The 71,457-nt window shown below is 46.1% G+C and overlaps 1 protein-coding gene and 1 long non-coding RNA gene across 2 annotated transcripts; one reads left to right on the plus strand and one right to left on the minus strand.

Annotated features, from left to right (window-relative positions):
* Positions 1 to 4,068: 4,068 nt before the first annotated feature.
* Positions 4,069 to 8,842, minus strand: LOC149122540 (uncharacterized). The gene is made up of 2 exons (XR_016219669.1): positions 8,756 to 8,842; positions 4,069 to 5,854 (listed from the first exon to the last, which is right to left on the minus strand). It is a non-coding gene; the product is annotated as an uncharacterized LOC149122540 (long non-coding RNA).
* Positions 8,843 to 13,184: 4,342 nt separating this feature from the next.
* On the plus strand, positions 13,185 to 18,793 carry HLX (H2.0 like homeobox). The gene is made up of 4 exons (XM_002717391.6): positions 13,185 to 14,279; positions 15,001 to 15,183; positions 15,913 to 16,097; positions 17,945 to 18,793. Exons 1-4 carry the CDS (start codon positions 13,679 to 13,681, stop codon positions 18,449 to 18,451), a joined length of 1,476 nt encoding a protein of 491 aa, XP_002717437.3. The 5' UTR covers positions 13,185 to 13,678; the 3' UTR covers positions 18,452 to 18,793.
* The last annotated feature ends 52,664 nt before the right edge of the window (positions 18,794 to 71,457 follow it).

Here is a 71,457-nt window from a genome sequence, read left to right on the forward strand (position 1 = left end):
AACCCACTCACAGGCCACTTGGGCCCCTCCTCTTGAGCACCACTGTGGCTGTGTGGATAGAAGCGTAGGGTGGGGAGAGTTGGGGTGAGTACTACAGAGACAAAACATTTGAAGCTGAGAGGCATTCTCAGAGCCAAAGGGTCACAGAGCTGGAATTGGGACTTTGCTGGCAAACAAAATAGACTGTACTCTCCAGATGCAATGGAAAAAGGTGTCTGGGCTGTTCTGACTGAGGGCGAGGGCAGGGGGTGAAATGGTTTGGATAAATGCCTTCCTAAACCTGTTTTCCAAATCATACCTAGTTGGTTGAATATGTTCAGTATTCAGGATGACTCACTGTTGGTAACATCAAGACAACTGAATATAAATGGAGGGATTTCTCTTCATTTGCAGATATAAATTAGACATAGTTTTATGCCACTCATCAAATCCTAGTTATGAGCAGCTTGCTATCAAAGGTAGGAGGCAGAGAAGTCTGCACTTTTAAAACATTTTGGGATGGTGTCGAGGCTCATGGGCTTTATTTCCTCCAGACAAAATCATGTTGGAAGCAGGAGACACTTGAAGAGTTACTGTGTGTTTACAAACTATAGTGGCTAACAGAATGCAAACACTCTGAGACAGTATCAGAATCTGGCATTCTCAGGGACCAGCATTGTGGCATTATTGGGTTAAGCCTCTGCCTGAAACTCCGGCATCCCAGATGGGTCCCCGTTTGAGTCTTTGCTGTTCCTCTTCCAATCAGCTCCCTGCTAATACACTTGGGAAAGCACCGGAGGATGGCCCAATTACTTTGGCCCTTGCTACCACATGGGAGACCTGTGTGATACTCCTGGCTCTTGGCTTTGGTTTGGGCCAACCCTGGACGTTGTAGCCATTTTGGGAGTGAACCAGCAGATGGTAGATCTGTCTCTCTTTGTCTCTCTTTCTCTCTGTGTGTCTCTGCCTTTCAAATAAACAAATAAATCTTTAAAATACCCCTCCACACACACACACACACAACAGAATCAGAATCAGGCATTCTGACCAGAAGTCAAACAAATTCAAACTGAAATAAAAAGGAGATAACAATTTACATCTATCAGATTGGCAAAGCTTTAGAAGACTGACAAATGGAAATGTGATTTGTTATAACCTCTTTGGAAAGCAATTTGGCAATGCCTACTTAAAATACATAATATCAATTTATGTATACAAACTTATAGAAATATACATCGGTTTATGTAAGTAAATATAAATTTATATAACCAAATACCTAAAAAGCCAAATGTAATTTTTTCATAATACACATCTTTCCATGAACTTCTAAAGTACCCTCCTATTTATCTGTGTGTGTGTGTGTGTGTGCTCCCCTTTAACTCAGCAGCCTTACTTTTGAGAATCTATTTCACAGAAATAGTCAGTAGTTGATAAGGACTTGCATAGAGGGGTGCTTGCTGTGGAATAGATCATAGTAGGAAAAGCACCCAGAAACCTAGTAAGTAGGGGCAGATACATCATGCTACAGTCACAATGTGGAATGTTATGCAAATAAAAATCAATGAACAGTAAAGGACACATTAGATTAAAGCCCATGATTATCACCAGCAACTGTGCAACCCTGGAAATAAATAGTAGAATAATAATGAAGTTTGCCTCAGCAGCACACAGAATGTCAGTGTTGGCATTAGCACTTCTTCACTCTCAGTTCTTCTTGGCTTCACTAGCAGATAGACTTTTTCCTTTTTTTGTGGCAATGTGAACCTTCAAGCATACATTTCTCCCAGAGCTGATGATTTCAGGGCAATGGAAAGATCTCCCTCTCACACTACCTATGTCAGTCCCAGAAAGGAAGTCTGCTTGGTCTTCCTCAAGTCCCAGGCCAACCTGCCTCATGTCTGCTCCTGTGGCGCACTTGGCCTGTGCAGAGCCACATGATCTCTCATCATCAGCTCTTAGGATGAAGGCAGGTAGTTCCCAAAAGGAAAGGTATTAGGGAGGCCAAAAAGGTAACAGATGCCTCCTACAATTTTCATCTGATTTATGCATATGTACGTACAAATACAGTTCAGATTATATTGTCAATGAAAAGATTTAACATTTCAAAATTTTCCTGTACTATTGAAGACTTTCTTTCTCTTTTTAAAAATTTTATTTAAGTTATACAAATTTCATGTATTTCATATATACAGATTTAGGGACATAGTGACACCCCCCCCCCACACACTCCATCCTTTCCTCCTCCTCCCTCTCCCATTCCCACTGTTAATTTTTATAAAAATATATTTTCAGTTTACTTAATGATCATATATTTAACTTTACACTTAGTAAAATAGTTTGACAAATAGTATGAAGAAAAAAGAAAACAAGACAAAAACAAAAAATACTGTTCCTCAGTGGAAGAGACAAGGGCAGTAAACAATCATTGAATCTTGAAATGTCCATTTCCCTCCAATACATTACATTGTAGGTACTCTATTAGTTATCACAGATCAGGGAAAACATGAGATCTATCTTTTTGGGACTAGCTTATTTCACTAAGTATAATGGTTTCCAGCTGCATCCATCTTGTTGCAAAAGACAAGATTTACAGCTGACTAGTACTCCTTAGTGTATGCGAAGAGAAATCAAAAAGAGAGGAGACACTACCTTTTGTCTTCTATTTTTCTGACTTTTTTTTTTTTTTTTTGACAGGCAGAGTGGACAGTGAGAGAGAGAGAGACAGAGAGAAAGGTCTTCCTTTTGCCATTGGTTCACCCTCCAATGGCCGCCGTGGCCGGCGCACCGCGCTGATCCGATGGCAGGAGCCAGGTGCTTCTCCTGGTCTCCCATGGGGTGCAGGGCCCAAGGACTTGGGCGATCTTCCACTGCACTCCCGGGCCACAGCAGAGAGCTGGCCTGGAAGAGGGGCAACCGGGACAGAATCCGGCGCCCCGACCAGGACTAGTACCCGGTGTGCCGGCGCCGTTAGGTGGAGGATTAGCCTATTGAGCCATGGCGCCGGCCCCTATTTTTCTGCTTTGTAATAATACTGCTGTATCAAGCAAGGCATCTGGGGTAAGACTCATGCATTAGGAAGCAGACTTTCCCTCTCAAAAAAGGGCTCTTCTCAGTGGTAAGAACTGCCACCTTAAATAATAATCAGGAAGAGACTCTCCAAAAATAATGACATTTTATATTTTATTTGTTTATTTATTTGACAGAGATACAGACAGAAAGAGCTCTCTCATCTGCTGGTTCACTCCTTGAATGCCCACAACAGTCAAGGCTGGGCCAGGTTGAAACCAGAAGCCTACAACCCAATCCGGGTCTCCTACATGGGTGGTAGGGACCCAACTACTAGAGTCATCACCTGTTTCCTGCCAGGCTGTGCATTAACAGGAAGCTGGAGTCAGGTGCAAACCCGGCAATTGAATATGGGATGTGGGCATCCCAAGTGGCATCTTAACCACTGTGTCAAATGCCTGTTTCAAGAATAGTATATATTTGGAATAGCAGGATACTGAAATGGGAAAATTCATGGGGATGGCAAAGCATTGAAATGGGAATATGCATGCCATAGTAAACTATGAGCATTTTTTTAAAAAATTGGGACAAGTTTTTAAAGGCAAAAAAATAAGGAGGATTACATAAGGTAATCTTGAAATAATAATACTCAGTTGAAAGGATTAATAATAAGGGTGGTACCAGTTTGAGAATGAACAAACAGCTGCTGCGCAGATGGCCTTGCAGAGTATTTTTTGTGTAAGATTGCAGTGGCCTCTATCAAAGTTTTGGTTCTGGCTGTCTTCTACAAATAGTTTAGTCATCAAACATACCTGCATAAGATCCCTTCCTTCATAACCTCTAGGTTTTTTTTATTTATTGTGTGGTTAGGGCTTGACATGGTGACTCCATTTGGATTCAGGCAACTTTCACAGAATTAAGGAAACTGTCAAGTTACATGTAAAAGAAGTGGTGATAGCATTGGCTCTTCTTCTTGGATTCTGCACTTCTCTGGCTGTTGATTTAATTCCTTACATGGCAAGGGAACATAAGCAAGAAGATACAAAAGCATCAATGGGTGAGAGAAATGAATCAACCCCGATATGAAAGCAAAATGCCTTTTTAAAAGATTTATTGATTTATTTTTTATCTATTTTAAAGGCAGAGTTATACAGGGGGGGGGGGGATGAATCTTCCATCTGTTGGTTCACTTCCCAAATGGCTGCAATGGTGGGAGTGGCCAGGCCAAATTCAGGAGCCAGGAGCTTCTTCCAGGTCTCCCACATGGGTGCAGGGGCCCAAGCACTTGGCTATTTTCTGCTGCTTTCCTAGATGCATTAGCAGGGAGCTAAATTGGAAGTGGAGCAGCTGGTACTCAAGCTGCTACCCATGTGGGATACCAGCATCGCAGGCGGAGGCTTAATCTGCTATACCACAACATCAGCCCCCACCCCAGTCTATTATTTTGATAGTCAGATAGTCTACAAATGTTTCTTGAGCACTTTATTTGTATCTTGCCCTTTGCTAATTACACAAGCATAGCCCCTGCCCTCATAGAGTTTGTTGTGGATAAACAAAGGACAGATATAAATGAATGATTATAAGTGTGAAGAAGAGTACTTCAAAGAGGTACTTAGAACTACAGGAGGAAGCAACAAAGAGGATATAACTTAGCTGGGGAGTTGAGGGAGGCTTTCTGGAGGAAGTGTTACTTAAACTCACAGCTGAGAAAGAAATGACAGTTGGATAGGCAAAGGGGGAGTGGGAAGGAAGACTGTTTCAGGGCCTACAATGGTTCCACAGAATGAAGAGGTCTGGTATGTTCTCAGAGTCTACAGAAGATCAACTCGACTCTCCTGTGTAGAAGGAAGACAGTGGAAACAGACAGACTGAACAAATATACAGGGCCTCAATTGTGAAGGGCATCATAGGAGATATGAAGGATTAAGGACTGTGTGCTAAGGGTGGTAGGAAACCACTGTGGGATTTGGACAGAGCAATGACCTGGTTCTAAAGGAGTTGTTAATGATCACTTGGTTTGTAGAATAAACAGCAAATTGGAGGGAGGTATGCTTGGGTGCAAAGAGGCCAGGGTTAGGAGGCTGCTGTAATAGAGATGATGGCGGCTGGAGGACAGCAGCAGAAGATGTTTACCCATGTGGGAGTTGGAAGCTCATTAAGAGTGGGGCATGAGAGAAAGAGTGCAGGGTGTTTGTGCTTAAAGGGAAAAAAAAGTGAAATTGTGATGCCTTTGCCAAGACCCCTGGAGTAGAAGCAATAGGAGAAAGTATGAGTTCAGGTGGGGACATGGAGAGTCTGAGAGGCAAATAAGACACACAAGTAGAGTAGGTGGCTGCGTATACATGGAGAAGTAAGGGAATTGCTGACATGGATTCATGGTACCAAACCAGCATTTTCTGAGAGCTGGGGGCCTGATCTAGATGGGTAATTGTGAACTTTTCTCTTTCTTCCATGTGTGAGGCACGCTGGTGTGTGCCAGTTTGAATTTTCTGTCGGTTTCCTGCTCACATAACGTCCTAGTGAAGAAGAGAAGTCATCCTTTAGTAGCACAAGTTATCATTTGAAATGTTTGCATTCCTTTTTTTAAAAAAAAGTAATTATTTATATTTATGTGCTTATTTGAAAGGCAGAGTGACAGAGAGAAAAGGAGAGAGAGAGGGATTGAGAGACACCTTCCATCTTATTCACTTCCCAAATGACCACAACAGCTGGGGCTGGGCCAGGGCAAAGCCAGGAGTCAGGAACTCCATCCAGGTCTCCCAAAAGGGTGGCAGTAACGCAGGTACTTGGGCCATCATTCTCTGCTTTCCCAGGCTCATTAGTGGGAAGCTGGATTGGAATGAAGCAGCCAGGACTCCTTTTGAAGATTCTGAGAAACACAAGGAGCGAGCAACAAAGTTAGCCCATTAAGGGAGAGAAGGGAAGAAACCCATGTCCTAAATGTCAGTGGTTTCTGATAGTTTCCTTCTTCATCACCAAGAGGTCTTATGCATTCAAACTGGTGTGATTTCTTATCTTCCTAATAAAGCTCTTTTAAGGCTGGCCACAAATGAAAAATAAGATAAACTCTCTGGGGATGAAAGGTTCTCTGTGTTTTATCTTCTACAAAGTAAGGGTATTGTAGTACTTTTATGTTCTCAATCTTGCTTTCTTTAACAGGCTAATGACTGTCTTCAATGACCACATAATGCTTTTGTAAATACTTCTGTTTTGAATCTAACAGTTTATTTATCTGTGCCAAATTGCAAGCAAACACAACACTTAGTTTTCAGTTCAAATATATAAACTCAAACACAACCAATCACTAAAGAATCATGCACATTTTGTTAGCATCTCCCAATGAAGCAAGGAGCCATATGGGGGTGGGGGAAACAAAGCATAGTGTTGGGTGTTAAATTATCATCAGGAGCTTCATTTACAAATGTGGTTACAGTAATTCTCCCTATCCACAAGTGAAATATGCAAGATCCCCAGTGGCTGCTTGAAACCATGGATAGTACCAAACCCTGCACAAGCCATGTCTTTTCCTATATATCCCTACCTCTGATGAAATTTAATTTATAAATTAGGCTTAATAACATATTAGCAATAATAACTAATAATTAAATAGAACAGTTATAAAAATATCCTGCATAAAAGTTACGTGTGGGCTCTCCCACTCTCTCACTCTCAAAATATCTTGTATTTTATAGCTTTTCACTTCTTATTTTTTACCTTTTCACTTAAAGGAGGCTCTCTTAGGCATGTCTGAATTGACAGAACCACTGCTCTTATGGTTTGGGGTTATGATGAGTTAACTAAGTGTTACTTGAACAGAAGCACGGCCATGGTTTATCTGATAACTGAGACAGTGACTAAGCGGATAGTGTACACAGCATGGATACACCAGACAAAAGGATGATTCGGGCCCCAGACAGGATGGAGTAGGATGACAACTGACTTTATCATGCTACTCAGAATCACGTGTGATTTAAAACTTGTTTATTTCTGGAATTTTCCACCTAATATTTTCAGACTGCAGTTGGCTGTGGGCAACTCAAACCTCAACAAGTGAAGCCCTGGAAAAGGGCAGACTATGGAACATACACATTCCAATACTCTATGTTCTCTAACAGGGACTGCTCAAAGATGAAGTCACTGAGGAGCCTGCGGATCCTGTGTCGTAGCCATCTGACATTCTTCCCCTCATCTCTGTCCACATTCACCACCTCCACTGTAGTTTAGGTCATTCCCATCTCTCAGCAGCAGGGTTTCTGCAACCAGGCTGTTAGGTGGGTACTGGTGGGCAGGAGCATCCCAGTTCCAGTGAAGCCTCTTGTGACGCCAGGCCTGCCTTTCTGCTCTTCTGCAACTCCACTCTCTCAAAACCCTTGAATACCACTATTATGGACACCTATCATCCCAAAGACTTAGACATGAACAACAAAGGCTGTGGAATATGCTGGTGTATAACAAATGATAAGATTCAAGACTGAAAGGTGGTTTTTATCATGTAGTTCCAGTGGGCACTGAAACCCAACAAAACTATTTTGTGTGGTGTGTAGTAGTAGGGGAGGGCAAGGGGTGCATGGCTGAGCTCCAGGGTTTGGGAAACCCACCTTTGATCACTTCTCAGCATTTAGAGTACTTATGACAGAGAGGACAGACCCAGGAACAACTCTGGAATGCCATCCTCCAATCTCCCTTTTCAGTATTCTATGAGGAACCCATTCCCACCACACGGATCCATGTGCATCCTACAAAGGCCATTTCCTTGGTTGTACCTCACACTCAGGACCTCTCGCTTTCTTCTTTCTCCTTGTCCAAACAGTTCTTGCCCTCAGGTATTTTCACAAGGTATTTATGCACTAATAGCAAATTGCCTTATCTCCAAAGGAGTCCTCTAAGAGCAGAATTTCAAATACCTTGAGAGGAAGGGAAGAGAAATATTCTTGATCCAGGGTCTTCCTTACACTTCCAAGTTACAAATTAATGACATGGTGACCAATTTGCCCTTGTTTCATAGGATTTGTGTGGAAATTCATAGGTTAGACACAGTTCCCTTCTCTAATCGGTTGCCTGAAACCAATACACATTCTGAGTGAAGGCAAAGATATTTTCATTTGAATAAATATTTTTCTCTAAACAAATTGGACATGTGGTGTAACACTGGCTGAGGATTCAGAAAATCTAGTTTCTGTTTCTTGCAACACCATTTCCTAACTAAGTAACCTTGGGCAAATCACTTAACCTCTATGAGCGTCAACTTCCTAAGCTGAAACTGAGATAATAAACCCTCCTTACAATTGGTTGTGTCAAAGAATAAGTGTGAACTGACCTTGAGATCTGTAAAATGTACAATCTTATTGCTGAAGGATGAATGCTTCCCTCACCTTGTCCGGTGATTTTCAACACATAATACGAGAGCTTTCCATATTGTCGTCAATATGGAAGGAAACAGCTGCTGGTCAAAGCCAATTTTAGAAACCCACATTTTTGCAAAAGGAAGTCAACCTTTGTCCCAACAATGTTGCTGGCACAGGATTGGCACTGCCAGAAAACAGTGTAGATGTGATCCAGCAGGTGTCAGCAGAGAACCAACTTTCAGTACCCAGCAGGCTCATCAAGGAAGAGAGATGCTAGAGGCTGGTGGGTTGGGACAGAAAGGGCAGGATTCTGTCACAAATGCAGGGCAGTCCTAATTCTAGGTGGCACGGGTGCACAGATTAGGATCACTGAGGTAGGGACAACTCTTTAGCTGTATCTTCAAAGTCCTTATCATTGTACTCACCCTTCAGAAGATCGCACCCTTCCTGCCTTTGAGTCTGGGCCTGAATCCCTCTTCTGTCCTCAGAACCTGCACTCTAACTTGGAAAACCTGTCACAAAAGGCAGAAAGGTTTATTTGTTCCTTTAGAGAAATAGTGCTTTGGGAATGACTTAAATCTCTTCCTCTCAATACCAGGGCTGTTTTGAATATATTATTTTCATCTGTAGCTCCTTCTTCTGCCTTACAACTAGTCTTTAAGATTAAGGCAACAACTCCAGCATCTACAGGTAGATAGTAATATATTGGTGCTGGGAGAACATTGTTTACAGCTATTAAATAGAAATCTGTTGAATGAAGCATTTAATCTCTTATGTGCCACAGATGCTGTCTCATCTGCTATTCTAATGGGGAACTGGTTTTATAGCAAATGTATATGCATCTATGTTAAAATATGGCATGTTGAAATTGGTTTGACTGTAGGTTTTTATGAGGTGTAGGGTCTTTCTCAGCTGGATTTAGAGAAGATGACTTGGAGCGAAAGAGATACGGCTCTTTACAACAGGAGCAAATCCCAAAATGCTTGCCCTGGCTCTTCTCCCAATATTCCGTGTGTGTGTGTGTGTGTGAGAGAGAGAGAGAGAGAGAGAGAGAGAGAGAGAGGAGAGAGAGGAGGTAGAGCCATGGCCACCTAGACAGCTGGCAATACATGTCTTTTGAGTCTGCTACACCTGGTGAATAGTGACAAGGAGAAAGAATAAATCAAATGGCTACAGACCCTAGTGGACCTATTGTACTAATATTTGCCTTTCCCATCTCATAGCAAAGTCCAACTCTCTTCAAAAACTCAGGAGCTGTATTTAGTTCTGGAATGATTCTGTGGTCTCTAGGAAAAGAGCTGTGGCCTACTTAGAATAATCCAAGGGGTATGTGTGTGTGTTTATGATGTATGTCCAAGAGTGTGCCCTAGTATCCTAAACTCCAGCATATAGCACCCAGGAGGGACAGAAGCCTGACATTCACCATTAAATGTGAGTGTTGGGGCCAGTGGTCTATATACATCCAGCTGGCTGAATACCAGGCACAATATAGAGGTTCCTTCACCATTGCAAATCTCTCAAATCCTCAAATAGCTGGGCAGCCTGTGTGTCCTTCTTTTTCTGATTGTTAATATTTAATTATTTCCATCTCTAAAACCAGTAGGTATTGTGTTTGAAAGAATATTTACAACTAAGGGGGAAGGGGTTCCAAGTACAGAGCAGCTGCCTTGTACCTCTTTTGCCCTGAGTCTACCAGAAACACACAAAAGCAGACAGCAGATCTGGCCAGTGCAATCCTTGCAGAGTTGTGTTCCCACAGCAGGCAAAGCCCAGCACTCACTGTCCTTGACCTTTAGTGCTCAGTGTGGATTTCTGTTCCCCCTGTATGGCCAAGAATTTCACCGCTGATTGAAGTACTGAGGCTCCACAGAGAGTGAGTACCAAATGATGGGGAGACCCATCTCCCCTCAGTCACTGCGTGAGGCCCTCCTTTAGGTCCCTTTTTTCAAACCTAAATCCTTTATAAAACAGACCCTCTCTGGCCTTACGAGATGAAATAGTCTTCGGTTGTGTCGCCCCAGGAAAAGCTAAAAGCTAAGGGGGAACACTGAGGACCTTCAAGGCAATGGCCAGAAGCAATCAAAAACCCCAGCCCAAAGACCGGGGCCACACTTAGGCTCGCCGCTGTGCAGGCCAAGTTCAACTTAATTTGATGGAGTCAGGCCCTTGCTCTCCCACCAGAGCCTCAACTCTTGTGGCTACCAAGCTCCCGGGGAGCCCTCGCCTCTGCCCTCGGGGCCTCCTCTGCCAGTCTCAATAGCACTGGCCCGGTTCATTTCGCCACAGCCAGGAGCCTCTCGGAAAGCCGAGATTAAAGGGGAAAGTCGTCGCAGCTGTATATTTATATTTTCATTGCTAGAAGGGAATTGATTTCCGCGCATTTATTTTGGTAGTTGTAATACACAAGGGCGGATTTGCGTCACCCGAGCGACTTGCCGGTGGAGATAAAGTTGCACAAATATTGAAAGGGGAAGTGCTAGGAGTCATTATAGAGTTTTTCTCCGGAAGAAATAAGGATTTCTGCAGTATCCTAAAATACTAGGGCCGCTTCTATTTTGAGACCAATCTTGCAGGCACATCCGCTCATTTAGTCGGAGCTCGAGCCCATCAAAAAACAGGAGATGACCTGAACTCCGATGAGTCCAGGGTTTCCTGCTGCTCTCTTGGTTCGGAGCGGGCGAAGCGGGAGGAGGGAGAAGCTAGCTCCCTTGAGCTCCGGGTAGGCCCTGGATGGCGCTGATGTAGTTGCAAGGAAGCCCAGGGCCTGCGAGTCCAGAGGGCGCGTGGGCGAAACTGCAACTCGCAATCCGGCCGCGGGCGGTGCGCGGGGAGAGGCGCAAGGCCTGGCAGAGCGGGCCGCGGGGAAACCCGCCATCCCTAGCACCGAGGCTGGGATCGCCGCACGGAACCCGGAGGACCTGCGTTCCCGGGCATCTGGCCCCGACGGGCTCCCAGGACCGTGCGGCACTTTGGAACTGGCGAAAGTGTGTGTGTGTGTGTGTGGAGGCGGGGGGGGGGGGGGACAATATCGTGTTTCTCGAGCCCGGGGCGTGGGCGCGTAAAGACACCTCAGAGCTGGGGGTGAGGGCGCAGGCCGCGGTCAAGCAGGAACCGCAGCCGATGCTGGAGCTAGCAGAACCAAGACAGGGCTCACCGCCGCCCCGCACACGCGCGCGGTGAAGTTACTGTGGGCCGCTCTCCCGCCGCACGCGTCCAGCCCGCGCCACGAGTGGCCTTGTCCTGGTTACTCCTTTGCCTTCCAACCACACACAGCGCCGATTTTCCTGCCTCTGGCGCCCCAGGTGCCCCTATTCTTCCCGACCACACCCCTCCACCTCGACGCGGACTGCACCTGCGTCCCGGCCGTGAGGAGCTGGGCAGGAAAACTGCAGTGTGGGAAGAAGGGAAGGGAGAGGGAGCGAGACCAGCCCGGGGTAGGGGGGTAATCCCAGCGCGGGCTCATCGGAAGTGATCGATGAATTATGGATGCTTTTCCTGCAGATGACTAAATCTGCGACAAGCGAGCCTGCGATTCACCAGAAAAGCCACTCCATAAACTCATCCCAATTCTGAACTCGACACAGGCGCGGCGGGTTCAGGCTCCCTTCCTGGCAATATTAGGTCAGATGCCTTGGCGGCGAGGATAAATTAAAAATGCCACAGAAGTTCTGTTAAGGGATGCTTATTAGGACAAGCTAAAACAAAACATTACGTGGTTTCATTATTGTTATTTTATTTTCTTCCTGAAAATGTGCAAGAACAGCTCATCTGGGTGGCCTGTGGTTGGTTTGGGAGAGGGCTGGGGAAACCCGTCCTGCCTATAATTTAAAAGAGAACGAATTCTTAAAATAGAGATGTGGATGCTGCAGAAAATCCCCCAGTACACCCACCAGGCAGACCCAAGGTGCGCCTGCGAGACGGCGGCCTTGCAGCAGCTCCTCTCCCGCGCCCAGGCCCGAGGGGCTCCCAGGAGGGGGCACGGCCGCAGAATTCAAAGTGGCATTTACCTCCAGGGAAATCTGCCCTGGTGGGCCAGAGCACAACAACCGACCCCACGTGATCCGGGGATGAGGCGGAAGAGAGCGGGCGGCATTTCCTACAAGGTGCAGCGCCCAGGGGACGAGCGCGCCGCCCTCTCGGGTTTCGGGAAGCGCCCCTTTTTGTGCCCCGAGGCTCGGGGATGGGGGTTGGAGAACAGGGTCCAAGGGACACGGACGCTAGGGCCCATCAGTCTTAAGTTGTTTTAGAAGCCACTCGTTCAAGCTGTGGCGCGACAGCTCACAAGAAAACTAATTTGCGGCCGCCCCTCCTCCTCGCTTCCCGGAGGATTTCCCTGGGAAGCAGAGCGGCGGGCGCCGGGCTGAGTGGGGCCGGCGGAAATCAGGCCCACAGTTCCCGGGCAGGGATCCGGGAAAGATGGGGGGATTGGCCGAAGACGCTGAAATCTTGGAGGAAAGCAGAGCGCAGGGAAACCGGGCGGGGGCGAGGAAAAGGGGAGAGACCCGAGGGGCTCCTCTCTCCACCCGCTCACCACCCCCGGGCTATCGAGCGCCCCGGGAACCTCCTGCGGCCGCCGGCTCCCCTCATCGGCGGCAGTCCCGCACCGCGGCCGCTGGAGGAATCAGCGGCCCCCCTGAGCAGCCGCCCGCCCCTGAGCCACGGGGAGAAAGCGCACAGCCCAGCTCAGCCCCCAGGGCCGCCGAGAACGCTTTGGCGTGGCTGGGGCGTGGCCCAGAAAGCGAGCCACGCCCCCTCTTTCCCAATTCCCCTCCACTCCGGGCCCCCATTGGTCCCGAGGACGGCCAATGAGAGCCCGGATCGAGGTCCTACCCCGAGTCTGACTCGAAAGCTCCTGCCAAAACTTTGGGAGTTTTTAGAGAGGAGTTTTTTTTTTTTTTTTTCCCTCCCCCTCTTATTACTTTTTTTTTTTTTTAAAGCTAACGGATTATTATTGTTGTTGTTTTAAATTTAGCTCTCAGGGCTTAGCCGTTTGCGTTTTTCTTTCGGTGCCCGGCCCCTGTCTCCCGGCGTGTGCGGAGCCGCGGCCCCCACCCTCCCGGCCGCTCCCGCGCCCCTCGCTCGCCGGCGGCCGCGGGGAAAGCAGGCGCCGCGCCGCCCTTTCAAGTGAGGCCAGGGGCCGAGGCGGGGACCGGCCCGCGCCTCCTCCCTCGGTCTCGCTAGGGTTCCCCGGCCGCTCGCTCTTCTTCAGTGCGGGCGGAGAAGCGAAAGCGGGTCGCCTCTGGCCGGGCCACTGCCTCCCGCTGGACTCGGCGCGCCCCTTCCCGCACGCCCACCCCGCGGCCCGGCCCCGGCTAGACCGCGGCCGCCGAGCGGCTGCCCCCGCCAGGATGTTCGCGGCCGGGCTGGCCCCCTTCTACGCCTCCAACTTCAGCCTCTGGTCAGCCGCTTACTGCTCCTCAGCCGGCCCGGGAGGCTGCTCCTTCCCGCTGGACCCCGGCGCAGGGAAGAAGCCCTCCTTCTGCATCGCAGACATCCTGCACGCCGGCGTGGGGGAACCGGGGGCGGCTCCCGAGGGCCTGGTGGGCGCCTCAGCCGCCGCCCTCACGGCGCACTTGGGTTCTGTCCACCCGCACGCCTCTTTCCAAGCTGCCACCCGATCTCCGCTTCGACCCACGCCGGTGGTGGCGCCCTCCGAGGTCCCGGCCGGCTTCCCGCAGCGGCTGTCCCCGCTGTCCGCCGCCTACCACCACCACCACCCGCAGCCTCCGCAGCAGCAGCCGCCACAGCAGCAGCCCCAGCCGCCGCCGCCACCACCGCTACCCCGCGCTGGCGCCCTGCAGCCCCCGGCCTCGAGCACGCGAGGGGCCCCGAACCCCCACCACAGCGGCTCGGCCCCGGCTCCCTCCAGCAAAGACCTCAAATTTGGAATTGACCGCATTTTGTCTGCAGAGTTTGACCCAAAAGTCAAGGAAGGCAACACGCTGAGAGGTAGGTGTTGGGCGGGAGGCTACAGGCCCTTGTGACCACGGCCCTCTCCCTGACCCCGGGCCGGAGTGGGCTGCCCTGGAGTGTTTTCACAATTAAGAACCAAATCGGTGAAACGAATCGTAAGAAAACTGCGAAACGTTGGGTCTAGAACTCACCTGCTCTACGTAGAACAGATAACAACTCCTCCGGGGAGGCTTTAAAAATACGCATCCCAGAGTCAACACTCATGCAAATGGTTGGTGTAAATGTTTGCTAAAATGATTGCACTCTACGATCGCGAATCCAGTGTTTGCACACAGGAGAGCCCTTTGGGGTAACAATTTCCCTTCTTTTTATATGATTTCTAGTAAAATCCCACCCAAAGGATGGAAGGTAAACAGAACCACAGCTCGGAATTCCCAAGGGGAGACAGCAGCGCAGGGGCTCCTTGGGGGCTTCCAGTCTATGCAGGTCCTGGTGGGCCCCCAAAAGTGACATTCTGGGGGCCTCTGTATGCGGGACCCCTGCTGCTGTTCGCGTGGACGTGGGCATGAAGAACACGCATGGGAATCCTATGCAGGGCTCCTCAGGGAGCCAGAGGCTTTCGTGCGAGTGCACCGGGGGCTTCTCCTGACTTTGCTTCGGGAAAAGGGAGTTGAGGGCGAGGAGATGGTGCGGAACACACCCTCCAGACAGTTTGCATTTGCCCGAGGTGTAACCGGTTCTTTCCTTTCGTTGCCAGATCTCACGTCCCTGCTAACCAGTGGGAGGCCCGCGGGAGTGCACCTCTCGGGCCTGCAGCCTTCCGCCGCCGGCCAGTTCTTCGCGTCTCTAGATCCCATTAACGAGGCTTCCGCCATCCTGAGCCCCTTAAGCTCGAACCCGAGAAACTCAGTTCAGCATCAATTCCAAGACACATTTCCAGGTACAGAAACCGTCCGCGACTCCGGCCCAGCAGTCAGACCGACTGTCGGTCAAAAATCTCAGGACTGACGGTGGTGTCGCAATCCTGCAGTTGGGGCGGGCGGCAGGCAGCTACGAAGTCAGAAGAGAGAAACCGAAAGATTTCTGGGCGGTGTAGGGGGAAGCGCTTATTTGGATGGCTCCCTGGGGAGAGGGGTGGGTGTATGGGGGAGCCCAGAAAATGTGTGCCAAGGCGGGCAGGGGTGGGGTCGGATGGGGAGCTTTCCCTCATCTTTTCTCCTAAGAGGGAGTTTTGAAAGTGCAGCAACAAAAGTGTTGCTCATGAATACTCACGCGTTTTGGGATAGCCTCAAACCCCTTTGCTCTCTGCGTCCCTGGGCGCATGAGAAAGCACACACTGACGCACACAGAGGAGAAAGTGGGGCTGTCATCTCGTCCTCATCCAGGCCCCAAGGACATTTTCGCCTACTCTTTGCATGACTGATGGATACGCATTAGGTTTATGCTTTTACCTCGGAATTAATAGGCGAACCTCCTGGGTTTTCATTCTTAAGAACTGCACAATTCTAAGGAGTTAGGCCATTGGTTGTGTGTGTGAAGGGTTTGCTGAGTAGGGATGGAAACACAGTTTTAAGCGGCAGCACCTTGGGCCGCAGCACAGGCACGCAGGCCATGCTGGACATTGACGTGGCGCTCTTGTCTCTCCTTGCTCCCCTTCCGCCGGGGACAGGTCCCTACGCCGTGCTGACCAAGGACACCATGCCTCAGACCTATAAGAGGAAGCGCTCTTGGTCGCGCGCCGTCTTCTCCAACCTGCAGAGGAAAGGCCTGGAGAAAAGGTTTGAGATCCAAAAGTATGTGACCAAGCCGGACCGAAAGCAGCTGGCGGCGATGCTGGGCCTCACCGACGCCCAGGTAAGCTGGCGCGGGGGCCCCAGCGCACAGCGCCCTCGGGCGGGCAGCGGAGCAATGCGTCGATGCGTCGGGACCTGGTCCCGCAAGCCTCCTCCACCTAGGCCCACTGGCCACCTGTGGTCCCAGCACCAGGTCTTGGATTCCACGTGGCTTCGTGGACTTTGAGACAGGAGGCTGGAGGGGATGCGGGTGGGGGTGAGGATGAAAGAGAAGTTCCCAGCGAGTGGCCCATCTCCGAAGATGTCAACAAGCGATACATGTTTATTTTGGCCAACAGGGGAAAGAGCCTCAGCAAAAGCAAACAGAGATAGTAATTATGTACTCAACTGTAGAGCCGGTGGCTATAGGACGCAGTTTAGTTCCAAAAAGATAAAAACAAAAAGTCGACATGATTTTGTCTTTTTCTTTTTTTTTTTTCCCTTTTGCACACTCTCTCTATTTCCTTCTTTCCTCCTCCTGCTGCTGCTGGATTATGAAATCCCCAGTTGTGAGGAAGTGAAAATATCATTTCAAACGGAATGACTTAGCTGCGGAAAAGCAGGAGAGTGCCTGGAGCAGCCACAGTCAGTCCCATGTTCTAACGGTCTAAGCTTGGAAGGAAACCTCTGGTGGGAGAAAGCGAGGAAAAGAAAGAAAGAAAAAGAGGCTTACTTAGAGCTCCCAAGAACATTTTGGCAGGTTCTGCCTGCTTCAGTTTTTTTGGAGACCATAGGAAACCTATGGTGTTTGCACTATTTTTTTTTCTTTAAGAAACGGGTTTTCTTTTCTTTTTTAAGTTCTAACTATAGGAGAGTCACCTTGTTCTACACCCCCCACTGCAGTGGCCCTTGCACTCTCAGAGCTAATTGTCCCCAGCAGGGCAACAACCAAAAGTAGAAGTAGAGGGGAGCTTCCTAGCCCCCTAATATTCGGACTTCTGTCGCTGTGTCTTTCTGTCCTCCATTACACAACTCCCCTCCCCAACACACACACACACACACACACACACACACTGGAAGGGCCCAGCCGTTTTCCACCAGCTGTGCATGTTATTTTTAAAAGAGAAGCTGGAACTTGTGTGAACGTGTTGGGTCCCCCCAGGGGATCATTTATATAGATTCTCTGCACTGTCTCTACCCTCTTCCTCCACTTCGCATGGGTTTGAGTCCAGTGTTTTCTGAGCACTCAGAAGAATTAGTTTATCCCTGACTGGGGTGGGATCCTTATCAGCTCTTGAGTACAAACAAGCCGAGGAAATGCCCTTTTACTAAAATTCATGGGTGCCTCCGCCCCCTGGGATAAATTCTTTAAGCCTCTTTTTCCCTTTCTGCTTCCCACAGTTCCTCCTTTAAAAAAATAAAAAAAAAAAAAACAGCTTTAGTAGGCGCTTGCATTGGTTAGTGGCTACAGAGGAAAGGGCCAGCATAGAGCAGGAATTCTTAACACTGGTTTACCAGAACGCTCGCTGAACTGTGCTTAGCTGGTGTGTGTGTGTTTTCCTGAGCCTGTAAGCAGATTCTCATGGGAGTCCTGACTCAAGTAAGGTTAAGAAGCATTGACAGAGTTGAGCGCTTTAGTCGGTTAGGGATGGGTGCAGGAATCGACCTTCCAGTATTCACCCAGGTCATTTCAGGTGGTATCGGAGGACCTCATTTTAAGAATGGTATTAGAGGTGTGGAAGGTGAGGCTCCCTGGCCTCCTTGCCCTCCTGGCTGCCTCTGGGCCTATGTGCCCAGTAGGGTGTTTGGCACTTGGTAGAGGACTGGGTATGTGCCTGCCATCCTGGGTGGCTCCCAGGCGTCTATGAGTCATGTTGTAGAGAGACTGGCTCAGCTAAGTGTCCTTTCTTGTCTCCTTGCTTGGCCCAGGTCAAGGTGTGGTTCCAGAACCGGAGGATGAAGTGGAGGCACTCCAAGGAGGCCCAGGCCCAGAAAGACAAGGACAAGGAGGCAGGCGAGAAGCCTGCGGACGGAGCCTCTGCTGCAGACGGTGAGCAGGAGGAGAGGAGCCCCAGCCGCTCCGAGGCGGAGAGCGAGAGCAGCGACTCCGAGTCTCTGGACATGGCCCCCAGCGACACGGAGCGGACTGAGGGGGCAGAGCGTTCTCTGCACCAAACAACGGTTATCAAGGCGTCGGCCGCCAGTGCCCTTATCCCGCCCAGCAGCGGTGGGAGTGGGGGGAGCAGCGGCGGTGGCAGCAGTTTTAGCTTCGGCAACGCCAGCAGCCTCAGTAGTAGCAGCACCAGCAACAGCAACGCGGGTAGCGCCAGCAACAATGGCAGCAGCGTCCCGGAATTACTTCCTGCGCCCCAGCCCACAGTCAGCGGTGCTCCCAAAAGCCCTGAGCCCACCCAAGCCCCTCTTGGCAGCTTATAGACTGGACGAGGGCAGAAGGAACCCAGAGCCCTGCGTGCAGCCTCCCAGCCACGGACTGGGTTCTGTGCCTACTTTATGTGGGCGGCAGGGCCAGGGCCAGGGATTCAGCGCAGAGGTTCCTCCCAACGGTCACAGTTGGCTCCTGGACGCCCACACCACCCAGATCCGAAGGGTGTCTCAGTGCCAAAGGCTCCCATCGCGATTGGAACTCTCCCTGGACACTAGCTGCCACGCTTGCACTGGTGAAGTGTTTGGCTAAGCAATTCCTCTCATCGCACCAGGAGTCAATGCACTTAGGGCGCCTTAAACTTGTAAATAAAAAGTTTACTATGGTTTGTAAAAGGGCACTTGGCTTCCTGGGGTGATGCGGGTCTGTAGTTGGGGCCACGGATCTCCCACTAAGATTTTAGCCTTCTGGCACTTCAGAACTAAGCAGCTGAAGGTTTTGGGGCTGGAGCTTTTGGGGACGGTGGCTCAGTCTTATAGCCACTTTGGTGCACTGATCCACGTTGAGCTTTAGCGCTCCCATTCCTATAGCCAATGCCAACCACGGTCCTGAGCCTGGGAACAAAGCGGTCCATGCAATCTGTGAAGCCAGTGCCGCAGGATGATGTCTCTACTTGGAGTCTGGACACATGAGTGTGTGCCCCTGCTTCTCGTAACTGCAGTGTGCAGAGTTGGAGCAGAGCAGGCTGCAGTGCCTGCAGGTTGATCCAGGCACAGCTTTACTCGCTAGAAAGCTGCTAACCCTAAGCAGAACTCTGGAGGCTCTGCCGGTGCCATCTCCCCTTGCTCAGGAATGGGGTAGGGCACAGGGCAGGTCTGTAGTGTTGCAGCAGAAAAGACAGGCCTGCCAAAATGGGTAGGGCTGGAAGCTCAGGCCATAGAGTTCAGGGTTCTGGTTTCAAAGGTGCCCAAACAATTCTGCGGCAAGAAAGTGACTTGTTCAAGATTTAGGCAGACGCAGAGCCCAAATCAGAACTTGGACTTCATGGCCCGAATTCGACCAGTGATGTTTGTGAAAGTACACTGCTGGCTTCCCTGTCCTGCACAATCTTCCTTGGAAATTCTGCCACTGGAGGCGCACGATTAAACCCCTTTCCTGCAAAGCCAGAGAAAATTGATAGGCAGTTTTCCCCATCCCAACGGAAAACAGTGAACCTATTTCACCTCAACACTGATAGTAGGATGGGCCGTTCAACTATTGGGGTTTTTTGTTTGTTTGGTTTGGTTTGTTTATTTTATAAGTCCCAAACTCTAACCTCTCTGTGTAAGATCTGTCCTCTCTGGCTCTCCTTTCCTGGAAACAAAATGTCTGGAGTTGTAAATGTCCTTTTGGGAAGTGTTCCTGACAAATTCTGACCAGCAGGGTGCTTTTGAAACAGCACAGCAAAGACATAAGGCCTCTCATAGACCCAGCTTCCAGATCCAGGACTTCTTCTCAGGTAGGGAGATGCTTAGGGCAGAGAGCCTAGGACGTGCCCAGTCCCCTGGCTGGAGTGAGAAGTTCCCCAGTGGCTCCTTGATCTTCACTTTGACTCATTCCCCTGGAGTTCATTCCAGGACCTTATTTCTTTTCTTTTCTTTTTAAAATTAATTTTATTTAAGGAGTACAAATCCAAGACCCTCTTTCTAAACTCCCCCCACCCCAGGATGGAGTAGAAGCCACAGATTAAATCTTTCACCAGGCACAGACAGAGCAGGCACAAAAACTCCAGGCTGGCTGTCTCCTGAGCCAGCCAACATCCCAAGCACCTCTATAAGAAAACACATAGCACAAAGAGGGGAAAGAGGTACCAGGATTGTCCTGAGTGGGGAAAAGAAAGGTAGAGAGGACCCTCACAAGCCCTCACAAGGGACCCTGACGTCAATGGGACCATGCTAGCTGTTGTCCTTAATTGCGTCACAGGAGTTTCCACACACTGGAGCTCCAAGTGGGGGCTTTCTTATTCTCACCAAGGTATTCTCCGTATATCTCCGTTTTGCCTTCATTACTAAATCTTGTTTCTTCTGACTCTCCAAATATTGGAATTCTGGAACCAGAACATTTGAGTTTTGAGGCACTTAAGCCCAGTTCTGCTGTTAACAAGAGTAATCTGGTGGCATAAATCTAGTTGGGTAACTGAGCCCGGCTGGAGGGAAGAGATTGGAAGGGCTTGGTGCTGTATGCAGAGCCATCCTACCTGCATGCTCACAGTGCCTCCCTCCCCCTCCGTTCATCCTAAAATCATTTCCCAGTCCCTTCTCAAACCCGGACCTTCGAAGCTGAAGAACACCGTCCCCAGGGGCAGGCAATGACCTGATTTCAAATAGGATTAGTCTGTCTCCGCTAGCTTTCTCCAGGCCAGGGGGCACCGTGGTGCGGGGGAGCTGGGGATGAGGTAAGCCGCGCCGCCGGCCCCTGAGGGGCGGGAGGGGGAGCCAGAAGGGTGAATCCTCTTGGAGAACCTGCAGGAGGCACCCCTGCGCCTGCCACCCCTACCCCCCAGCTTCTGAACATTCATCCCGTGAAACTCTTGAAGAGTTTTACCAACCGGGTGAGTTCCTCCACATTTTCATCAGAAACGGAATGTCGAAAACGCCAGCCAATTTTCAAGTTCACTTGGAAGGATAGGGGCTGCAAGGTGAAGGTTCCTTTCTGGGGGTGGTGCGGGGTGGGGGTGGGGCTGCAGCGCTTGATGCCAGCGAGAGGGGCCGGCCAGGGCAGCTAGAACCGAGGGTCCTCAGGCAGGAAGAGAAGGCTGAGCGCGCAATGTACTAACAGGTCAGATCTCGGGACTGGAGCGCGGAGGAGGCGGGGGTTTGGGGGCACCTGGGCCCCAGGGCGGAGCAGCGCGCGGCGAAGCTGCGGCCCCCGCCCCTCTGGCCTGCCACCCAGGACTCCAGTTGTCGTTCCAGCGGTAGTAACTCTTTGCTCTGAGCAGGGTTCTGCCTCGCCGGCCTCGGGAGTCGGCGCCTCGCGCAGTCCTCTAAGCAAGGCTACTAAGGTACACAGAAACTTACAGAGGGGTGGTGAGCAGCGCGCCTTTTCGTGGGGAGCTAGAGACCTAATCCCCTCCTTCCCCCCTCCGGCCCCGCACTCGCACACCACACACAGCGAAGAAGCGTAGACTCGTATAGACACAGACGAGATGGATGATCTGCTGGCTACTTCAGTACTTGTGGGTAAAACCACTCCAAGTTCCCGATTCTGTTCCCTGTGAAAAAGGTAACGTGAGGCTCCCCATGCCGGCTGGCTGTGCGCGTGGGTGGGTGGGAAGCTTGTCTCGTTAGAAAAGTTTCCTAGCGTCAAGTTCCGCAGACCAAACCACTGAGCCAGACCCACGTTCTCCTGTATTTGCCGGCTCCTGGCAGAGTAGGCAGGGATCTCCTTGCCGGGTAGCCCTGTCTCCACCAAGTACAAAGCGGACCGGCCCTTTCACACATCAAGGCCAGGTCTTGCCTTGCCCGAGGGAGAATGTGGCCATTACACCAGCTAAGGAGCTCACTCTTTGTTGTCCCCGAATCCCACCCTCCCTGAGGATTCCTGTGCATAGAATGAGAGGGGAGAGGGGGCTCAGATTCCGTTTGCCAAAAATTCCTCTGAGGCCCCTGCCTCCTCCGCATCTCAGAGGGGAGAGACTAAAGTGAGCCCTGTGACTGAGATCTTTTCTCTAGCTGCTCCCTCTAGCCAAGTCTGGAGTGGGTTGTCGGCCATGCACCGGCCCTGGCCTCCTGGCGGAGGTACCGCAGGCCAAGGTAACGGGACAGCGAATCTGGCCACACCCACCTCCTGGAGCCCTGCTGAGCGCGGAGGGAGTGCATTTTCTGCCTCTGTTTTAGATTTGAATTGTGGCGGTTTAACCCGTTCCTGGATCTGACTCCACCTCTCCTTCAACCGGACCAACTTCAAACAGACTCTCACGCAGGGAATGGGCTTAAGGAGCAGATCTGTAGCAAGAAATGGGGAAGAGATGTCAGAGGCTGTGGTCTCGGCAACCCCTCCTCCTTGGTTACCTCTGAGTGTCTCCTCTTGCCTTGTTCTTTTTTAAGAAGAGCCAACGAGCAGAGGGTTCTGGGAGCTGAGTTCATACCACTGCTTCAGAGATGGCTGAGAAGACCCTAAACTTGCATCCACCTCTATTCTCCCTTGAACAGCCTCTGGCAGGGTTGCACACCCCATGGTGTTGGCGAAGATGCAAGTACTGGGCTTTTTTTTTTTTTTTTTAGATTTATTTATTTGAAAGGTAGAATTACAGAGAAGACAGAAGTCTTCTATCCACTGGTTCACTCTTTCTGCTGGTTCACTCCCCAAATGGCCAAAATGGCTGGAGTTGGGCCCATTCTAAGCCAGGAGCCAGGAGGTTCCTCCAGATCTCTCACACAGGTGCAGGGGCCCAAGCACTTGGGCCATCTTCCACTGGCTTCCCAGACCATAGCAGAGAGCTGGATTGGAAGTGGAGCAGCTGGGACTTTGGCTATGGGATGCTGGCATTGTAGGCGGTGGCTTTACTTGCTATACTACAGTGGGGCCCCAGTACTGGTTTTTTTTTTTTTTTTTTTTTTTTTTTTTTTTTTTTTTTTTTTTTTTTTTTTTTTTTTTTGACAGGCAGAGTGGACAGTGAGAGAGAGAGACAGAGAGAAAGGTCTTCCTTTGCCGTTGGTTCACCCTCCAATGGCCGCCGCGGCCGGCGCGCTGCGGCCGGCGCACCGCGCTGATCCGATGGCAGGAGCCAGGAGCCAGGTGCTTTTCCTGGTCTCCCATGGGGTGCAGGGCCCAAGCACCTGGGCCATCCTCCACTGCACTCCCTGGCCACAGCAGAGGGCTGGCCTGGAAGAGGGGCAACCGGGACAGAATCCGGCGCCCCGACCGGGACTAGAACCCTGTGTGCCGGCGCCGCTAGGCGGAGGATTAGCCTAGTGAGCCGCGGCGCCAGCCACCAGTACTGGGTTTTAAGGAGGACTTTGACTGCAGGTATTTGGCTGGGCTTCCTCCCTCATTGTTGTGATGGGCTTGACCAGTGTCTCCACCATCACCTCCCATCCACAGATATTAGTGCCAGCCGTGCTCTGGATGAGTGCAGACTGCTAATACCAGGGAGGAGGGGGTTACACACTCTAAGATACTCTTCAAATCTGAGTTGTGAGGGAGCAGCAGAGTCAGGGAACCCTGGGCCCTGGAGGACTGGTGAACTGTCCAGGGCTTTTAGGCCCCTTGGCTGCTCCTGCATCTCATTTTTGAAACCAAAGATAGAGGTTTCCACAAGTGAGATTACTTTAGGAATGAGACAAATGAGGTCCAGAGTGGCAGGACTAGGTGTCATCATGGGGGCCATGTCTCCTGAGGAACAGGAGGAACATAAGTGCATCCTCCTGGACACATCAGACCACCTGGACTCTGACCCAGAATATCAAAACTGAAGGATTAAAAAAGAATGTGTATAAGAGAGTCAGTGGTGGTGTGGGACTACGAGTTCCCATTGGCCCCACCTTTCCCCCTTGGCCATACCTGAGGGATGTCCTTCATGCATTTGTTTATTCATTTTAGTATTTACTGAGGTCTTTGTTAGTGTTTATACAATAGAAAAAAGAGTGCAAGACAATCTTTATCCTCCAAGAAATCATTAGGTAGAGGTGATGCCCTGTGCCCAGCGTTAGTTAGGACTATTCCCATGTGCTCACTGACTCCATCAGACATGCACTGGCACTTCTTTTAGAAGCACCTTGGATATGCACTCAGAGCCCTGTGGGCACAGCAGGTGCTCAATACAGTGTTTGTAGGTGCTCTTGAGAGTTACAAGAAGAAGAAGCCAGAGTTTTCTGACACTTAAGATGTGAGGGAAGCTTAAGCAAGTGTCTGGGGTCACAGAAGGAAAATTATGCAAACATTGTTCAGATTCTATCTGGACAAATGATACCCCTGGAGCTAGAATTGTGAGTTCTCACCTGACTGCAGTCCGCAAAAGGGAAACTGGAAATCAACATCCTTCTAGAGGGGAAAGGCACCCTCAGGCTCCTGGGTGATTGGAGAAACTGGAGCGCCTACCATAGCGCTCCCCACAGTGAAGACGTCCCCAAAAGTGTTTACTGAATATAACAAGAGCAAATATATTTTTTTGTAGTCCCTGTGGTTATTTGTAGTACGAACGAATCTTCAAAAACAGTAAGATCGCTCGCTTAGTTAGCATGGCAAAGACAAGAGGAAGGTGAGTCAAAGGGCAGGGGCTGTAGGAGCTGCTGAGCATGTGGTCGAGGATCACCGGATCCCAGATCCTGAGACCGTCACAGAGCAAGCATCCGAAAGGACTTCCGACGGGTGGCTCAACCGTTCTGCGCTCGTCCTCCTGGACTTGTTGCCAGCAGGTTGGCTATTATCCCTTAGGGGGTCAATGTTAGAACCCGGGCAGAAGCCCCGGAAACTTTTCGTGTCTTCTTTGGTCCCAGATTCGGGCAGGGCCAGGCGGAGCCCCTGTTGAAAGCCGGAAGGGAAAGGCAGAGCAGGCATAACGCTGGAGGCGAGTCGGCCTCGGTGCCGTCCTCACCTGGCCTCCTCCCGCAGTAGAGCGAAAGCGTTCGTTCCTTTTGCAGAGCTCAGAACCACCCTTAATCGCCCTTTCGCTCGAGGCTGAGATTTCCCGGTCTGCAAATAGTATCCTCGGTTCGATTTGACAGGGCAGTTTGTTTATGTTTCTTGGAATCAGGGTGAAGAGAACACCGCCACCATGTCCGTTGCCAGTACGTGGTGAACGCTCACGAAGTGAGGGAATAGATCGAATGAACAAATGAGCCGATAGGATTTTCATCTAGCAACCTCCACGTGCCTCCCTCTGCCCATCCGGCCGTTTTTCTGGATCCCTCTTGGAGGAGAATCGCACGCAGGCCTGATCCCTCTTGGTGGCCTCGAACGACCCACCACGGAGTGCCCCTGAAATTCCGAGAAGCCTTGCTTTTCGCGCCGAGGGCGCGGATCTCACTCCAAACTTGCCTTTCGGAGTCGCTTGGCCCGGGCCGGTTCTGCACTGGGTGAATCTGATGGAGGGTCCCGGGACCTCCAGGGACTCAGACCCACAACCCAGCCACGGTCAGCTCAGGTCCTCGGGCCTCGATTTCCCTCTGGCTACAAGCGACGCCAGCCGCGCGCTGGTCAGCTGCGTTCGGCGGGGCGGGGGAGGCCATCGGTTTGAGGGGCCGTTGGCTGCACTTGGCTATCTAAGCCAGGTTTCCTTTCCTTCGCTTCCCGCAGGTTTCTACAGCCTGTAATGATCACTCTTCTACTCTCAGAGAACAGTTTTGTGTCCGAAAAACAAGGAGCAAAGAGCTCTAAAGGAAAGAAGTCAAACTGATGGCTGCAGTTCAATTTTAAAACTGAATGCCTGGAGTAATTTTCACTTCCCACCTCCCTGGCTCTTCTCTGCCCCTTGTCCTGCTCCTGATTTGCCTGTCCCACCTCTTCCTATTTTTATTTTCTCCCATTTGCTCCTGGGCTCTGGCCTTCCTTTCCTGCTGGGACTGCTCCATCAATGTTCAGTTCACACCCTCAGCCCACCTTTCTGAGAAGATCCAGGTGGAGATTGAATTTAGAGGAGAGACCAGGCAGCCAGGATGTTTCAGGGTGATAAAAGCTGGTCTATGACTCAAAATCTAACGAAAGACAGCAGCTTTTAATTTTTTTTTTATTTTCCAAAGAATAGGTCAGCTTAATATAAAAAAAATACTGCACAGATGTTCCATCACCCTCAGAAGTATTGTTCAGGAGCCAAGGGCATGGGCCAGAGACACATTGAACACTTATTGGCTGGTGTCAGCCATCTATACCCCCACTCACCATTTGAACCCCCACTATGTCCTAGGCCCATTCAGGGTTCCCGACCATTGGGGTTTTTGGATGGAGACATGTGTAGGCTCTGAAGTGCATCCTCTGAATCAAAAGTTCCAGCAGCTTCCTTTCCCATCTCTTTCCCTTTAAGTTTCTCGCTTTGTCCCATTACAGAAATAGCAGTGGAGTGGCCCATCCCTTCTCCTGTGCTCTCCCATTACACCTACTTTTTTTTTTTTTTTGCATTAGCCTGCTCAGGTAATTCACACCCTCTCTCTAGATAGGTCACGGGCATAAACCTGATACAGCACATAGCCACAGGCACATAGCCACAGGGTTAACAGAAGGAGAATAAGTGGGAATTGTTGTTAAACTAGTACTACAACCATCATCATTACAGGAAAGCATCTACACTTGCAACTTGAAATCACCCAAGGGTATGTGCTTTGCAGAATGGAGGAGATGCAAGCCTTCCTCTTTAAACAAGAGCTGATAGTCTCACATCTCATTTAATCTTTATGACAACTGGGAGAAGCTGTGGTTCTTTTCTAACAGATGGCTATGCCTAGGAGTCTAGTGGTTGGATAATTCGATCAAAGTAAACCACTAGTAAAGGGGCTGGTGGAGCCTCTGATTCAAAAATTCCTGATTCTTCTAATCCCCAATCTGGTGGGTTTTGGAGATTCTTGAGTCAAGGACAAAGTAAAGTTCAAAGGAAAGCTTGTTTTTCATTTAGGGTGAATTATTCTCCCCATTATTTCAAATAGTTTACCAATGTGAGTATAGATGCAACCAGAGTTTTTTTTAATGATCTATTTATTTATTTGAAATGCAGAATTACAGCGAGGCAGGTAGACAGGCCTTCCATTTGCTGGTTCACTCCCCAAATAGCCAATCCAAAATCAGGAGCTGAGAGCTTATTCTGGGTCTCCTACGTGGGTGCAGGAGCCCAATGACTTGAGCCATCTTCTATTGCTTTCCCAGGCCATAGCAGAGAGCTGGACTAGCAGTGGAGCAGCCGGGACTCAGAGCCCATATGGAATGCTGGCACTACAGGCGGCAGCTTAGTTTACTCCCCCACCGCGTCCTTCCCTGAGTTATTAACAATCTCTTATGGCAAAGAAAGCGCATTCCTGGTGTGCCCTGCACAGGGCGCGCTGCTGACAGCTTGGTGAGGGAAGGGCTCCACTGCAAAGACAATGACGGTCGCCGCGTGCCCTCGCCCCAGACCTCGGCTTGGAAAGATACGAAGGCCTTAGAAGCCCAGGAGCTTCCCCTAGCTCGCTCCTGGTTGCCCCTTTGTGTTAAGGTTCTCTCCTGGCCCTCCCGCAGGGCCTTGCCTCCTATCCTCTCCTCTCTGCTTCCCCAGCCCTGCTGCCCGGGGCACCCTGCAGGCTACCCTCCTCTGCTCCCCAGCTCCAGCGCTACTGTGGTGCTCTTACAGCTGCGGAACGGCGGTGCGACCTGGCCGAGCGCTGTTTGCGGGCATAGGCAGGGCTTTGGCACAAGCCGCAGTTACCAGCGCTCGGGTAAGGGGCCGGCGCGAGGAGGCTGCTGGAGGCGCGCAGCCCCCGGCCTCTGAGCTCCGCGCCGGGAGGGGCGGGAAATTTATGGTCTGTGTACACTTTCTGGCTCCAGAGCCCTGCGCACCAGGAGGATGGGGCCCTGCGAACCCGAGGCCGTGAGCTGGGGGCCTCAGACGCCGCAGCCATGTATGGTGCCCACGGGTCTCTCAGTTCTGCCCGGCTGTGGTCATAAACCTCCCCGGAGCCCGCGGCTGAAAACGAAAGTCCAGGCAAGAGGTGGGTGCAGGCTGCAGAACCCTGCCCTCGCAGGACAAGTTTAGGAAACCTGTTCCGAGACGGAGAGAGGAGCTGGTTTGCTTCGCCCTCCCCGGGGAGAGTGTCTACACTGGCGGCTCGGAATTGCGCGCGGTGATGGGGGATGGAATTCTAGGCCCAGCACTGGCTGTGTGACCTGAATACGGACAGGTCACTCCCGAGTGTCCGGAACGCGCCCATCCTACTGTGGTCACATGGAAACCTGCGCCCTCATCTTTGCTGTTAGGGCCCAGACTGGATTCCGGTTCCTCGCGTCGGTCTGCAGCAGATAAAAGGGCCCATCGAAAAGCTGGGGTAACCAAGAGAACCCCTTGGGCCTCCGGCCTCAGAGGAGGAGAGAGAGGCCGGGAGAACGGCCGGCCGGGAGCGGGAGGCCCACCTGCGGGTGGGCCTAGAGGTCTGGCTGCCTGCGTTGCGCTCCCGCAGAGCTAGCACTCAGCTCCTCCGAGCCGAGCCCCTGTCTCAGAGCCCCCGCCCCCGCTTCAGGCCACACCTGCGAGAAGCAGCGGAGAGTTAGAGCAACGCAGGTTCCTTTACAGACTGTCCCCCAAATCGGTGTCGGGGATGGTAACGGCGCAGGTTCGGCTTACAATTTCAGGCGCAACTTTTCAGTTTATTAATAGTAAACATTTTGCGCGCAATGTTCTGAAAACTTTACAAGTATTAGCTCCTTTGCTTTTAGCCAAATTCCGTTAGGTCGTTACTTAGTTGTTCCCATTTTACAGACAAGCAAACTTTAATTAGAGAGTTTCACTCACTTGACCGTGGGCGCGCATCCAGCAAATTCAGTTGGGAGCAGTTCACACATCGCTCTCTCTACGATCTACTACGCTATCTAAATCATCTACCGTGCTCACGAAATAAATGCTTATCTAGGGTGTTAAGAGTTAAGCAGGAGAGAGCAGGTAGAATTCCCGCAGAAAGCCAGGCTCCATTTACTCTCTTCTAATCCCTCTCCCGAAGGGGCACGCTCTCTCCCTCTGGCTCTGGATGCCGCCAGCGGTCCGGGTCAGCCAAGAGAGGTGACCAAGGCGATAAACACCGTACGGCAATTACAGCAGGGGCGTGTTAATTGAGCTGCGCACTAGGGACTGTGAGTTTCACTTGTCCTCTGCATTGGTTTGATTTACAGGACGGGCCGGGGCTCTGCATCCCGACTCTCTGCAGGAACCTCGGCTTAGCCAAAGCCCATCTCTGATTCACCGGGCTCTGGGACGCGCCTTGTGGTATTTGAATCCTTACAGTTTCTCTCTGAAGCCATCTATTCTCTTAGAATTTTTTAATATTTTTTTTAAATAAAAAGTATTAAAGAGGCAGACACACGGGGAGGGAGGGCGGGCAGGGAAGAGAGAGAGAGAGAAAGAGAGAGAGAGAGTGAGAGACCCTCCTATTTGCTATTTCACTCCCTCAAATGCCAGCAAACTTTAAGGATAGGGCTGAGCCAAAGCCGGGAACTCAATCCAGGTCTCCCACGTGGGTGGCATGGACCAAACTTCTTGAGATGTCACATACTGCCTCCCAAGGTGCATATTAGCAGGAAGCTGTGATAGAGAGGGGAGCGGGGACTCTAACCCACACACTGCTGAGGTGATGGGACAAGGAGGTCTTTAAACTAGAGTTTTAACCTCTAGGCCAAAGTGCCCACCCCTAATCAGTCTTTTTGTTTTTCTTTCCAGGTGGGAAATAGGGAGTTGCACCTCTAATTGGTGCGGCTGGAATTCCTTCCTGCGATAGGTAAAAGCCATCGACGGAGCTGGCACTTTCTTCAGAAACAGAAGAGTGGTGGGCGCTGTGGCGCTGTAGGTTAATCCTTCGACTGCGGCCCCGGCATCCCATACGGTCGCCGGTTCTAGTCCTGGCTGCTCCTCTTCTGATATAGCTCTGCTATGGCCTTGGGAAAGCGTCAGAAGATAGCCCAAGCGCTTGCGCCCCTGCATCCGGGTGCAAGACCCTGAAGAAGCGAAGAAGCTCCCGGCTGCGACTGTTAGTGGCCATTTGGGGAGTGAACCAGCGGATGGAAGACCTTTCTGTCTCCCTTCTCTCTCTGTAACTCTACCTCTCAAATAAATAAATAGAATTTTTAAAGAACCAAACCCAAACAAACAAAAAACAAAAACATGTGGAGAATGGAACACAGTGAAAAACGTGAAAGAAATAGGAAAGGGAAGATGGGAACTCTGGACAGAAGTGGAGTTTTGAAGCGTTTCTCACATTTTTAAAGAGGATGGGCGGAGTTGACACAACTGGTTTGGGGTTGGGCCATAAATTCATAGAAGATTTATTCCTCAATCAGGGAAAAGCCATTAAGATATTCTTGGCTTCGTCTGTGGGAAAATAATTTCTTTGATTGAGTTGCCCCAGAAGACCCTGTGAAGCCCTCTCCCCTCCGCCCCGTCTTTCCTGCCTGCCGGAAGGAGGGGAGAGGCGGGAGGCTCCAGGGAGAAGAGGCCTCTCCATCTTTTCCAGCAGCTTGAATTTCACTTTGCGCTTTTCTTTCTGCCTCTCGGCTTCATCCCCCTGCCTTGGGGACTGGGAACCTCAGAGGGAACATCCTCCCGCTAGGAGCCTAGCCGCCGTCGCTGCTCTCCGTCCCGCAGGACGGCTGGGTCGCCCCGGGGCGGAGCCTCGGCCTCTGCGGCCCCGCGCGCCCCGGGACTGTGCATCCGCGAAGCGCAGCAGCCGGACCGGCGGCGACGCGGGGGTGAGGCGAGAGCCACAAAAAGTGGAAGACAGGAGCCACGGAGCTGGGTGAAGCTCGGAGAAGTTGGGCTGTCAGTCCCTTGAGACTCCAGGTATGGGTCCGTTCAGAGGCTCCCTGAGGTCAGAACTATTTTCACAGTAAAAGGTTCGCGCCCTTTCCACAACTGAACAAAGGCGGCTCTGAGAGGCCTTAAGACTGTGACGTCGTGGCTCTGACGGCTGACGGAATGTGTGTCGTAATGTTTCACAACTGTTTCTGTTTTATATTTTACCACGATAAAAATGCTTGTCAAAAATGTTTTTTATAGCTTTACCTGTGATGTGTGTCTGTTCATATTTAAACACAATATGGAGTGAAATGAAAAACTGATTTCCTCCTCAGCCACCCCGACATTTTGAATTCTTCGATAGCCACTCATGGCTACTGGCTGTCCAATGGACGGTGCAGATAGAGAACGCATCCCTTGTAGCGGAGTCCTGTTGCACGGCGCTAATCTATGCCACAAGTAAAAAGGGAGATAGCAATCAACAAATGATTTTTAGCGTCCTCAGTGGTTTTTAAGATTTCGGAGGGATTCTGAGGCCAATTCTGTGCACCTTAGAACCTTCTTTCTGTTATGCCCTTGGTTGACTGAGGCACTGGAACTGGAGGCTACCTAAACCCCTGTGTCTGCTGTCTCCATAATATGGTACCATTTTCAATCTGTGAGCTTCCGTTCCTGCGTCTCTAAAAAGGGCGTAATAGTTCCTGATCATAAACTGTAGAGTCACTCTAACTGCTCATGAAAAGCATGAACCCTGTAGCAAAGCTGAACATGCTTGTATCTCACCCCAGTCCAGAAGACTTTGGGCTGGTTTCCAAGCCTCTCCATGGCTCCATTTTTTAATCAGTAAGTTGGAATAGTTATAATAGTGATATCTCCCTAAGGTTTATTATAAGGAGTAAATAAGATAATTAAGTGACAATCACTTAGAAAGAGTAATTGACATAGTGCATTTACTACTGTATATGCGTTAGATATTATCTTACATATCTAAAGTGCAAATGTTACTGGGTGCCAATACAAATTAATTACCCCTTTCAGTAATATTTGTACTATAAAATATTTGTACTATATATATACTACATGTGTATATATATAAAATAAAATTTATTATCTTAATCATTTTAAGTGTAAAATTCAGTATTATAATGATATTCATATTGTTCTGCAGCCAATACCCAGAAGTTTGTCATTTGGCAAAATTGAAACGTTACACTCATCAAACAGGTCCCCATCAGTAATGTTTTTATGCTGATATGAACCAGACTTCATGCTTTAGATCAGAAATATCAGATCTAGCCGGCGCCGTGGCTCACTAGGCTAATCCTCCACCTAACGGCGCCGGCACACCGGGTTCTAGTCCCGGTCGGGGCGCCGGATTCTGTCCCGGTTGCCCCTCTTCCAGGCCAGCTCTCTGCTGTGGCCAGGGAGTGCAGTGGAGGATGGCCCAAGTCCTTGGGCCCTGCACCCCATGGGAAACCAGGATAAGTACCTGGCTCCTGCCATCAGATCAGCGCGGTACGCCGGCCGCAGCGTGCTGGCCGCGGCGGCCATTGGAGGGTGAACCAATGGCAAAGGAAGACCTTTCTCTCTGTCTCTCTCTCTCACTGTCCACTCTGCCTGTCAAAAAAAAAAAAAAAAAAAAAAAAAAAAGAAATATCAGATCTAGTATTAGCCATCCTAGTTAAAGAGTCCATATCAGTCATTCAAACTAGCTGAAGTGATCGGGAAAGGACAGCTTAGGATCCCCCATCCCTCTGCCATTTCTATTGTTTTCTCCCCCTTTATTTTTTTTTTAAGATTTATTTATGGGCCTGGCACTGTGGTATAGTAGGCCAGGCCTCTGCCTGTGGTGCTGGCATCCCATATGGGTGCCAGTTAGTGTCCTGGCTGCTCCTCTTCTGATCCAGCTACCTGCTTATGGCCTGGAAAAGCAGTGGAAGATGGCCCAAGTGCTTGGGCCCCTGCAGGAGACCTGGAAGAAGCTCCTGGCTTTGGGTTGGCTCAGCTCTGTCTTTGCAGCCATTTGGGGAGTGAACCAGCAGATGGAAGACCCTTTTCTCTGTCTCTCTCTCTGTCTGTGACTCTGTCTCTCAAATAAATAAAAAAAACTTTTTAAAAACAGATTTATTTATTTGAGAGGCAGAGATGGAGAGAGATCTTCCATCTGCTGATTCATATCTCAAATGGCAGCAATGGCCAGGGCTGAGCTGATCTGAAGCCAGGAGCCAGGAGCTTTATCCAGATCTCCTATGTGGGTGGCAGGGCTCCAAGTACTTGGGTCATCTTCTGCTGATTTCTCAGGTGCATTAGCAGGAAGCTGGATTGGAAGTGGAGCAGCGAGAATTTGAACAAGTGTCCATATGGGATGCCAGCATCCTAAGCATCAGTTTAACCCACTATGCCACAATGCCAGGCCCTTTTTCTTTTAGACCCATGGATACTAATAGCTTCCTCCTGATCAAACACTGGATACACCCTTGGATTGAAGATGATGTCCTCAAACTGACTGCTGATGGTGGAGAGGGGAGTCAGTGATGGCTTATGAAATAGGCCATTGAGCCTTAAAGTTGACTTTTTTGAGACATTCCTGAAATGTTCATATCACAATTCAGAAAAAGAAGTTCAGGATTGGCCTCTGGTTGCATGGAAAGGCCTTGCTGATGGTTAGCAATCAAGAGAACAAAAATTAGAGTAAGCTAGCTGGGTTTTTCACTTAGCAATGTTTTTGGTTTTGTAGGAGGAGACAAAAAATTGCTTAAAATAAGTGTAGACACTAAAATTATCAAACGTTTCTTTTTGGTAGTGTTTGTCTCTTTCCAAAGATTTAGTTTTTTTTTTTTCCTTGAGGACTCTGGCTTTGCTTTCTGTGGGGTTCTTTTCCTTACGGTTCTCTCTGCTTTCAATTTTTGCTCAGCCTGGCCTCCGTTCTGGTGTCAAGGTCTCATGTGTGTATGAACTACATCATCTAGAAAAAGAAGTTGAATGGATGGATGAAGTTCACATACCCCTTCTTGCTGCTGATTTAGGGCCAGGAGAATGGAACACCTTGATTGCATTAGCTGGTGTTGCATCTTCACAGGGATCCCTGAAAGGACACTGAGTGGTTATTTGGAAAGGGCAATGAGGAATGGAAAATGAGGAGGCAGTACAAGACTGGTGTCCCTTGCCCTTGGTGGGGGTTATAGAGTGTTGTCTTCATTTGGGACACAGTTGAGTTGGGATTTTATTTTTCATTACTGGGGCACTTCCTTTGTCATTTTGTCATAAAGCTGCATGCTATATAGGCACTGAAGTCAGGTCTTGGTCATAGTTGGCAGGACGAACAATTGGAGACATCATTCTAGTCTTGGATGATGGCTTTTACCCTTACATCATTAATATTGTTCCTTTTATGAACAATCCCTGTGTTCTGTTTTTGTCTTGTAGATTCTGCAGTTGTCTAATTGATCTTAAATATTTGTTAAAATCCAGATTCTTGTTATTTTTCAATTAGATTCTGATTTGGTAGATCTTGAATGTGGCGATGACTGGATATTTGGGTGTTTACCAAGTATACAAGTGATTCCTGTAATCAGGTTCATCTAGGAAATAGTGAATTATAATTGATCCTGCATTTCTTCATTGTGTCAACTATTTGAGCTTAGAGTCATTATCTGCAGGCTAATTCCTGGATTGTGTGAATTTTGGATACTAATATAAGTTTTGGCTTCATATTCATTTTATCTTTATTTTCTTTTTCTCTCTAATTTCTAATTGAATAAAATTTTATTATACCAATTAAAAAATATACCATCTTAAATTCTTCTTGAAATGCCCTAGAATATATCAGGTCAGGTTCTGGAAGGAAAAAGAAGATACACTCAGTGGGATTTTTGAGGAGAGTTTTCATGAAAGATTATTTCCAGAAGTGTGGGAACCACCAAGAGATGTTTCCACTAGCAGCAGCAGGCTGGGGGCCGTATTAATTCCCTGTGCTGCTGTCACAAATGCACGCAAACTTAGGGATTAAAACAACAGAAATTTATCTGCTACAGTCCTGGAGGTCAGAGGCCTTAAATGAGTTTCCCTGGGCTCCAGTCACAGTGTTGGCAGAGCTGGTTCCTTTTTGAGGCTCCAGGGGAGAATCCATTCCTGCCTCTTTCAGCTTCTGGTTGCTGCCAGCATTCTTTGGCTTGTGTCCACATCACGCTAATCTCTGCTTCTCTGGTCACAGAGACTTCTTGTCTGCTGCAAATTCCCCACTGCCTTCCTCTGATAAGCACCGTGGTGGTTACATTTAGTGCCCACTCAGACAACACAGGCTGATCTACCATCTCAGTCTCCTTAACTGAATCACATCTGCTAAGTTCTATTTGCTATATTAGGCAACACACACAGGTTCTGATATGATTGGGGCTGTTATTCAGTCTCGCATGAGGAATGATGCTGCTGAGGCTTGGTGCTGAGGAAGCAGACATGTAGCAGTGGCTGTGGGTGGGGGGAATGGCTACTGTCAGAATGGAGTCTCTTGTCTTTGTAGGGAGGGAGTAGGAGGAAGAAATACACTGACCTCTCTTTCCCTCACCCCTGGCCTGGTCTCCAGCCAGTGCATCCCACCAGCTAAAGCAGAAGGTGAGATCCATACAGATGGATACAAAACAGGGCAATAGAGCAGAGTGGATCTGGAAGGAAACCAGAGAGCAGGTGGGTATCAACGCAGACCTCCATGAAGATATGGGCATGATTACAGTCTTGGCTTCTGAGCAGTTTTTCTCAGAGGAGGGTCTTGTCCTAGAGCAAGCTGCACTAGTGCACACACATGCTCCAGAGTTTCCATGGCATCTGAGGAGGAGACAATATGAAATTCAAGGCCAAGCTTCAGTCCAGGGTTTGGATTTCTTTTTGTTATCCCCAGTGCCCTAGTCTAAGGTGCAAAGGGCTACTTGGTTGATGTGAAAGTCATAGGATCCCAGACATTCAGGAAACCACCTCTGAAATCAGCACTAGCCCCTCTCTGTCATCAGAATGTTCCAGTCCCACGCAGTTAGGCTGCAGATTTGGTCTTCTGGAACCCCATGCTGTTCTTGAGACTTGCAGAAAAGTTATAATATCTTGCATACTATAGCTTCCAACTCCATATAGAAATTGAAAACCCAGCTTGGGTCAGCAAGGGCAGAAGTCTAGCCTTGTTTGCTGAGCTAGCCCATGGGACCGCAGGCCCAGTCTCTAACCCACAGCCCTTGCCCATACATTCCTTAGTTTTTCTTCTTCTCTGCCACTTCCTAACAGTCACCTGCCTCCCTCCCTCTGTTCGGGATCACCTATCAGCCTGCTTTCAGACATCAGTTTAGCCCTTTATCTTCTCCTCTCCCATATTTCTCCCGGTTAAGACTTGAGAGGCCTTTTCTAGCAAACTGGCTGGGATTTGACGTCAGGTGATTTGGGAAGCACCCATGTTCAAATTCCTGCCTTCTAATGATTGCTGTGATTTTTTTAAATTGACATTTGAAACTAAAGACAAAACCAGCTGCTACTTGAAGAGAAAAAAGCAAAACATGAAAAGAATCTCCTGTATAACCCACCGCACTCCCCCAACCAAAGTCCAAACCAATAAAATGAATCCAGCCAATAATTCAGTCTCCCTGGCTCATTCATGGTGACTAAAGCCTGCAGAAGCAGCACAGCAGGGACCCTTCATTGACCACGAATTTATCATTAGTAATTTTATTAGCTTTAACGTCACCAGCAGGGGCTATTGATAGTTTCAGTATTCTTTTTCCTAAGGGTTTTTTCCCTTCCAAAAGACATGTGTTCTACAGTACTGACGTTTAATTGCCTTTATAATTTAGTGCATCTTGGTTGAATGACAAACTTTTCAAAATGCCATCCTTGAAAAGGGATTCCACAATTTGTAATCTATATAAATTTGCTATTTGTACCTTTCTTTTAAAAATTTCTCAGGGCTTAGAAGCATATCAACTGTAATTATTATAATAATCCTCTAAAGGGAGACACTCATCTGTCATGGTTGAAAGCAATTTCTTTTCAGTAGGAAAGGTTTAAGATGTCTTGTTTGTAGAGAAATAGCCATCCATTAATTGGTAATTTAAGCAAGTTCCCTAAAGTCAGGCAATGGGTTTAATGAGACCATTGGCCCTTTGAAGTTGAATGGGAGCAGGGGTGAGCTCACCACTCCTTAAGAAGACATTAAATCAATTTGGTGTAAAAGGTAGAGGGACATAGTCCCCTCCTACAGTTTCAAGGAAAGATCATGCACACACAGATTTAGCTCCAAGCATGGAAATTAGATGGTAGGCTCCTCAGGCTTTCTGGCAACCACCATACTATCGAGGAAGAAGCAACAGCTGCCCCAACTATATCACTGGGAAGGATGACAGCCTGGATTAGGCCTTGCATCGGAGGCCAGAAACTTTTGAGGGAGCGACCCCAGGCAGGCAGGACAGAACCACAGCCACATGAAGTGCCCCAAACTGAAGCAGATGGAATTGCTGATAAATGAGTTGAAATGCTAGAGGTCCCTGAAGTGGGAGACCACTGGATTAACAGAGGGCTGTTCCATTTCAGGGCGGCCAGCCTGCCTTCAGATGTTAATCAGAGGCATTCATATGTTCTGTCATCCACCCTTCAAAGGAAGGTGTCAGATGTCTTGATGAAATACCTCCTATGCTTACCCAGACATGGGGAACAGCCACCTTGTTGATAAATGAGTTAGGTGGATCCCTAGAGTGAGGGTCAGGCTTGGCCAGACCCATGGTCACAGGGCAGGAGTAATTATGTCGTAAGTGTTCTATGGGGCAGAACTTTGCCAAGGCCATGGTCCACATTTGAAGGCAACATCTGGAATTGAGGAGTATAGGGCTGTAAGGAGTGCGGGTGGGGGGATGAGGAATTCTAGAGGACTGAACTCTGTTATGGCAGCCAGCTCTTGCCAAATCTACTATTATAAGGTCCAGCCTCCACATAAGGATCTCTGGTAGAAGAAGCAGCAGAACTGCATGATGATGTCGTCTGTGCTGACAAGTGGTGCGTGACCAAGTTATTTGAGAAACCTGGAAGAACTGGACCATCTAGGTCACACTGGCTGAAGGGGAGATGTGTGATGAGTGAATTCTAATTATTAAAGAGCTGGGCTGAATTTAAGGAGGAGAGAAAAGTAACACTGGCATTGCACAGAAACAAAGTTAGTTTTGAAATCTGCTGCTGGAAGGTGCTACCATTCTGAGATTGGCTTCTCTGCTGTGTCCTCTTGCTTGTGCTATGTGCCTGTGGCACCCATCAAGCACCCTAGGATAGACCCTCATTTCTGGGAGGCACTATGATATGCCCTCTAGCTTTGGGGAGATAGGAATTTTCCCTTCATGACGCTGATGAGAGGGAGATGGGGGTGCAGAACATCCCTGTATTCAGGATGTTTCTAGGGTGCCATCCTAGGACCATGCTGACCTTTCTGCCTCAGGGGATCTTATGCTGCTGCCACAGGACAGTGATTTTGCAAGAAACTGCTATTAGGGAAGAAGTAGTTGCTTTGGCATCTGGTGTGAGAAGTGTCTGGGGACATGTACAAGTACTCAGCTGATGCTGCCTGGCCCTCCATTGTTGGCTATTCATCTGTCCCTGCTTTAATCTCTCCTTTCCTCCAAGAGCTACTCATGTGTCTTTCTCACTCTTGGACCATCTTAGACGTTCCTTGTAATCTGGTATCATCTGGAACCTATGGAAATGCCCATTATGACTTCTTGGGGCTCTGCTTCTGGGTCCTAGTGAAATTAGTCCTTCCTGCCTAAGTTCTTCATGGTTATGTCTTTTTTTTTTTTTTCTGTTAGAGTTAGAGAGCCAAAGTGAGTTCAAGATATTGAATTTAAAACACAAGTGTGCATGACTGTTTTCTGTTATGGACAGCCTTGTGGTGGAAGCATGATACTCACTCCAGCAGCCAGGGCTGCTCAATATGTGGCATCACACTCAGGGTATGACACAGGGTATGGGGTAACTTGAACCCCTATAAATCTAGGGCACGTGGGGATGTACTGGCCATGGTAAGGTGGTACTAGCCTCAACAGCAGTACTGGCCAGGGCCAAAGAAGTATCAAGTATCAGCTTCAGGTGGCTGATATGGACACTGCCAGTGGAACCCATCCTTTCCCAAGTTCCCTCATTTCTAGGCTACTAAGATCTGCTTGCACTGGGGCTTTTGGACTTTCTGTTAACTTCAACTTTAATCTCTTTTATGGACCTTTAATGTGCCAGGCACTATACTAGGTCCTTAGGAAACAGCAACTAACAAGAGAAATATTATGTATGCCTTCAAGGAACTAAGAGTCAAATATAGATATATGTAAGAAGACAGGACACCATGATATGATGTAATAATGTATGCTACCAATTTACGGAGAGTATTGGGTGCTGCAGGGAGGTTGGAGTTTTTTTATTTTTTTTTCTGGGGAGACATCATGTCTAGCTGGTACTCTTGAAGTGTTTTTCAGGCTGCCTCATACCTTCTGTCCATTAAAGCAAATCTTGTACAATGGGACAATTTTCTCAAATTAGGAATGTTATGCTTTGAATGCTCTTAATTGGCTATTCCAGGATACCTGCCACACAGTGAGGTGCTTATACCCAGACGTGCACTCTTTCTCTCTTTGTTCTTCTGTGATCAAAGGCCTAAACTTTTAATAGATTGGACTCTGCTGAAGGCTTCTGTGGACATCCAAGGCCTCCAAGAACTTCCTCTTTGGCCTCCAAGATTTTCCCCTCAAATTTGCACAGAAAATCTGTCTTCCTTCTCTCCAATCAGTCCCCATTCTTTCCCTCCTTTATGGTTCAGTATAAGATGTACTTCTTTCCAGAAATTTATCCTGATTAATTCTACCCATTATCTTGGAATCTCCCAGGGTTTCTATTCCTCTGATGAAACTGATGTATTTATATATGGGCCTTTCAGTGATTTTTTAAAATTTATTTATTTTTTATTTGGCAGGCAGAGTTAGACAGTGAGAGAGAGACAGAGAGAAAGGTCTTCCATTTTCTTTTGGTTCACCCCCCAAGTGGCTGCTACGGCCATACAGCCGGCGCGTTGCGGCCGGCGCACTGTGCCAATCTGAAGCCAGGAGCCAGGTGCTTCCTCCAGGTCTCCCGTGCAGGTGCAGGGCCCAAGGACCTGGGCCATGCTCCACTGCACTCCTGGGCCACAGCAGAGAGCTGGACTGGAAGAGGAGCAACCAGGACAGAATCCGACGCCCGGACTGGGACTGGAACCTGGGGTGCCGGTGCCGCAGGTGGAGGATTAGCCTAGTGGCACCGGCTTCTTTCAGTGATTTTTAAAAAAGACTTATTTATTTGAGAGGTTGAGTTACAGAAAGAGAGAGGGAGGAAGGAGGAGAGAGAGAGGGAGAGGGAGAGGGAGAGGGAGAGGGGTTGGGGGAGAGAGAGAGGCAGAGACAGAGGCTCAAGTACATAGATCATCTTCCCAGGCACATTAGTAGGGAGCCAGCCAGATAGGAAGTAGAGCAGCAGGGACTTGAACCGGTGCTCATATGGGATTCTTAATGCACAGGTGGCAACTTAACACACTGTACCACAAGGCTCGCCCTGCTTTCAATGATTTCTGAACTTTTATTTTGCATTTTCCTCAGATGAGGTTGTATTTTCACCTTTGCTGCCACTTATGCAGTTTTGAGACCCGTACACCAGGTGGTGGTAGTTTCCTCATCCTCTGATTATACATTCTGGATAATTTACAGAGGAGGAAGATGGAAGGGGAAATCAAATTTTTAATGATCTATCATGTGCCAGAATTTTGTACAACAGCTAAAGTAGTCATCATAAATAATCGGTAGGAGGTAGGTATTATTGTTATTTTATAGTTAAGAAAACGGAATTTGGGGAGAAGTAAAGTAACTTCTCCAAAGTCATCATCATTCATGGTGAAGCTGGAATAGGTGTTTCATATGAGCTCTCCAGCTTTGTGTGTAAGGTAAAGATTCCCACATATTTTCCATGTGGTTACAAAGACAATAATGAAGTCAAGTAGCATTTCACAGTAACTGTTTAACAATTCCTGGGGTACAATTTGGTATCTTTGTCAGTAATTCTTTTATTGTAATGATACAGATGTTTGTAGACAGGCAAAAATACTTTGGATAGTTCTTGGAAGAAGAAAAAATAGTTTTAAAAACATGTTATGTGCCAAAGTGTGTTCTTTCCCACAACTAAGCTGTCTGTAATGTCTACTTTTTTTTTTTTTTTGGCTAGTTTGCTATTTTGCTTTTACTTTGAAGGAGGGGTTTCTTTTTTTAATGAATGGGAGCTGGGGGACTTAGGTTCTAGACCCAGGTTACTGGGAGTATGTCTTAAGTATTTATGTCTCTTCTCTCTGCTGGGTTTCAGTTTTCCCGTATGTTAAACAAGGAGTCTGGGATCAAGGCCATTTCAATCCCCTTCTACAATCTGGCTGACGATTAGGCTGTTACCTGGCTGCCATTCAACTCATTCAACAAGTACAGGGACATGGCATCACCAGGCACTGTCTTCTCAGTGGTTGGTTCATGTAGTACCTCAGTAATCAGAACAATTAAGCTGCTTCTTGTGGAATTTGTTTTACAGTTAAAAATCATTTTCTAGATATACTACCCAGTGGCCCTCCTGCCCCCCCCCCCCCCCCCCCAGTGTTTACACCTTGTTTCCACAGACAAATTATGTCACTTCTCTTATAAACACATGCTCCTTATATTTTTGGTCTTTCTCAGACCAGGAAGAGTATGTATGTATGAGGATATTTCAAAAAATTCATGGAAAAAATGATAAAAGATTAGTTTATATTGGTGCAAAACAAAAATTGAAGTCCATATACATATACATGAGCCTCATATACATGAGGCTCTCCAAAAAGTTCATGGGAAATGTTTAGTATGAAAGATGACATTTGTCTCAAAATTTTTTAAATTTTGTTAGAATTTGTTCAAGAAAGATTGTTGTTGTTGTATTGAGAGTATGCATTTTTTGTTGTCACCCTGTCTTTGTTAAGGTATATGTCAGTGTTGTAAAGTAGCTAGTATGTAATTGGGAACACCCCATTTTTGGGTTTGTGATATTTGGACAGGAAAGTTTGCAATTACTCTTCTTAAGTAAAAAAAAAAATAAGTATTTTTGATTATAAAAGTTATGTATGTAATTCACAGAAACATTTAGGAACTTGTGAATAGTCAAAATAACACCATGCTGCCATTCCTCCAACCCACTTCCATTTTACAGTAAGATGCATGTATTATTTCATGCCTTGTTGTAACCCTAATGAAGGCATCTTCCTTTCCCTTTTCATATTTTAACAAAAGCCAATTATTGATATTGTGAATTAACTGTGATTAGTCTTGTGTACGATACTGTTTGTGTAAGAATTTCAGGAGCCTACGGAAAGGAGAAAGCCTACTTGGAAAGGCAGCCTTCTAGGGCTGGTGCTGTGGCGCAGTGGGTTAAAGCCCCGGCGGGCATCCCAAGCGCTGGTTTGAATCCTGGCTGCTCCACTTCCAATCCAGCTCCCTGCTAATCTGCCTGGGAAAGCAGGATGTCCTAAGTGTTTGGGCTCCTGCACCCATGTGGGAGACCTTGAAGAAACTCCATGGATCGACTCAGCTCCGGCTGAGTTAGGGAGTGAACCAGTGGATGGAACACCTCTCTCTCTCTCTCTTTCTCTCTCCCTCTCTCTGTGACTCTGTTTTTCAAATAAATAAAAATAAATCTTAAAAAAAAAAAAAAAGGCAGACCTCACTCAACTTCAACAGCAAACAGCTGAGCTCTAGTATCAAGGTGCTTTCACCCAGCCCTCCACTGGAACAAAGCCTGAAAATCTGCTTAATTATCAATTGATGGACTAATTGTTTTTTCTAAGCTCCACCTGCAGTGATCCTTCCCTTTAAAACCCTTTTCTGCTAGCTTCTTGGGTAGGGAAGAAATACATTTTGGATCTGGAGATCACGCTTTACCCAAGAATGCCAGCTTCTAGAAAAAAAGCTTTCCTCTGGTGAATTGTCTGTCTAGCAGTGAGCAGCAATGTTCTGATTATTTTGCCTGGTATCATTGTTTCTTCTGCTCATGTGACTTAACACAGTGGGCTGAGCACGGAAGAGTATTTGCTTTGTAGCTACACTGATCAACTATGCTATCATTTAACAAGAATTTAGATTAATTAATTAATTTATTTATTGACAGGCAGAGTGGACAGTGAGAGAGAGAGAGAAAGGTCTTCCTTTGCTGTTGGTTCACCCTCCAAAGGCAGCCGCGGCCAGCACGCTGCGGCCGGCGCACCGCGCTGATCCGATGGCAGGAGCCAGGTACTTATCCTGGTCTCCCATGGGGTGCAGGGCCCAAGGACTTGGGCCATCCTCCACTGCACTCCCTGGCCACAGCAGAGAGCTGGCCTGGAAGAGGGGCAACCGGGACAGAATCCGGTGCCCCGATCGGGACTAGAACCCGGTGTGCCGGCACCGCAAGGCGGAGGATTAGCCTAGTGAGCTGCGGCGCCGGCCTAGATTAATTCATTTTTAAATTCTTATACATAATATTGCAAGGCATATTTATAGAAAAATCTTTGTGTTCATATTGGCTGTATTACTTTAGGATAAAATCTTAGATGTAATTCCTTAGGAGAAGGATCTATACCTTACGATAAAATAATATTGTGGCTAAAAGATTTTCTTCTGTTTTTGCTTTGTTTTTGTTTCCTGTTTTTTGATTCCAGCAGGAGCTTATGAATAGTGTACTTTTCTAACTTCTGCAAAACACTTGATAAAACAATGAGAAAAAAAACTTTGCTAATATATTAGAGTCAGATGGCAAAGGCAGTCTCGTTTTAATTTGAATGTCTTTGATTTCTAGTGAGTTTTTGTATTTTCACCTGTTTATATATTTATTTATTTTAAAGATTTGTTTGTTTCTCTGAAAGGCAGAGGAAGGGAAGGGAAGGAGGGGAAGGGGAAGGGGGAGAGGAGGGAGAGAGGGCGGGAGGGAGAAGCTTCCATCAGGCTGGTCTCTCCCCAAATACCTCAAGAGCCAGGGCTGTGTCAAGTTGAAGCCAGGAGCCAGGAGCTTCTTCTGGGTCTTCGACATGGGTGTTGGGGACCCAAGCACTTGAGCCATCATTTGCTGTTCCCAGGATGTGTTACCAGGAAGCTGGATCAGAAGTGGAGGTGCTGGGACTCAAACCTGCACTCCAAAATGGAATACAGGTGACCCAAGCAGCAGCTTAGGCTGCCACACCACAACGCCTGCCTGAAGCACCCTGCATGGACTTCCACTAGAAGACAATATCTATCCCTTGGAATCATCCAGATTCCAAAGAGACTGTCTCTGGGGCCATTTATTCCCTTGATGATCATCTGCAAGCTGTCAAAACTGCCTACATTCTCTGTTCTTTCCCTCCCCTATAGAAAACCAGGTATTTTGTGAATAATGTTAAGCAGGTGAGTAATCACACTCCCTGCCCACATAGTTTTGGCTTTTTAGTATAAGAAATTTGTATGCCTTATTTCTTATCCATTTTTGTCTGTCTGTTGTAGTGAATCTTCAGAGGGGCAATTTCCTTTTGCCCCTAGAGGTTTGGGGTCTATGGATGGAATTTCTGGCTTTTGGCTTCTGTCTGGCCCAGCCCCAGTTGTTGAAGGTATTTTGTGGGGAGGGAGAAAGGGAAGGGGGGGAGAGGGAGAGAGAAGGGAGAAAGAAGGGAGAGAGGAAGGAGGGGGGAGAGAGGAAGGAGGGGGGGAGAGAGCAAGGAGGGGGGAGAGCAAGGAGGGGGGAGAGGAAGGAGGGGGGAGAGAGGAAGGAGGGGGGAGAGAGGAGGGGGAGAGAGGGGGAGAGAGAAGGGGGGAAGAGAGAAAATCAGCCCCCAATTAGACCCAATCGCGTAGGCTGGGCCAGGCAGAAGCCAGGAGTGAGAAAACTCCATTCTTATCTTCCTCATGGGTGGCAGGAGCATAAGTCAAGTGCATTAGCAAGAAGTTGGATCAGAACCAAAGGAGTCAGGACATGAACTGTTACTCCGATATGGGATGTGGGTATCACAGGTGGAGGCTTAACCCACTGCACTAAACGCTAGCCCCAACATGCTGATTGATTGTTGGTATTTTGCTTTAGTAGATTTTAAGTTAATGTCCCTGGCACATTTTTACTGGGGTGCTTTATTTTTCACGATTTCTTGTAAGGGTCTTACATAGATTAAGGTAGTAACTTATGTGCAGATATTTTTCCCCAGTGATATTTCTGTTCATTTCATTTATAGTGATTTTTGAAAAGAATGATTTATTTATTTGAAAGGCAGAGTTACAGAGAGGCAGAGGCAAAGAGAGAGAGAGAGGTCTTCCATCTGCTGGTTCACTCCCCAGATGGCCACAATGGACAGAGCTGCACTGATCTGAAACCAGGATCCAGGAGCTTCTTCCTGGTCTTCCACACGGGGACAAGGGTTCAAGGATTTGGGCCATCTTCTGCTGCTTTCCCAGGCTATAGCAGAGAGCTGGACTGGAAGCTGGCACTGCAGGTAGTGGCTTTATATCCTATGCCACAGTGCCAGCCCCCATGGTGATTTTTTATATTCAGAAAATATAAATTTTATATAGTCAAAATTTCAATTTTTTTCCAAAACTGACATTATATAAATATTCATTGTTGCAAATGTTCTAGGCCTTTCCCTTCATTGTTGCAAAAAAAGCTGCAGCTTCAATCAATTTTTAAAAAGATTTATTTATTAATTTGAAATTCAGAGTTACACAGAGAGAGAAGGAGAGGAAGAAAGACAGAGAGAGGTCTTCCATCTGCTGGTTCACTCCCCAATTGGCTGCAATGCTTGGAGCTGTGCCCATCTGAAGCCAGGAGCCAGGAGCTTCTTCTGGGTCTCCCACATGGTTGCAGGGGCCCAAGAACTTGGGCCATCTTCCACTGCTTTCCCAGGCCATAGCAGGGAGCTGGATTGGAAGAGGAGCAGCAAGGACTCGAACTGGCACCCATATGGGATGCTGGCACTGCTGGCAGCGGCTTTACCAGCTAAGCCACAGCGCTGGTCCCTTCAGTCATTACATTCATACCCATCCACAGTCAAAAACAAGTGACAATGACAATCTGGAGCAAGAGTTTCCTTTCATTGTGCCTCCCTCTTACCATGGACAATTTTCCAGAAGCTATCTAGCTGACTTTCATCTCATAGGTAAAATATGAGTCACATTCTCGTGGTTAGACAAGAGACTGGGCCCACTTCTGGAGACTAACGCATCTCTCACCAATACTGAAGATTCTGCTTCTGTGAGAATAATGCATCTCTCTCCAGTGTTGAGGAAGATTCTGCTTCTGTGAGTAAGGTGAAAGGGCTAGTGACTCTTGAGGAGGCAAATAACAGTGTTTGCCACACAGAGACGTCTGCTTATATGAATATATATGCCAAAGGGAAACAAATCTTTATAGAGAGATTCTAATATGTTCTGCTGCCTATTATCTTGGGAAATGTTGCACATCTGTAAAGTGGAGAAATTAAGACTTAGTCTGCTCACATATAGGGCTAAGTGAGGATAATTTTGGACAAGTGCTCTGTAGACCATAAGGCACTGAACGCTTAAACCTATTGGTTTCTTAATGCAAACATTGTCTTGTTTGGTACAACCTCTGGGGTTCCATTGAGTTTGGTGTGGTCAGTTTGAGCATGGGGAAAAGGGCAGGGCCTGGACAGGGCTGGGGTCAGGGTTAATTCAGGCACAAAGGTGGGTGTTGAAAAGAGCCTGGAGGCGGACGCTGTGGCTCAACAGGCTAATCCTCTGCCTAGCGGCGCCGGCACACCAGGTTCTAGTCCCGGTTGGGGCGCCGGATTCTGTCCCGGTTGCCCCTCTTCCAGGCCAGCTCTCTGCTGTGGCCAGGGAGTGCGGTGGAGGATGGCCCAAGTGCTTGGGCCCTGCACCCCATGGGAGACCAGGAAAAGCACCTGGCTCCTGCCTTTGGATCAGTGCGGTGCGCCGGCCACGGCGGCCATTGGAGGGTGAACCAACGGCAAAGGAAGACCTTTCTCTCTCTCTCTCTCTCTCTCACTGTCCACTCTGCCTGTCAAAAAAAAAAAAAAAAAAAAAAAAAAAGCCTGGAAACTCCTCTTTATGTGTCTGTGCACAAATCCCAAGCCAGACCAGGAATTGGGAAAGCAAAGTGTTTCTTCTCTTGCTGTGGTCTGTGTTTGAGGCCAGTGCTTTTAGTGTTGGGACTTCTTAGACTTTCACACAAGAAGGCGAATACATAGGAAATATACAATTTAGAAGCTGTGGTGAGCATTGATAGGGAGGAATAATTACTTTGTGTCCTCTTACTTGATCCTTTCTCTTTTTCCTGGGGGTGTCTGGATCATGAATAGAGAGCTCCCCAGAGATCACCTGAGGCAGGTACTCCAGTCTTTTACAACCTGCTGAGGATAATGGTGGTAGACCGGGTTCCTATCAGGCAAAGAGCTCTCATTATGCCTTTAAAAACCACTTTTATAGGAGGAGAATTTGAGTTTGTTGGAATGGAAGTTTGGTTAGGGGATGACTCCAGGGGGGACTTACCTTGGTGATTAAGTACAACTGTTTCCTTTTTGCGGGTATGGGAAAGATTTCTGAATGTGCCCTGACCTTTTGAACTTTATCCTTTTTGCTAAGCTGGTTGAAGCCCAAGTTCCTCTTCTAACCACAAAAGTCCTGTGCTTTCTCCCTGGAAATGTGGAACCTTGCCATTACCCACATCTGCCAGAGACTCCCCTCTATAAACCTTGGTCTACATTTAACCAATCCATCTATCGAGGCAGCTTGGTAAACAGACAGCTCTGGGTGCAGTTAATAATCTTGTCATTTCTACCTTGTGGTCTTTTATATCTACCTTACCCATCCAGTTAAATTAAATTGCCACCAGTCTCTTCCGCACCAGGATGAAGATTAATGGGTTTTCAGCTGTCCCTTTAGAACACATGCAATCGTCACATCCTGAAGAGAGAGGCAAGGGATAATAAATTACTGGCTGTCATCACAGACGATGATGGGCAACTCCAGAGTGCTTGTTTCACGGGGGTTTGAGCTGGGCATGTGCAGGGTCCAGGGTGGGCACCTTGTTGCAGCACCTGTTAATGCCAGTGCTTCTGAGATGTGCAAGGAATTTGGGGAACTGAGGAAGTGCAAGGCCAGAAAGCCATTTCTACTGGTGAGGCCATGGGAGTATTGGAAGCAGGTGGGTCTATTCCCATAGTGGCTGCCCTCTAACTGGTTTCTAGGGGACAGCTACTCATTGCTACCACCCCTCTTATGCCTGGAAAAACGGTTTCAGCTGCCCCAAGGATTTGTCTTCTGAATCTCTGGGAAGCCTTTCCTCTCTGCCCATTAAACATGGCTTTCCACCCGGCACCACGGCTCACTAGGCTAATCCTCTGCCTTGCGGTGCCGGCACACCAGATTCTAGTCCTGGTCGGGGCACTGGATTCTGTCCCAGTTGCCCCTCTTCCAGGCCAGCTCTCTGCTGTGGCCAGGGAGTGCAGTGGAGGATGGCCCAAGTCCTTGGGCCCTGCACCCCATGGGAGACCAGGATAAGTACCTGGCTCCTGCCATCGGATCAACGTGGTGCACCGGCTGCAGCACACTGGCCATGGCGGCCATTGGAGGGTGAACCAACGGCAAGAGGAAGACCTTTCTGTCTCTCTCTCTCACTGTCCACTCTGCCTGTCCCCCCCCCCCAAAAAAAAAGGCTTTCCTAGATCATACTGATTCATCGGTGCTCTCAGCAGCTTTCCAAATTATCACTATCCACAAGCAGCTCCTGGGCTTGCAAAGCATGTGGTGATTGCAATGCCAGTGTCCCCCAGTACTCGCGCATCACCATCCTTTCCTGATGACCAGTTGTGGGGAAAGCTTGCAAAGCCAACAGTGGAAATAAACCCAATTTGCTTCTAATATGATGAATTTGCTTTGCAGTTAACTCCTTGTTTTACTGATTGATTGAGTTCTAATAAGAAGTAAAACATTTAAAAGTGGATATCTTATTGATATCAGGTATTTTCCTGATGTGTCTTTAAGAAGCAAAAACAAGAGTACAGTTGGTAAAGCAATTCTCTTAATCCAGTCAGTGGAGTTGAATGTTTTTCCTTGTTTCCTCCCTCAATTGTTAAATCTCAAGGACTGACCTTGGCTAATGACATTGCTCTGTTCTGCAAACCATTTTTTCCGTTGGTTGGGTCCCTCTGAATGGGAAACTTATTCCTATGGGGAAGTAGGTCTCACAAATCTGAAGAACCAAAAGTTGTTATTTTTTTATTCATTAACAAATGCATTATATTTCTAGATTTTTAACTAGAATGTACATGATCTTATATTCTGAGGAGTTACGTGACCTAAGTCATTTTAGTCTTTTTTTTTTTTTTTTTGACAGGCAGAGTTAGACAGTGAGAGAGAGAGAGAGAGAGAGAGACAAAGGTCTTCCTTTTCTGTTGGTTCACTCCCCAAGTGGTCACTACAGCCAGTGTGTTGCGGCCGGCGCGCTGCGCCGATCCAAAGCCAGGAGCCAGGTGCCTCCTCCTGGTCTCCCATGGGGTGCAGGGCCCAAGTACTTGGGCCATCCTCCACTGCCTTCCTGGGCCACAGCAGAGAGCTGGACTGGAAGAGGAGCAACCGGGACTAGAACCTGGGGTGCCGGCGCCGCAGGCAGAGGATTAGCCTAGTGAGCTGTGGTGCTGGCCTTAGTCATTTTTGACCTTCAGTTTCTTCATATGTAAAATGAATATGCTAAATTTCTTCATTGCTTGATTTAAAAAGTTACGAAAATCTACTTAGTCACAGCATTCAGGACTAGTGATATAAATGGAGATCTTGAAGAGCAGTCTTCAATCAGCATTTGTATAGCAAGCTACTTTGTATAAGGTGCTTCATACAAGGTGCTAATATAATGTCCAATGTTTCCACATTATCGATATTTTGTATGTATAACTATTTTACCAGTTCTGCAGAGGATAATAACAAACACACATATAAATCTGTGCCAAGAATTAGTTTCTGCTCTTTGAATCTCCATATGAACTTTATGAGGGATAGGCATTCTTATTGTTCTGTTTTACAGATAAAGTTATCAAGGCACGGAAAGATGATCTTGCCTAAGATTACGTAGGAAGATGTAGAGCTGGAAATCCAGTGCAGGTGGTTTGGTTCCAGAGTTCTCATTCGTAATAGATTAGATTAGATAATTAGGGTAAACCAGCTAGTAAGTGAGAGACTCAGATCCTATCTCAAATCTCAAACTTTTTCTCTATCCATACCACCTCTTGTTTACTCAATGTGCAGGGTGTTTATCATTTCAAAAATCGTTATAGAAACTGTATGTACATGTGCTACATAAACACACACTTATCTCCGTATATTTAGACAATGTCCCTCAAATATGTTTGTACTAAGAATTCAGCAGACACTCCCCATTCTGATTAGAACAGGGAAAAAGTGATAAAGGACCTCCAACTGGAGACTTCACCATCTTGACAGTCACCGTTTATGCTGAAATGTGCACTGTTTTCAGCAAGAAGTATGATCCCGGTTTTCAAAGGTCAAATAAATCACCTTTAAAGTCGTGAAAAGGTAAACAGACTGATGCCTGGGCAGCTTTCCTGAGTTTATGAGGTCTTCTGGCAACAGGGATATACAAAAGCCCCATCCATCAACCCCACCCCCACCACAGCCCACAAAGCATTTATTCCTGGGGGGGAATCGCTCTACCATTCAGGGTAATTTCCCCTCAAACTATTATTAGGAAATATCGAATCAAATGAAAACAGAAACTTCCAGAGTAAATACACCTCTACAGAAAGGTACTTTCTCTGTAGCAAATTTTATAAAAAAGTAGCTGAGCAAATGGTGTGAATATTGGGATAAAAGAGCAAGAACATAATGGAAGAGTGGCAGGGAAGAGGAGGGGGAGAAATCTAGGGCAGGCTAGTGTGACACAACATAAATAAAGTAGTTGTCACTGATGAGAAGTAATTCTACAGGGCACTGCAGTGAATGTTTGACTGCCAATCATGTTCCACTTTGCTGGTATCATCTTTTAAAGTCTCTAAAAGGGCCCTACAAACCTTCTTTCAGCACATTCTTAAGTTATACGTATACGTAAAAAACTCCCTGTAAATCTATAAGTCATCCTGGAAATGACTATTCCGTGCAAGAAAATAAATGTCTTTTAAAGACCTTTTCATCAGAGCACTTAAATTCTGTGCTATTATTTCCCGAGCATGTAATGGGAGCCTGTCTGGTGTAAACAAAAACCCTTTAAAGAAGTGATTACAGTCAGGGCTAGTAAGCTGCTGAATGGATCCCTGACCATCCAGCCATATTGAAATCCACACCAACCCGCTGGGGGTGATCCTGTCTCATCTCGAGTTTTTCTTCTGGGTCCAATAATTGCCCAAACCAGGCCTTTCCTTCTGGAGAAGCTTCCTCATGCTTTTATGTCCCCTGGTGTCTTCCACCCATCTGCATTTCATAGAAACTTTTCAGGGGGAAGGCCGACTGAATGCTTTTGAATTTCATAGGAATCTACCTTCAGAATTTTGTTTCTTCATTTTTAAAATGAGAAGGGTAAGGAAGTTGAAAACTCAATTTCTTTTAACTCTTGCTCCTTTTGAAATCAAATGGGGATTACGGAATCAATCTCAATTAAATTGATTCAGTAATTTTTGATCCCTTTTCTTTTTTCAAGTGAACTTAGCCTGGGATTTGTCCAAGTCAGAATGGAGAGACCACCAAGTGTTCTCATCAACCAGAGACCTAATTGTGGTCATTTATTATAGTCACTTATCTGATAGTAGCTTCACTATTTGTGATAGTTTTACAGGGACAAAATCCACCAGGCATCCAATGGAGTGTATAAACATGTTACCTTGTGACAGGGTGTCTGTTACTTACTGTCAACACTAACTGGCCCTAGCCACATATCTGCAGCTTATATGAAGTAACGATGAGTTTAATAAGCTCCAGTGAAAGCTGCAATGTAAACATCACATCAGGAGTGTTTGCCTTGTCAGGCCTCTTAAACAAATAAAGGTGATGGAGAAGTACAAACAGAACGGGACTGGAGGCTAATGAGATGACCAGCAGGCAGCTTGGGAAATTCCACTGATGCTTCCCGGCAGATGAGATTGTCACGACAGACAATGCATTTGTATTTACAATAGTTAGAAGGGGTGCTGCTTAGAAAATTTCAATTGAAGCTCACTCGAAACTCTAAATTAGGGACTTGGGTAAATTTACTGTCCATTTGAAAACAGGTGTATGTGTGTGTGTATATATATGTGTATATACCTATTTCTCAAGATTATCATCTTCAGAAGCTATCTAGTAAATCACTTAGTTTTAAAGGCACTGTGTTGGGCATTATGCAGCCAGCATACGTGTACATATTCCTTTTGTTAGGAAATTTTCATGTGTGATGGCATCAGGTTTTTGTTCAGGCCTTATTAATGGATGACAAAGTGTGTGAGGTTGCACAAATCAGAACATCCAGAGGTTTTGAAATATTTTTATATAGCTCTACACCATAACTGTGCCCATGTACCAATATGTGCCCAGTTGCAAATTGTTTCAACCTTATCTTGGAGGAGGGTGGAAGGTTTCCTTGGCAAGGGAAGCAGAGCTTTGGGGAAAAGAGAATATAATCTACCTACAAACATAAAGGAAGAGCAGCATCCTCACGTTTCATCTTCCCTGCTTCCTCCAAGTCTTCCATGATTCCTGCTAGTAGGGATTTACTTCATTCTTCTGGGATTAAAGTATTTTTTCTCTTTGACTTTAAAGTGTAAATATCTCTTGGAAGGGGATCATATTAACCTCTTATTGACAGAATGGTTAACATTAAAGAAGCCATTAGAAGACCTGGGCTCAAATCTCAACTGGACACCTCTTGGTTGGATGAGACTTGAGACTATTATTTACCTTATTTAACCCTTAATTAGTTCAACTGCAAAATGAAGATGCTGCTGCTTTTTTTTTTTTGTCTTCACAGGATTTTAGAGAGTAGGAACTAGAACCAAAGAGACAATCAGTGTAAGAATGCTATTATGATTCACAACACACCATGATTAGTTCAATTATCTAACTTTATTTTGGCAGAATGAGACATGGAATAGGGGATATGTCAGCGAGAGCTGTTCTGTAGTAAATTTCCTCAAAATGTATTCTGCGGGTTAATAGTTCCTTCTGCCTTGATTGGTGTTATTAAAAAGGGGAGTTGTGGTCAAATGGTTTTGGGAAAGTAAAGATTGATAAGTTTCTCTTATACTGGACTTCTCAGCCCCTCCAGGAAAGCAATATGACTTGTAAATCTATCTCTTGGAAGTGGATTTAATATGCAATGTTGTTCAACTGTGAACAATTCTCTTTAACAGTATCTTAAGGACAAGTATTCTTGAGAGTTCACAATTGGAAAGTCTGCCTTTCAGTATCAGTTTTGTTTGGAAAGCACAGGACCTGATGTTATTTTGAATCCAGGTGTCATAAAGATCTTGAATTTAAAGTAACAAGAGGTAGAGTGGAGATAGAGTGAATGTATGGTGGGTGTCAAAAGTGAGCAAGGTGGGGTAGGAGGGAATTGAAAACAAACACTATCTAATTTACATAAATGTAAATATGTATGTAAAATTATATATAGTTAGAGCAGTTTAGTGACCTGGATGAAATCCTTTGAAATAGATCAGCTTCCTCTAGAAGACACCCACAGAGCTATGTGACTTCAAGAGATATTTGCATTTGAGAAATACTAGGTTAGGTAAAGTTTCTTTTATTTCAGAATTTCTCACTGATGTGCATGGTGAGTTTCCAAGGGTGGCACACAAACCCTAAGGCATCATTAAGGAGAAGCAAAAGAGAATAAAGGGGAGAAAGCAGAGAGAGAAAGTGAAGGAAAGTGAGGCAAGTAACCTGGAACTGGTGAACAGGGGGGGCTTTTCTGAGATGATGACATCGTCATAGTTATTGTTTCCTGTGATTGCCTCCTCTGTTGGTGGGTGAGTTTTGCCATGTTCCTATCCCAGGTAACTAGCTCATGAATGTGGTTCTATGGTTAACAACAGGGGCAGTATTCATGACTTGAGGGAAACTTGAAGTATTCTACAAAGCATTGATGTGGCTAGAGGTGGAGAATGCCCAGGTAATGGATACATAGCTGATATACAGTCCTTTCTGGGAAGTACCTTTGTGTGTGTGTGTGTGTGTGTGTGTGTGTGTGTGTGTGGTAGGAGAGGAGGAGGATGGCCAGGGGAGTTTTTTGGATGCACTAATCCAGTTCTGTCCAGCACAACCTGAAGACATACAGGGTATGTGATAGAAAGAGGGAAAGAACCAGTAATGTGGTAAATGATCCACTCTCCTAAGCCCTGGCTTTGCTGGTGTCTAAAATGATCTTCAGCACATAGTAGCTGCTTAATAAATATTAGCTGAACTGAATGGGATGTCTGTAGCATTTGAGAAGAACATAGAACCCTAGACTTTTCTTCTGTATTATAGCCTTGGGGGTGCTATTTTTTTATATGAGAAAATGTGGGGTTTTACAACAACACTAAGAAAAATATCAATGATGAGGAACATGTTGGCCTTGTGTTCTAGTAATGGAGGCATTCCTGAAAAGCAGGGCACAACTCAAAGTCTCTGTTGTCCTGTTGTATGATTTTAATCCCTCTTTATCTTCATTTCAAATAAGTTTGCAATGGGCAGGAATCCTAAACCCTCCCTACTCAAATACTCTTTATTACCTTAATTCATAAAATGTGTTATCAGAGGAATTCTTTGAAAAAGCAACAATTTCTTTCAAGCAATAAGCATGAAAATTGACAGAAGATCTTTTAAAAGTGAAATGTACCTGTGGCCATAGGGGAGAGGAAAACTTGGTTTGAGAACTTCTAGAGTGCCAGAGGCCCTCGGGTCACTTAGTCTTGGAGTAGCCAATACGTGCTAGGGATGGCTATGTCTAGGTTATAGAAAGGGGCCTTCCCATGGAGCAAGTTCTTTACCAGTGCTGTGAACTGAATTGTAACCCCTCAAACTTCGTGTGTTGAAGCTCTATCCCCTAAAGCAACTGTACTTGGAGAAAAGGCCTAAAAGGAAATAGTAAGGCTGAGTGAGGTCATCAGAGGGAGGACCTGTTCAGACAAAGGTTAGCGTCCTTAAAGGGAGAGACACCAGAGTTCTCTCTGTCCCCTGGCTATGTGTTGAAATTGCAAACCAGGAGCAGGGCTCTCACTATTAAATGAATCAGCCGACACCTTGATCTTGGACTTTCCTGCCTCTCAGACTGAGTCAATAAATCTGTTTCTTCTGAAGTTTGCCATAAATGTATAATTCTGAAGAACCTTCCACCAATCAGTACTGGTTGTGGATGACAGTGGGCAGCCCTGGGCTCCTTTTTGCTTGCTTTCCCCAAATTCTATCTCTTGCTTTTCTCATTCAGGAAGACACAGCTCCATATATATAAAGCTTTCTTGGGCTGCCAAGAGTATTTTTTTTCTGTTTCTTCTCTCTAGCTGCTTTTTCTACTATTTCTAATTATACCCAAACCCCATCTATTAAGCGCATAGGTGAGAATGCACTGGGGACACATTGATGCTTTGATGTATGGGTAACATGACATGTTTTTAGAATAGCAAAGAAAAAATATGTGCTGAGACTCTTCCCTGACAAATGTCAAACTACCCAAACTTCCTAGCAGGAAGCCCAGGTTGGGTCGTGGTTTAAAACTCAGGAAGGCCATCTGTGATGTTAGAGCTCAAAGAAGCAGGTGGTTTCTTGAGTTGCTGGGAAACTGAGTTGATAATTTATTTGAAAAAAAAAATGTACTATAGGAATGTGTATAGAAATGCTCAGTTATTTAAAAAATTTATTAGTTTATAGCAGTGAATGTATGCTGGGCTCTGCCACTTGAAAGGATGTGTTTGACATTTTCTTTCCTTTTTTTTTTGTATCTTCTCAGAACCTTTAAACTTGGTCAGGGAATTGTGTAGGTGATAGGTAAAAATCTTAATCATGAGAACAATGTCAACACCTCCATAGGTTTCTAAAAGTTTTACATATTTTTATGGCTGGTGGGCATAAAGAGATCAAAGATGGCATCAGGTGCCTTCTGTTTCTACATAAATATTAGGTCAGGGTCCAAACAACTTATTTTTAACAGCACAAACTGACTTGTCTCCAGAGAATCAGAATTTTCATTGGAATTCTCAGGAGCAGGACTTGGGCAGGGAGAGGGAGAGAGGAAGACTCAATGTCCTTGGCAGCTGGGCTACCACACCAATTTAGAGTTTGGAAGCCTTGGAGCAATTAGCAGATCACATACCATCTGCAGGCATTAATTGGCTGCCCTGGACACCTGCTGCTTAGGGTCTGCTTTATTTGACAAATGGCTAATGAGAGTAGAAGGACAAAGAGCAATAAAGAATATTACTAGCTTCTCATTTACTGAATACCTATAATAGGTTAGCTATTGCAAACTCATTTTTATTTAAGCTTTGTAACAAATTTTGACATTGTTATTATAGTAATACATAGCAATATAGGCATTATAATTATACCCATTTTCATATGAGAAAACTGAGGTTCAGAACTGACTTGCCTAAGGCCATGTGGCTAATAGGTAACAAAGCTGAGATGAGTGTCCAAGTTCACACTTTTTTTTTAAATCCTGGCACATGGCCACTGTAAATCAGCCAAATAATTGTACTTTCTTAGGCATTTTAAAATTGCCCCAAATTAATGAAGTACTGTTTGCTATTTTTTTTGTATTTTACATTTTTTCAATTTATATTATTTTTGGAGGTAACATTTTTAATTTACATTATAGTCCAAGGCTTAATGGCTTTACTAAATAAAGAATTCATCAAATAAAAAGTAGAAAGACCATAGTCCAGCAAGAAAATAGGCAAGGGCTATGAAAAATAATCAAATGAAATAAGTTCTTGTTTTCTTATTCTCCAAAGTTTGTAGCTGATGGAGACAAGAAATACTTTTGTAAGTATGTGAATATTTACACATAATGGATGCAATTGCCAAGTTGCAGAGTGTGAGAACATGAGTATTGGCAGAAGGGACACAGAATACAGGAGTAATGAAACTCCTGCCAACTTAAGACAATGGAATCCCTGAGTCTTGGGGAGTAAAGGCTAAGTGGTCACACCCACAAAATTTAAATTCTTTGAGGGCAAGGATCTCATTCACTAATGTGAAACGGTCCTGGATACAGAGCAGATGTTCAAAATTAATTATTAAATGAATGAGTATATGAATATTTATGGATCTCCTGGTTGATTCTTTAGTGCCCTCTATAGCATTTCATTTACATGAGTAATATTTGCTACAGTGTACCAAAGTACTGCTCAGCCTTTACATGTTTGCAGTCCATTTTGAAATGCTAGAATAATTGGCTGAAGACTTGAAGATTAAATGCTTTAAAATCATATTACAGGAGCTAATAATAATCAACACACAACTATTACTGTAGTACAATAAAAACAGAGTTTGAATAAGCATCCTCAGTTCGTGGACACTTTACTAATATACTCTATAGGCAATCTTGGTTACTCACGTTTCTGGTAAAACTCATTTCCCATTACAGAGACTAAAAACATCAAACACTTGTTTTCCCAGACTCCTTTGCAGCTAGGCCATGGTTCAACATTGACAGATGGTACTTGGGGGAAATATGATTCTAAAAAAGGAGACCCATGAGAAATTCTTTGCTGAATATTACCATGTTTACCTATGATGACTGCAAGTATGGTAGCAATTCTACATCCAGAGGATGGATACTTAAATACTGAGTCAATAGGCTGAGGTTTGAAGATCAGAAACATTGAATAAGCCTTAGATTTAACAACATATTAAGCTATTGAACCAATCTTTTTTTTAAAGATTTATTTTATTTATTTGAAAGACAGAGTTACACAGAGAGAGAAGGAAAGACAGAGAGAGAGGTCTTCCATCTGCTGGTTCACTCCCTAGATGGCTGCAATGGCCAGAGCTGCACCAACCCGAAGGCAGGAGCCAGGAGCTTCCTCTGGGTCTCCCACGTGGGTGCAGGGTCCCAAGGACCAGTGGAGGATGGCCTCCATTGCTTTCCCAGGCCACAGCAGAGAACTGGATCAGAAAAGGAGCAGCCTGGACTAGAACTGGCGCCTATATGGGATGCCAGCACTTAAGACCAAGGCTTTAACCTGCTGCGTCATGATGCCAGCCCCCTATTGAAACAATCTTACAATTGCCTTACTCCAAATTTTTTGTCATGAAAGATAACAAATGTTCTTATATTGTCTCCATTTCAATCGGTTATTCTGTTACTAGCAGACACCAAGTATTATTGAATATTATTCCTGTTTGAATACAACTATGTGTATCCTTGAACCCTTTCTCATATACTGAAGAAACAGATTTCTTACGTTTTCTAGTAATGTGTGATTTTATTTTCCTTTGGTGCAAGATTGACCCTGTGGTGTCTATATACAATATTGTTTCTCTATTCAGCTCATAATTAGATGATGAATATAGCTCTTAGAGTACTTCTACTTAGTGTAGTGAATATTCCTTTACCTGTTGTTCACAATGGGGTAGTGTATGTGTAAAATGCTTGAGTTATACCAGTGCATTATTGCAGATTGGTTATAAAACACTGCTATGTTGGAATGTTCTGCCTCAGTGTCTTTTCTTCCACAGATTGCACTTTTCTGGATAGTTGGAGGATAACCTACTGATCATTCCATCCCCAAGAACCCACTGTATAATCATATGGAGTACATATTGAGTGTGTATATGTGTATATATCAATATAATATTTTAATGTTATGAATAGTTTTTAATTATTTGGGATGTATTAACTCATGTAGCTTTACAACATCCAAAGAGATGGTGATCCAAGCTGTGAACCAGAAAATATGACTCAGAGTTCATTCTTGAGCTCATTATATTCCACCTCTCACAAATGAAAGCTTACTAATAAACCCTTGCTGAATTGGACAGAGCTGAAATGGCTCCATGACATCGTGCTCTTTGTGGGATAGACACTAAGTAAATATTTATTGAGTGGAGTCCAGACCCTGCTCAATTACTCAGGATAAACCGGGGAAGAATCTTTTGAGAGGCTTTGCTTGGGCATGGCTCTGACAGAGACAGCTGCTCTTGGGCACACTGGAACCATTTCCTCCAGGGTCGTCAGCCCAGGTCCAAGTCCAGGTCCTGACTCTGCAGATGAAGACATCTGAGTGGCAGGTCAAGAGGAATAAGTGGAGACATTAGCGTAGAGTCTAATGGAAAAAAAAAAATCCTTTAGGCAATCTAACTTCTCTTCTGGCAGCCTAATCAGAGGGCAGGAAGAATTTGATGGTTCTTGCCTGAACTCAACTGAAGTCTGCTTTTGCCTTTTCTGCCCATGCCAGGAAGCTTGGAGAGAGCTAGGAGTAACAGAGAGGAAAGGAAAAGGCTTTCTCCCAGTGTAGCCTGTTTGTGTGATCAGTGGGGAAGGTGGCAGGGGCTGTGTGTTCAGAACATAGAAACATGAGGGTAGAGTTAGGGATGGGGAAGGGATGGCTTCATTCGTTTAGTTCATAGTTTTTAATTTTATATGACATTTATGAAATATTTGTGTGCTAACATTTAGGAGCTTATAACAGAGGCCTACAATAATACAAGGAGGATGTTTTTTTCTTTTGACAGACAGAGTTAGACAGAGAGAGAGACAGAGAGAAAGGTCTTCCTTTTCCATTGGTTCACCTCCCAAATGGCCGCTATGGCTGGTGCACTGTGGCCGGCGTGCTGCGCCGATCCGAAGCCAGGAGCCATGTGCTTCCTCCTGGTCTCCCATGCGGGTGCAGGGCCGAAGCACTTGGGCCATCCTCCACTGCCTTCCTGGGCCACAGCAGAGAGCTGGACTGGAAGAGGAGCAACCAGGACAGAATCTGGCACCCCAACTGGGACTAGAACCTGGGGTGCTGGAGCCACAGGCACAGGATTAGCCTAGTGAGCCATGGTGCCGGCCCAAGGAGGATTTAAAAAATACTTTGTTTATTTGAAAGGTAGAGTTTATAGGGAGAAGAGAGACAGAGAGAGACAGAGATCTCCCATCTGCTGATTCATTCTGCAAATGGTTGCAATGCCTAGAGCTGGGCTGATCTGAAACCACGAGCCAGGAGCTTCTTCCAGGTCTCCCATGTGGGTGTAGGGGCCCAAGCACTTGCACTTTCCAATGCTTTCCCAGGCATATTAGTAGGGAGCTGGATCGGAATTGGAGCAGCCTGGTCTTGAACCAGTGCCCATATGGGATGCTGGCGTTGCAGAGAGCAGCTTAACTTGCTACACCACAGTGCGGGCCCTGAGGATAGGTGCTTTAAAACAGCTATAAGAAGGAAAGATACATATTTCATTGAGGAATGCTATGGTTTGAATGTATACCCCAAATTTCGTGGGTTAGAAACTTAATCCCCAGTGCAACAGTGTGAAGAGGTAGAGACCCTAAAACATGATTAGGTCTTGAGGGCTCTGTCCTCATGCATGGATTAATGCTGTTATTTTCACAGTAGTTTCATTATCACAAGAGTGTGGTTATTGGGGCCGGCATTGTGGTGTAGGGGGTTCAGCCATTGCCTGTGAGGCTGGCACCCCATATGGCCACTGGGTTGAGTCCCGGCTGCTCCGCTTCCAATCCAGCTCCCTGGTGATGCTCCTGGGAAAACAGTGGAGGATGGGCCATGTACCTGAGTCCCTCCCACTCACGTGGGAGACTTGGAAGAAGCTCCTGGCTCCTGGGTTTGGCTTGGCCCAGCTTGGGCAGTGGCAGCCTTTTGGGGAGTGAGTCAGTAGGTGGAGGATCTCTTTCTCTTTCTCTTCCTCTGTCTCTGTAACTCTGACTTTCAAATACATACATAAATATTTTTTAAAAAATGTGGTTCTTAGAAAGGATGAATTCAGCCCCCTTTCTTTTTTTGCCCATGTGATGCCTTCTGCCATGCTCTGACACAACAAAGTGGCCCTCACCAGATATGGCCCTTCAGTGTTTTACTTCCTGGCTTCCAGAACTATAGGCCAAATAAATTTTTGTTCATTATAAATTACACAGTCTGTATAGCAGCACAGAATGAGTTGAGAGAGGGAGATTTTGGTAGAAATGGAGGTGTGGGGATTGGGTGACACACAATGGTATGTGATTGACGGAACTGGATAATACTTGTGGTTGCTGTAATAGTGAGATTGGTTACACTGCCTTCCCCATGCCTGACAAATAGAAATTATATCGTAAAAATCTTTTTTGTTTTCACCACAAAGGGTGATTTCATGCCATTTGTTATATGATTGGACAAGGCAACAAGATGCCCTCTCATGGTTTGAACATAGGCATGAGTGAGCCCTTAAGGGGTCTTATCACTCCCTCTCCATTTATCATGACCTCCTTAGTCCTGAACAGCTCTGATAGGTTTTCTATTTTATACATTACTGGAGTGATTTAACACCTCTGAAGTATGTGACAGTTGATTTAGCTGTGAGCAACAACCATCTGAACTGGTAAATGATTGTATCCATACCACTTGGTGGATGGGGCTGTTTTGCCTCACAGGATATTTCTATTTCCAACCCTCAATCCAGTCCACCTATTGAGTAGGGCTTGTGTGGGCACAGGTGATTCCAGGTGCTGACCAGCAAGCCTGCGGCGGCCCTCCCTGCTGGGCTATTGTTTCTTCCCCTGTGTGACCACAGTCTCTTGCTGTCTGGAGCTGATAACAGGATCATAAATCTCCCTTCTGGCTGCCAAGTGGCACCTGAAACCTCAGCCTGGACTTGATGTGAGAAAACAAGATAAGGCATTATGACTGACTATGGGGCATTTTTAAGTTATCCAGAGAGGTATAGGGAATTACTGGTGGTTATAGGCAGCGATAGCATTGATAGCATTCCTCCAGGCGCTGTCTGCCCTGCCAAGTAAATCTCTGTGTGTGAGATGAATGGTGGTACCTGTTGATATTATCTAGCTGTTGGGTCTGCATCAGTTTTCTAAACTTGTCAGCAGATCTGTGGATGCTTCTCGCTGAAATAATATAATGGGACAATTAACAGAACATGCTAGGAATTTTCTTGGGCCTGCAAAGAGCTGGGGAGTTGATGGGTGACTATATGATACTGTCCAAATGTCTTGACTGAGCATTTAAGGACCCCTATATCTGGCCCTTTTGTACCATATTCAGGTGGTGAGGGCTCTCCTTGTTGGTGGCTGCTGCCTCTGATGAGTTGTTCGGGTAGGGGCTGCTTGGCACTCTTCAGGATCTCACTGGGAATTCAAGTCTAAGAAGGGAATTTGAACTGGTCAACTTGTAAGAGGCTTTTCTGTTGTGAGAGTGAGTCTATGACAATTTTATAGCTGTATGAAACTTGAGTCCTTGATAAGCCCTCCTCAACTGAGATTTAGTGATAGAATTAAGCTTTAATACTATGGCCGGCACCGCGGCTCACTAGGCTAATCCTCCGCCTAGCGGCGCCGGCACACCGGGTTCTAGTCCCGATCGGGGCACTGGATTCTGTCCCGGTTGCCCCTCTTCCAGGCCAGCCCTCTGCTGTGGCCAGGGAGTGCAGTGGAGGATGGCCCAGGTGCTTGGGCCCTGCACCCCATGGGAGACCAGGAGAAGCACCTGGTTCCTGCCATCGGATCAGCGCGGTGCGCCGGCCGCAGCGCGCCGGCCGCGGCGGCCATTGGAGGGTGAACCAACGGCAAAAGGAAGACCTTTCTCTCTGTCTCTCTTTCTCACTGTCCACTCTGCCTGTCAAAAAAAAAAAAAAATAATCAAGCTTTAATACTTAAGGCATCTATTGTATGTAATGATTTATATTCTTTCTTTTTTTTATTTTTATTTTTTTTATTTTTATTTTTTTGACAGGCAGAGTGGACAGTGAGAAAGAGAGACAGAGAGAAAGGTCTTCCTTTGCCGTTGGTTCACCCTCCAATGGCCGCCGCGGCCGGCGCGCTGCGGCCGGCGCACCGCGCTGATCCGATGGCAGGAGCCAGGAGCCAGGTGCTTTTCCTGGTCTCCCATGGGGTGCAGGACCCAAGCACCTGGGCCATCCTCCACTGCACTCCCTGGCCACAGCAGAGGGCTGGCCTGGAAGAGGGGCAACCGGGACAGAATCCGGCGCCCCGACCGGGACTAGAACCCGGTGTGCCGGCGCCGCTAGGCGGAGGATTAGCCTAGTGAGCCGCGGCGCTGGCCTATATTCTTTCTTTTGTATCTAGAAGAGTATTATCCTTAGAAGAGAGAAAATATCACTCAAAAACACTTTTTGTTTTCTGTGGTTCAGAGAAGGAGTGCCTCTGATTTGGAGATGAGTGATCTTTAAGGGATAAGTCAAAGCTTTATCTAGAGGAATTGTTACAAAGGATAGAGTTGCTTGCAAGGACCCAGATATATGGGGTGGTTGGTGAAAGACAGAGATAGTATAACTATTTTTAGTCTGGAGATGGTCTTATTCTCAGAAACAAAAACATATATGTATGTGTGTATAGTGTGTGTGTATATATATAATATTTTGTATATATAACATATGTATATATAGTTACATATATGTATATATAGTTATATAGCAAGACATAGTTTGGTGATATCCTTGATAAAGTTTATACATTGAGATGGTCTCAATGTGAACTGGCTAGTGTGGAAGTTAGTCACATAGGTATGTGATTAGCAAAAGTTCATTGAACTCCAGGTCCTGCCATCTTCTCATATTAATACTATTTTCTCCTTCTTCTCTGCTATGGGTCTAGCCTGTCATGACAAATGATATTATCATCTTCAGAGAGGAACCTCCCTCCCAGTGGGACTACACCTTGAAGTGATTTTGATGTCTTCATCTCAACTAGATTAAGCCCACAAAATGGGCTGCCTATAACTACCAAAATGGTGTCAAAGGGGAGCACACCCAGAATGCTTTGGGAGGTCATGATAAACATTCCTGATACTTTGCAGCTGGGTCCATCATCTGTGCATTTCCCAATAAAATTTTATGATGCTTCCAGACACCCAGCTGCTTGTGTTCATGGGGACAGCACTTCCTCTGCTGCACCATTCAGATCTGTCCCACCTGGGACTTGTTTCCCTTTTTCATCAACCTCTTGCAAATGACAATGAAACTTCATTATTGCACAGCTCCTGGGAGGGAATTTGAGAAATGTCATGTCCAGGAAAGTGTTCTATAGAGGCAATTTAATTTTATTAGACATGGGTAGATATATTCCATGGTGCCCAACATTCAGCAGAACTAATTTTGAGCTCTGGAAAGCATTGTAGAAAGGACCACCAATTCTTTTGTTAAGTACAAGATATGCAGTATTTCTCTGAACAGAGTCCTCAAATTTCTCTTCTTTTGAACTTGGTTTCCTCATTGGTAGAATAGTGATAACTATACATCACTGCAGAGGGTTGCATGTGAATCATTTACAGCAGCGTGAGCCATACATTAATGATCAGTAGACTGTGCTATTACCTTGAGTGTTAGAGGTTTACACTGTATTCTAAGAATTAAACACTAAGGGTCATGTGGTCCAACTTAATACTATATACTTGGCATCCCTCCTAGGGAAGAATTCTTTCAGTAAAAGACATATTTTTGTTTTGGGTGTAGTCCTAACCAAACCATGTCACCTTGTCCTTCCAAAGGGGCGATTCTACCTCAGATCATTGCTAGTTCTAAGAGTTGTTGTTTCCTAGCAGCTCCATTTTACAGGCTTTCTTCACCTGCAGAGGCAGAGAGTGAGAGCAAGAGAGAGGTAAATGTTTTCTTTCTCTTTTTCTTTAATTTAAAAATTTAATCATACCAGGTACACATACGTATTTTTTTCTTATAAAAACTATAATTTTGTACAGTTTTCTCCCCTCCTTTCTCTACTTTGGTCTCAAAATTAAGGTAAGCACTTGAATCAGTTGGTGTGTGTCTTCCCAACTTTTCATTTCACCTTATATGCCAAGTGTTCTTTTTTTGTTTGTTTGTTTGTTTTGACAGGCAGAGTGGACGGGGTTGGGGGGGGGGGAGAAAGGTCTTCCTTTTTCTAGTGTTCTTTTAGTAGAAAATACTTAGCTTTTTTTTTTTGGTGTATGTAGATGTTTTAAACAAATGAAATCCTGCAGTGCTATTTGCACTTGATTGTTTTTATTCTATTTGATGTGTCTTAGAAATCTAGCCATCTTATTTCATAGTGGTTAACTTCATTTGACTGCTGTATGCAGCAAATATTGCTTGATGTGAATATCTCAGTTTATTTTACCATTCCTCTGTTGATTAGCATTTAGTTTGTTCCCAGTTTTTCAGTATTAGAAACCACATTGAAGTAAATCATCTTGTATTTGCTGGATTACTTTTTTTTTTTGCTTGATTACTTTTTATTATCTTATTCACATCTATATTTTCCAAGAGAGAGGAAAATTTACTGGGTTATAGAGTAAGAACATTTAAATTCTACTACTGCTACTGAATCATTCTCCAAAATTGTTGTCAGTTTTATCTTCACTGGTGGTATGAGAATGCCTGAATATTTCTGTTGTCTGTGTTTATAAGGAAATGTAATTTTTTTTTTAGAAATGGATTTCCCTATTTTGGTTATTTATTCATATATATATATCACAGAAATATATTTGTTTTTATTATATAAATGTAAGCCAACCTTCTACACTCCCTTTTCTTTAACCTGTTTTCTTTCTTTTATTTATTTATTATTTTTTTTTTATTTGACAGGTAGAGTTATAGATAGTGAGAGTGAGAGACAGAGAGAAAAGTATTCCTTCTGTTGGTTCACTCCCCAAATGGCCACCACGAAGCCAGGAGCCAGCTGCCTCTTCCTGGTCTCCCATGCAGGTGCAGGGGCTCAAGCACTTGGGCCATCCTCCACTGCCCTCCTGGGCCACAGCAGAGAGCTGGATTGAAAGAGGAGCAACTGGGACTAGAACCAGGCGCCCATATGGGATGCTGGCGCTGCAGGCAGAGGATTAACCAAGTGAGCCATGGCACCAGTCCCAGGAAATGTAATTTGAAAAAGAGGTTTAGAATCCTACCATGCAAAAGTTTCAACTGGTATAGACCCAACTGCAGGCATAATCCATTATCAGTTTACTGACTTCTTGTCAGTGTATTGGATGACAATTAGAAGTCTTATTGGCTGATTGTGGCAGGGATGTGGATATAAGAAATAAAATCCTTCTTAATTTCTGGACTGTCTGAATTCAGAGTATCCTCAAAGTTTGCAGCTGGGTTTTGGTGACTTGGCAGGTGAAGAAAGTGGGTGAAAACGTGATCTAGAAAAGCATGGGATGTTGGGGTTTACTCTGGATGCTAGGGCTGTTTTAGGCTTCTGAAAAGCCTGAAACAAATGTGGAAAAAGGCCAGTCATCTTGATTTCATTGATGTGTAGTTAAACAAAAAACAAAAACAGGTCCTGGAAACAAGTGTTTGAATTATATAAACAGTGGTTAGGTTAATCCAGGATAAGACACCAATTAGGCTAAATCTGATGCCTGGAGCAAATATTTTAAACTCTTACTTCCCTCTGCCTGGTTCTTCTGGCAGAAAAGCATGGATTGCAGAGTTCAGATATTCTTGAAACTATGCTTTTTCTCATTTCTATTTATTAAGTATTTGTGGAGCACCTCCTGTATTCCAGGTACTGTGCTCAGCACTAGGAAATCAAAGGTGAGCAAAATATATGTCATTTCTCAAAGGGCTTATAGTCAAGTGGGGTATGTGTGCATCAAGATGACATAGTTTAGTGTTACAGAGAATATTAATAAGAGAGGTGTTTGTGTTGGGGTGTTGAAGGTCACTGTTCCCTGTCCCTGGGAGCCTGGGTAATTGAGATATTTCTATGTAGTGTTTATGACAATGTATTCAAACAGAAACCTTGTCATCCTCTGACCTAGCAGGGCACTGCACCATAGAGAAAAGAGGCAGCGGGCTAGGAAAGACTATCAGCAACCACATTTAGTGATACCATCTCACTTGGAGCCTGGATGGAAGGCTCCCAAAGAAGAGGGACTGGTGGCTGTCACAGCTCTTTTAGTCCTGGAGACCCAAAGAGTTTTTTTCTGGCTAGTGCAGTACCCAGAGAGGGCTAAAGAATTGTCTTTTGAAGGGCATTTCCTGTGCTATCAAATCTGCTGGAGATGCAGGCTCTGCTGAAATCCCCATTCTAGGGCCAGATCAGGAGCTCTGTGGATTCTTTCACTGATATCAAGAGTGACCATACACTGTAGAGGGGTGGGGGTCAAAGGAGACCAAAGCCCGAGGAAGTCTCTGGGTCCACATGGCTGGGTGTTGGAGGTGGGGTGAGGGGGGCCAGTTACAGAGACAAGCACAGAGCTGAGCAGGTTATTTAGATAAAGATTAGGGAAAGCTTTTTCTGACTCATGCTCCCAGGCTTCTTTGTGTTTTTTTTCAGCATAGGAGAAAGAATAAGCTGACAGCAAAAAAATTAAAGTGATATTGAACCTTGGGGTGAAAGATTTGATGCAAAAGGAGTGCCTCTTGATGGGCAAATTTCACAGGACAAAGCAAAACAAGCATTTTGTTGAAAAACTGAGAAAGGAGTGCTGGGATAAGGATCAAGGCAATGGTTGTCAACTGGGGATGATTTCATCCCTGAAGACGTGACAATGTCTGAAGACATTTTTGATGGTCATAACAAAACTGGGTGCTACTGGCATCTAGTGGGTGGAGGCTAGGGATGCTGACAAACCTCTAACATTGCACAGGACAACTCTACACAAAAGGGAATTACCCAGCCTACAGTGCTACTAGTTGAGAAACCATGTTTTGGTGAGAAAGGGATGGTAAATGAATATTCGATTTTGTGGTACTAATGATTATCATTTTGAAATATTTAAAAATTTTAATAGTCTTTTAGTTTTATTTTCTGTGAACATCTTTAGGGGAGTTTCTTTTGTTTTTTAAATTTTTTAAAAAGATTTATTTATTTATTTGAAAGTCAGAGTTATACAGAGAGAGAAGGAAAAGCAGAGAGAGAGACAGAGAGAGGGAGAGGAGAGAGGGAGAGATCTTCGATCTGCTGGTTCACTCCCCAGTTGACTGCAATGGCCGGATCTGCAGGGATCTGAAGTCAGGAGCCAGGAGCTTCTTCCAGGTCTCCCACGTGGGTTCAGGGGCCCAAGGACTTGGGCCATCTTCTATTGCTAGAGAGCTAGATCAGAAGTGGAGAATCCGGGACTTGAACTGGTGTCCATATGGTATGCCGGCACTGCAGGTGGCAGCTTTACCCACTACGCCATAGTGCCAGCCCCTAAAGATTCTTTTAAAACCTCTTTCCCAACCTCTTTTTCTTTTCTTCTTCGTTTTTATTTTTTTGGCTTAGACAATAGAAATTAATTTCTCAAAGTTCTCAAAGCTGGAAAGTCTAAGACAAATGTGCCAGAAAAGAAGGTTTTATTCTGAGGCCTATTTTCCTGTCTTAACCTGTTGTGCCACATGCAGGCCCTCACAGCACATCTGTTCTTGCCTTCTAGCCTGTTCCTACTAGGTGGTACTTTGTGTCAACCCTTTGCTTCCCTTTGCCTTCGCGGAGGGCACACACCCATTCAGCTGCTCTGATCAGACCCGTATGCTCCCTTCTCCTAGATGCAGTTCCTGACAACCCCTGCCTGGCTTGGGTCCCTGGAGGACAGTGTTGTGAACCTGGCACCAGGGTATGTTGCATTTCTCCTTCTATGTTGGGGAAGAGAGTGCCCAACATGTTGCTGAGGCACCCAGGTACCTAGATGGGAGCAGTGCAGAGATCCCAATTACTGGAAGGGCTCTGAGTCCTCATGTACTAACCTTCCCCAGCCACGGCTGCCTCTCCCTCATCTACAGACTCAGCCCCCAAAAGGGGGGCCAATCCTTCGCATAGGGGAGATTTAAGGAGCCCAACTTCAAGACCACCATGATTTGGCATCAGCCACTTTTGTGCTATTTCTACTCTGCCACTGACCATTTTGGTGACTTCATAAAGTTCATCTGATTGAGCTGTTTCTTTACTTGCACAACGTTATCCTTGTATATATTATTGGTTGTGCAGTCTGTGCCTGGTGATGGTAGACATATGGACTCATTTAACCTTCACAAGAAGCATTGCTAATAGGTTCAATTATTTTTACCATTTCTTCAGATGTAGAAAATAAGAGTCAAAGGTTAAGTAATAATTATCATACTGCCTACCTGACAAATGGTTATATGAATTAAATAAGATAATGTATATAAAAGGACTTTGTGAACTATAGATATTAAATACATATAATTTGGATGATTCCATCTAGTTGGGATTCAGACTGGGGAGCCAGGGAGGAGAAACGATGAAGTTCTAAGCCCGAGTAAACTTGCCTTCTGAATTTTTTGATAAACTATAATAATATTGATATCAATACTGTTTTTTCTTCTATATTTTTGTTGTTCTAGAGTCGAAGTACATAAAGTTTCTGACTTTGTTGTCCCATTGGATTTCTGACCTTATACCAGGGTTCCAATGAATGACTATACACTAGGTAAACCTATATTATGGTTTTTAATTAAAACAGTCCTTATAAAAGAGAGGTTTTCTGTGCCTTAAAACATTTAATATTTTTAAGACTCAGTAGAAATCCCAAAGCAGTATCACTAGAAAGAGTAAAGCCTCGTAAAAATGCATGGTGAGGGAACAGCACTCACTTGGGTGTCTGAGTTTAAATATATTAGAAAGATATCCCATTACTGATTCATAGTTAGTAACTAATTTTAATGATCTTTTACTTAGCATAAGCAAATGGCTTTCTATGGAGAGGAGTTTCCCCCTTTAAGAAGCTTGTCTGTGAGTCTCCCTCATCGGCAGTTTGAGATGCATGGCCCACATGACAGCTAATATCTGAGGGCATATGAGTCTTGAACCTTCCATCTGAGGATTCAAAATTTGGCTCCTTTACCAAGTGGAGATTGGAGGTGGTATTGCTGCCCCAACCCCATTTCCTTCATAACTGAAGGGTTATTTGAGTTTTTAGGCTTCAAACAAGCAACTTCTAGTCTGCTTACTCAGCCTTTATATCTTGGCTCCCCTAGTCTCTTAGGTGGTCTTACCATCTTCAGTCTCATCCTTAAATAAAGATGATACCTGGTACAGGAGAAGGGCTACAGTCAACTTACAGCTGACACATACAGAAATACCCTTGTCCGTTGTAAGTCACTGAGATTTTGAAGATATTTATTTACTGCATCAGAGATAACTAAGGCATGAGGCAAGAGACTTCCTTATGATTTGAACCACTCTAGAATGGTCCTTCTATTATTTGTAATAAAATAAGGCTTTCTATTGATTTTAGGAAAAAAAGAAAATTATTTTGGATTAAACACAAGGTCTTTCAAGATCAACTATCTGCCTAATTCTCTATTTTCATATCTTTTTGATACATTTTTGATTTATTAATATATGGAAAACATATTTCATACATTTCATAGAAATGATTCTAAGAATTCAATGGTACTTTACTCCCACCATCTCCTTCTCATTTCTCCTTCCTTTCTTTACTTTTTTCTTTTAATTTTTTGTGATAACATTACATTCTTTTTTTTTTTTTTGGCAGGCAGAGTGGACAGTGAGAGAGAGAGAGTTGGTTCACCCTCCAATGGCCGCCGCGGCACCGCGCTGATCCGATGGCAGGAGCCAGGTACTTCTCCTGGTCTCCCATGTGGTGCAGGGCCCAAGGACTTGGGTCATTCTCCACTTCACTCCCTGGCCACAGCAGAGAGCTGGCCTGGAAGAGGGGCAACCTGGACAGAATCCGGCGCCCCGACCGGGACTAGAACCCGGTGTGCCGGCACCGCAAGGTGGAGGATTAGCCTAGTGAGCCGTGGCGCCGGCCATAATTTTTTGTGATAACATTACTTTCAATTTACTGTATAATCACAGGCTCAATACTCTAAATAAAGAGCTCTACAAGTAAAGTAGGTAGATCACTGTTCTGTAGACAGACAATTATTATGAACAACAATCAAATCACAAGATGTCAGTTTATCTCAATAAACATTATTTTTTTGGTATGCTATATATTAGCTATAACCAATCATAAAACATATGATATTTATCTTTTTGGGTCTGGGTTATTTCATTATGCATAATGGTCTCCAGTTGCATCCATTTTGTTGTACAAGATTTCATTCTTTTTTTGTTACAGCTGAGTAGTATTATACCATGTATATGTACATTTTCTTTTATCCTGTTATCAGTTGATGGATGTATGAGTTGATTCTATAGCTTAGCTGTTGTGAATTGAGCTGCTATAAACATGGGAGTACAGAAAACTCTTTAATATGATGATTTCATTTCCTTTGGGTATATCACCAGGAATGGGATACGTGGATTATATGGTATATCTATTTTCAGCTTTCTGAGGAATCTCCATACTGTCTTCCACAAAGATTATACTAGTTTACATTCCCATTGATAGTGTATTAGGGTACCCCTTTGTCCCACATCCTTATCAGCAGTTATTTTTTTAACTTTTATTTAGTAAATATAAATTTCCAATGGATTACAATGGCTTTCCCCCCCATAATTTCCCCCCCACTTGCACCCCTCCCATCTCCTTCT

This window comes from Oryctolagus cuniculus, chromosome 13, assembly GCF_051225735.1.
Source record: "Oryctolagus cuniculus isolate XC-2025 breed Fujian yellow rabbit chromosome 13, ASM5122573v1, whole genome shotgun sequence".
In the NCBI taxonomy this organism is placed as follows: Eukaryota; Metazoa; Chordata; class Mammalia; order Lagomorpha; family Leporidae; genus Oryctolagus; species Oryctolagus cuniculus.

Coding starts and splice junctions, on each gene's coding strand:
- HLX (XM_002717391.6), top strand. CDS start 13,679: ATGTTCGCGGCCGGGCTGGCCCCCTTCTACGCCTCCAACTTCAGCCTC. Junction 14,280..15,000: donor GGAAGGCAACACGCTGAGAG/GTAGGTGTTGGG, acceptor TTTCGTTGCCAG/ATCTCACGTCCCTGCTAACC. Junction 16,098..17,944: donor TGGGCCTCACCGACGCCCAG/GTAAGCTGGCGC, acceptor TGCTTGGCCCAG/GTCAAGGTGTGGTTCCAGAA.